At 39.8% G+C, this 60,914-nt stretch overlaps 2 protein-coding genes across 4 annotated transcripts; both read left to right on the top strand.

The window, feature by feature from the left end:
* The first annotated feature begins 2,098 nt into the window (after window positions 1-2,098).
* On the top strand, window positions 2,099-25,128 carry ocrl (OCRL inositol polyphosphate-5-phosphatase). 3 transcript variants are annotated; one of them, XM_038699115.1, is made up of 24 exons: window positions 2,099-2,497; window positions 3,149-3,218; window positions 6,263-6,354; window positions 7,042-7,080; window positions 7,469-7,582; window positions 11,252-11,446; window positions 11,624-11,873; window positions 12,065-12,238; window positions 12,350-12,451; window positions 12,561-12,675; window positions 12,801-12,917; window positions 14,158-14,339; window positions 14,729-14,840; window positions 15,198-15,307; window positions 16,468-16,603; window positions 16,737-16,847; window positions 17,006-17,171; window positions 17,714-17,949; window positions 18,687-18,710; window positions 20,619-20,738; window positions 21,547-21,631; window positions 21,928-22,055; window positions 22,212-22,323; window positions 22,935-25,128. In XM_038699115.1, the coding sequence occupies exons 1-24, from the start codon at window positions 2,470-2,472 to the stop codon at window positions 23,057-23,059; spliced, it is 2,943 nt and encodes a 980-aa protein (XP_038555043.1). In that variant the 5' UTR covers window positions 2,099-2,469; the 3' UTR covers window positions 23,060-25,128. The 3 variants fall into 3 exon arrangements, with proteins under 3 accessions (XP_038555043.1, XP_038555041.1, XP_038555042.1); XM_038699113.1 differs by having other exon boundaries at window positions 2,099-2,545; window positions 3,139-3,218; XM_038699114.1 differs by lacking the exon at window positions 18,687-18,710 and having other exon boundaries at window positions 2,099-2,545; window positions 3,139-3,218.
* A 144-nt stretch (window positions 25,129-25,272) lies between these two features.
* vimr2 (vimentin-related 2) lies at window positions 25,273-42,393 on the top strand. Its single transcript, XM_038699116.1, has 10 exons — window positions 25,273-25,490; window positions 25,896-26,061; window positions 26,246-26,404; window positions 26,600-26,719; window positions 29,985-30,080; window positions 32,314-32,445; window positions 34,323-34,454; window positions 37,697-37,807; window positions 37,959-38,083; window positions 41,409-42,393. Exons 1-10 carry the CDS (start codon window positions 25,411-25,413, stop codon window positions 41,449-41,451), a joined length of 1,164 nt encoding a protein of 387 aa, XP_038555044.1. The 5' UTR covers window positions 25,273-25,410; the 3' UTR covers window positions 41,452-42,393.
* Window positions 42,394-60,914: the final 18,521 nt, after the last annotated feature.

Genomic DNA, 60,914 nt, shown 5'->3' with positions numbered 1-60,914 from the left:
TGTTTTATTGTCCAGGCCTAACTGTTGGTAATCTACAGCAATGCATCATAATATCATTATATAGCGTCGCTGTCCTGTGGAACCACAGATCTCTAAAAAGTCAAAGCCCTGTTTTCAGCTTTGTGACAATGCACTTTAATGCAGGTTATACAATGTATTTTTAATTGTTTAGTTTAAGAAGTAGGCGACTTTTTTCACCATATTTGGAGAGAGTTTTCACCGGACTGGAGGGGTATGAAATATTTAAATCTGAAAAGTAACGCTAGACAAATGTCAGACAAATGTAGTGTAGTAAAAAGTAAAATATACGTCTGAGATGTAGTGCAGTAGAAGGATAAACAAACTAGGTTTATTATAATCATTATTAACATTAACATATCCAAAGACATGCAGGCTAGGTTAATTGGTGTCTCTAAAATTGTCCTTAGGTGTGAATTTGAGTGTGAGTAGTTGTTTGTCTATGTGTGGCCCTGCGATGGACTGGCAACCTGTTCAGGGTGTACCCCGCCTTTCGCCCAATGTCAGCTGGGATTGGCTCCAGACCCCCTCGACCCCGTACGCAGGATAAGCGGTTGAGGATGGATGGATGGATGGATGAACATTAACATCAGATGACTTGTTCTCTAAATAAATGTCAAAAAAATAACTGAGGACAAAGATTTGACCTCAGTTCATTTAACAGATATGCTGCCTACATTTGTTTTGATGTAAAAATGTTGAAACAACTTTAGACTGTGCATTACAAAGAAAGTCATTCTACATAATAAAGATTGTTTTAGTGCAGTGAGCGGCCTTTTTACAGTGATGCCTCTGTTTAATGTTTCACAAATAGTACTTAAATAGTTAAAGAACCAATGCACAGTGAGCAACACGGGATGTAAGTCAGGGTAAATCTGTCAGATGCCGACAGCAGCTCCTAATTTGATCTGACTTTTCTCAAATGTAATTTTTTTCTTAGTCAAATGCTGGATGCTTTTATGTCTTCTGGCCTCTAGAAATTCTACAAATGAAACAAGAAAGGAAGAATCACTGTTTAGTGTGACTGCTCATAACCCATCTCCATCACAGGGTATATACCTGTGAGGAGGGGTCACAAGTGGACATTGCTTCATTTTAAGGGGTCACATGCCAAAAAAGTTAGATATTGTGAAGAAGTAGATTTATCAATTTATAGTGTATAAGTGTAAAGTGTTTAATTTAAGTGTAAAATCAAAGTAACTATAGCAGATAAGTAAATGTAGAAAGTAAAAAGTACATTATTTCCCCCTGAATTGTAGTGGAGTAGAAGTGTACTTAAGTAAAGTGCCGCAAAATTGTGCTTGGCTACTAAAGTTTAATGTAAATAATTATGAATTTAACATATAATATTTCAGATTTTCTTTGATGGTTTGTACTTTAGGGCTGAGAAAGTCTCTGGTCCACACTCTGCGGCAGAAAGTGACGTTATGTGCCTCATACTTGTTGCCAACTGAAGAAGAAGAATGGATAAGAAACAGCTATTTCAATAAGTAAAGCAGAAGCTAAGGCAGAAATCAGGTCGACCATTAATAAAATGTGTCAGGTATGTTGGGATGCAGAGGAGAAAGGAAGGCATTTATGCTGCATTCAACAAAAGGTTGGGACAAAGAGGCTCAGTGGAAGAAAATGAAGGGAAGACACCAATGTAACTAGGCTAAGTATTGGACACTGTGGGTTTAATAAGTACTTACATATTATGGGTAAGCACATATCAGAGAGGTATGAATGTTGTGACAGTACTGAGTCTGTTAAATGTGGTTTTTGAGTGTCAGAAATATGAGAGGGAAAAGAAAAAGACGAAAGAGGACATAAGTAGGTTAGGGTTTCAAGGGAATTCACTAGGGGACTTACTGACAAAGTCATTAAATTACGTTAGTGCACTTTTATTTAGATCCTTAAAGGTCAGAAAGGATACAATGTATTTTTGGTTTTGTTATTGTTTTTTTGTTGCTGTTTTTGCTTTGTTTTTTGTTTTTTTATCTCCGGCCCACACTCCAGTACAGTAGGTGGCGTTAATGCACCATGTAAGTTGGATGCCAGCCGCCGTAAAACAACAATGAAGAAGAAGAAGAAGAATGGACAAATAACTAAGCAGGGAGCGGGTCGGGAGAAGGAGGGAGTGCTGCAAACTCTCTCTCCACTGTAGCGTAACTAGCGACACAACCAACTAACTGCCACTTATGTAGTCAGAGCAGCCTTTTCCCTGAGCAGAAGAGAAGTAGACATTTAAATGTTTTTAACAGAATGCCGCACACTTACCGGGATATACTAACTTATCGGCTCTGTTGAACATTCGTGATCCCATCCAGCAGCTGCAACAACATCTGGCTAACAAGCGGTTAGCATTAGCAACAAACAGCTGTCACCCGGAAGGCCGCCGCCGCCGCACCGGGTTGGGATTTAACTTTCTCTCTCCGTGTATGGACTGAACCAACACCAAGCCTCTAGCCAATGATAAATCGCTATTTATTCTATATCGGTAAGAATGGAGTCCTCTTTGGGGATATGCGACGAGGAGTGCTTGGCAATATCCTTTTTGAATTAAGTTACAACATTTTTCGTGTTTTTACTCCCCAGTTTGCTTTAGCTCGTTGGCTAACGTTAGCTTTATCATTTTCCCAACCGGGTAGCTAAGTAGCTAACGTCAGTTAACACTAGCAAGTCGGCTAACTTGTAACTGTAGTTTGGTAGCTAGCTGGTGAACTCTGTTATTTACCTGGTTCTTTTATCGCTACAGTTTCCTTCTAATTCAGTTCACTGGCGTTGCTATCCATGCTAATATGACCAGTCTCATCTAACTAATTAGACCCACCTGTTTTTTTTAACATTAAAAAACGTTTGGCATGATTTAATTTACATTTGCTCCACCTAACCAACTCAACCACTGAACTGCTTTCTCTATCTTTTCCAGTGCCTTATGACATTTGTCATATTAATTTGCCTTCTCATTTTCTATAAGCATGGCTTCTAACAGAGATCACTATTTCTGAGGACTAACCATGCGCACATTAACATGAAAGTAAGGTCCTGTCTGAGGTTAATTATTAACAGCTCATGCTTGTGATGTCCAAGCTCCTTTCTCATCCTCAGTCAAAATAATTCCTTGATTGTGATGCTCACACTGTGAAAGGTCAGGAGCTGAGGGCTGGCCAGAAGGAGCCCAGACTACTGTCACTAATTGAGCGCAGTGGAGAGTTTATGTAAGTATTAGAGAAACTGATGACTGAAAATGTATGTGTGTTAGTAGGTTAAGCTAGTGAGATGTCACAGGTTAAGTTTGAGTTTTGAAGCAGCTCTAAGATTTCAATTTATAGATATTATGATAAAATGAAAGTTTTTGACAGCTTTTCTGTGTTCGAAGGTAGATACTTGCTGTGGTATAGCTGAAGTGGCTGGCCATGTACTGTGGGCAGGTCTGTAGCTGTGCGTCTTTTTAGGACAAATATGGCTCTTTAACATGCAAAATGAACCCATTGGATGAAAAGATGTGTGCCATGAAGGTGTCACACTAATAGACAAGATGATTTTAGATTGTACAGTTTGGTTATTGTGGCTTGGGGTTGGTTATCTTGTCTTATCTAATGATGAAGAGATTTGATTGCAAATTACATTACATAAACACTAAACTAAGCATCAAACAGGTCAGCAGTACCCAACACCACACCCAGCATACCTGAGGATGTTATAGTCACAAAAAATGTTTCAGGTGTCATGCAGCCAGGCTGAAATAAGAAAGTCTGCAATGGGACACATTTAAACCGGCACTTGGCAGCTTCAGCGTTTGTGTTGTGAAAAGGGATGTTGTAGTTGACGTCAGTGTTAAACCATCAGTGTTGTTTGTGTTTGTAGACTGTTGTGGCGTGCACAAGCATGAGGGACAAACCATTTAGCAGCCAGTTCACCACCTATTATCCAGCATTCCTCCACTTAGTCCTGGACTGTAATGAGACTCACATGGGCACACAAGCTCTGTCCTCAGCTGACTGTATTAAAACCACACATGCTAAACTCCACTCCTGACAGGGAGAAAAGGGTGAAAAGTCATGGAGACCAGGAGCTTTCAGGGTTGTAGTTGGTGCTTTACAGATATTATCACATGTTATAATAATTGTATAATTGTATGGCACCTTGTTATCACAGGGTGAAGAAAATAACAGGAGAAGCACATTACAATGCAACACCCTAACAGTAAATATCATTGCAAATCTGTAGGCTGTATGTTAGTGTGGTTAATTGAACATCTTATTAAGCATCTTCTAGTCATTGTTGGTGCTGATGTAATTGTGACAACCTGTCATCTTTGCCATTGCAAACAAAACCTAACACTAATGATGGATGAAGAATAGCATACCATATCCATCCCATGCCATCTTCTATCTACGTCCACAATGTTACACTTGTTACCTTTCCCTCTGAAGTCCTCGGCCATCTTGAAATCATAAAAAAGGAACCCATGTTGCCTCCCAGAGGTGTCCATGCTGATTCTGATCCCTTTTTCTAATTTCTAACTTTTCATTTGTCTTCTATTTAAGTTGTTCTGTTTGACACAGTTCAGACTTTTGCAGTCTTTCTCTATTAATGGACCAATATCAATTTGAAGCTATAATAGACATGTACAAACAACTAGGTCAAAGTTATTTTTAAAGGTGAAATAAAGTGGCTTACATATGTTTAAAGAGGACAAAGAATAGAAACTATATCCTCAAAAATAAACATCAAGTTGAAGCGTGTCTGACCATCTCAATTAAAATGTTCACCACAACATTCGTGTTTAATTCAGGGCTGCTGTATTGTAAGTAGGGTGACCAGATGGGAATGGGTGAAATTTGGGATGGGGGGGCTACCAGTACATTCAGTGTCAATGAACATTAACACGTGAAAATCAAAGCACAACGCTAAAATTAATTATTTTTGTTCATGAAGTCACCTGTCTGTCATTAGGAAAAACACGACAACTGTGGATATGTAACTGTGGGTAAATCATGATCTTTTACCTAATTTTTTATTTTATTTATATTTCAACAGTGCAGTGTCACAACTGTCCGTGCAATGCGCATGATGTTGGGTTTCTGTAAATAATATCACAGATTACGGTCTAGACCTTCTCTTTTATGAGCGCTTATGAGATAACTGTTGTTGTGATTTGGCGCAATATAAATAAAATAGAATTTAATGATCTCTCGACCATGGCTGCCTGAAGCTACACTTTCCCTGTCCTCGCGACTGTAACTTCCACTAACCACAAGAAAACAAAAAGGGGAAAAGAGCACGAGTGTTACTTTGTGGCTATAACAAAGCTGTTAACACAATGTACAGATACCCTGCAACCCCTGCTGGAGCAAGAGAAATACACAACGATCAGTATTTAATGATTAATTAGGCCATAATCAAAACCCATGTTAAGTCTAATTTTCGAAACAAACCAGACCGGAGTCGGGACAACTGCTCGTAATTCGGGACTGTCCTGAATTTTTCGGGACATCTGGTCACCCTAATTATAAGGTGTTTCTGTTATTTTGGATGTTCCCCGCTGTTGATTTTTATGTAGCTTACGACATCAGAGGGCCTCTTGCTGATTCAGGAAACTGTGGGTTCCTCTGACACATTTAGTCCAGAAGGGCTGAATCATTTTCCTCTCTTCAACAGTAATCAGACTTATTGTGAAGTGGAGAGGAAGTGTGGGCAGGGCCCAGCGTGCCGCTTTGACCCTGGCTCCTAGTCATCGTTAGGAGAGTGAAATATGACCTTGCCTACATTGAACACATCACAGATTTGGAGCTGCTTAGATTGCCTATGGTTTTTAATGACCCAAAGTTTAGCTCCTCTCAAAGTGCTCTAGGTTACTACAACAAAACTTGACCGAAATGGAGCGATTGTTAGTTAATTATTTGCTTTTTGAACTACTAGACTGAAAATTAGACTAAAGGGGACTTTTGCATGTGTGCATGTGCATTTCAGATTTTTGTAAATCTTAAATTCACATTTTCATCACTTAATTATAATTAATCCTAATAATAAAACACTTACCCATACTGCATCTCAAATGTTGAGTTATTCTAATATTTTCAAAGTGAATGATGTGCATGATCTACCTTTTTTATATTTGCTAGAGAATGGCTGTAATGAAGGGAAAAAGAGAAATTGCTGCAGCTTTTCTGTAAATGCATTGTGTTGATTTAATTGATAATCCTGAATGATACTGAAACATCACAGAGATGATTTTAAGTGTGCTGTTCCCACGCAGATTGGGTGTTTTGGCCACCCCTGATGTTGTTGTGTCTCGTCCAGTGGCTCAGCTGTCTATACCCATCAATGGTAATTTTGAAATAGTGCGAGGTAAGTGACTTTTTTGTTCTTTTAATATCTAATTCATAGTATTAACTGTTTTGGGTATGCTAAGTGAAATAAAATGTTAAGGATATTTTAAGTCAACTGCTACTAGGGCTGGGCAATAAAACAATAATAATAATTATAACAATATAATTTTCCTCAATAACAATATAACAAATTTTCAATGAATGGTTGATTTAATTAACGAACAAATTATCACTTCATTTTTCTTTGAAGATATTAATCTTGTAGAGAAAAATGGACTGAAAGAGATTTTACTCTAAAAAGAGCAAAAATTTGACTTAAAACGTTAAAGAAATAATGAATTGACATTTTACAGTGGTAATTATAGCTTTCAAATCATATGACATTTTTCATCGTGATAACATTTTTGGCCAAATCACCCAGATCTTACTGCAAACTATTTTTAATTTATTTATATTCTTCTATAAGAAGTTTTGGATTCCTGTGCAATTATCCCACCCACTATGCATAGTAGTGTTACTGTTTATTCAGGGTCAGGTCACAGTGATGTAAGTCCAGGGAACATTTCCTTTGTACTTGGAAGACAAAATTTAAAAACACGACAACTCAAGGCTGTTGAAACAATTTATATCACCACTGGTTTACTGCCACAACAGACCTTTGAACTGCATGGGCACAGTTTAAGCTCTCTTTTCTCTTTCATTTCAGAGGCTGAAGAGGCTCTTCTTATAAACTTGTCAGTGGATTGTAAGTACTTTTTAAAATCTCTTTTCAGGTACTAATTCATTTTCCTCCTTTTGTTTTCAGAAATTATGCAGGAAATATTTTGTTTTGGTCCTTAAAGCAAGCCGGAAAGAATGATTTATTGTGGAAACAAAAGAGAGCTAAAGCATGGCAGTTATTGCAACACAGCCCTGCTACATTTTTAGAGAATGCCTTCAGCCAAATGTCTACATCCTTTATTTAGCAGCAGACGCTGGTCATGAGTTACCAAGGATCTCTGAAAGAATGCTGAATTGTCTCACTATTAAATCACTTTGCTTTGTTTTCCAGACAGTCTGCATTTCTAATGTTTGCAAAGTCCCAAGGTGTCGAACATGTGTGTAAGTGTGTGTTTTCTGTTCCCCCTCTGAAGCCAGTGTTAGGATACGAATCAAAGGAGAAAAAGCCCCAGAGCTGCTGTTGGAACTTCAGGATGATGAGCGTACTCAGACTTTCATCGCCCAGGTGAAGAGTGCTCAGCAGCAAGGTAAGACTCCGCTGTCTGCCATTAGCCTGAAGCAGATGGATGATTAATTATTTATTAATCATCCAATCACTCATTTAACATTTATTCACTGAAGGTGGATTACACCACTTGCTGATTTCCTGTGAATTTTTGCCACCCAAGACTCAGATCCAGTTTTAAAGGTGCCAACCCACCTTTGTGAATACATCCAGAAAGGACTAAACCTTACGTCATTACACTTTAATTCTTACATTTGTTTTAGCCATGTCACTATTACCGATACTGGTACTTTTGTACCTTTTTTTTGATCCCCAAAATTATAAGCTATCAATGGCAGTATGTGCAAGGATGTGTGTGTACTGACAGCATTGCTGCAAAGTAATGGGATTTTATTTTTTGAGAGCAATTATAGTTAGTTGAGGAAAAGAAATATGAAATATTTGTCAAGGATGTTGCTTTTTTGTATGTGCTACCTATTATCCTTTAGGCATATTTAAAAAAAAAAAATATATCTATATGTATTCATTGTATTCAAGATATTCTGTTGACCTTAAAAGCTATTGCATAGGAGTCAGTTGGAATTATCTGTAGTGTAAAAGATGCCACCACTTGAAATAGGGATCATATATTGGATCTTGGAGAAGAGTGGTGAGTGTTCAGTTTATTTCATTGACTTGTATTACTTGTGCTCTGGTTTGCACCTCTGTGTGTCAGCTGCCAGAAATAAAACATAAAATAGTTTAACTTTCACACAACTGTCTGTGGTTTATCAAACCTATATATGTATATTGGTTTACCATGTATTATATCTCATATTTCTATGCTATATTAGTGCTCTAGCCAAGGCAACTTTTTGGCTGAACAGTGAGATGATTTTGTTAAAAGAAAACTCAGAGGGTCTTCAGTGACCTAATCCTGACAAGTGGCATCAATATTCCGATTTAATATGCAATTAACTTTTAAGGTCTTTACCTTCTATTATAGTATTATTCAAAATGGACAAGCAGTAAATCAGTGTATAGTATGACCAACACAATATTAGATAGATAGAACATACACTGTTCTTTCTTGTGAGTCAGGCCTGTGTTATGATGAATTAGGTAGAATTATTATTATGAGCAATGGTGGATAAAATATATAAAATTGTAATAATATGAGAAAGATAATTTGAGTCAAGTCATGGCATTAAAGAATATCATACAATATCATCAGTTCGGCCTACCTACAGACCACAAGAAAAAACAAGTTCACCAGTGTGTTATTCAGTAAGCGCTCCAGACAAAACCCACAGTTCAACCACCAATTAACTAGTCCTTATGCCAGTTCTAATCTCCTCCATCCAGTCCATCTTTCTGTATCCCAGTAAGAAAACAAAAAATACTCAGTCTGAGGTTCAATTCAAAAGTTGGCCAATGAAAATAAAACATAGTGACGCCTCTCATGTTTAATAGACGAGCTTAGTAATTCTCCGACACCATCGGAGTTCCCCCCCCCCTCCTCCCCCGCAGCCTGCGATGCTGGTAAGTGGCGCACTGGCTATAACCAGGCTGTAACTCGGGACAGACTGGGCCTCTTTCAGATTTGTGAGTTTGGTTTGAAATGCCATTTCACAGATATTTCCTAAGTTGTCTGGTGGCTGTATGTATGACGCAGGCACGTGTCTTTCTGTTGTGCATTTTTCCTGTCCGTCAGCCGCGGAAGGCCCGACGATTTCACCCACCACCACCACGTTACCCGCGGGTGGCGGGTGCTACTTTCATTCCCTGTGTGACACTAAAGTTTCTGTATTGTCAGCTTCTGTCAAGCTTAAGGCCATTGTACAACAACAAGTCACGGTACAGCGTAACGTGCAAAGTTGATGCTTCATCTGCAGACTGCTTTCCTCTTGGGTGTAATGCAGCCTTTGCGATTAGAAAATCTTGTTTTATTACATTAATATCGCAAATGCAATAAATCGTTCAGCCCTAATTTGTACTTTTAGCTGTGCAGACCTACTTAGTAATAGCCTACCTGTTAGCTGTTGTTAGCGGACATTTTGCTCAGACAGGTGCAATTTAGTAGATCTTTGAAAAGTAGCACCACTGCAAATTATTGGATGGTGATGACATGCTTAAAGTTGTTCTGAATCCTTTGGATGGCATTATAGATTTCAATTGCAAAAAGGCACAGTGATCATGCAGCACACATGCAGTGGATGAATCACTTTTAGATTAATCACATGAACAAGTTATCTTGTACCTCCACAAAACACTGAGCTTTGCAGAGATCACAAAATAAGACAAAAAGATGTGAAGACGTTGATGTTGTATGAAGACTGGTGTGTAATTGTAGGACTCCACAAAGGTTCTTGTGACCATATATAATAAGTGGATAAAGACTGGAACGGTTTTGCCTCATTGCATTTTTGATGTGTGTGCAAACTGTGGCTTAAATCCATGTTTTGGTTGTGACCTCACTTCAGCACTGGGGCAACCTGGTCATGCAGTTTTACTGCAACCACTATCATTTGCTTTTACTGACTAGTTCAGTGTTTCCCATTAATTAACGAGACCATGGCGGCCCGCCATAGTCTAATTTGCTCTGCCATAGTCTCAGAATGAACCGAAAATAGTTTTACACATCTCATAATAACGTTTCAGACCTCTAACATTGTGTTTTGGGGGCGCTGCTCCGCGCTGCTGTAAGCTCGCATGCTCTGGCATCCGACTCGAGACAACCACTTTTCTTTTGAGGTAACGTTAACGGCCTGTTTCTGTCACTCGTTTGTGAGACAGCGATTAAGCTAGTTGCGCCTACATTTGGAGTGCACACGTATTAACGCCTTTATGCTAAATCCACTGTAACGGCCCAGTGCGAGCTCACAGGCAGGTTAGCGAATTTATCCTGTCAGTTTTGCTCTTTACAAAGACAAGTTGCATTATGAGAGTCCTACCTGAAGAGAGGCTGTGAAGTCTTCATGTTACGCGATACAAGAACCACACAACATTATTTATCAAACTTTTATTGGTTTTCAAAATAAGGTGTCTATACAGGATGGAAATAAGATTCATTGGATCATATTCACAGAAAGTATAAAACATATTACATGTGTCCATTAAAAGTAAAAAATAAAATAAATTTGTTGACTTTTTTCGCTGTTTAATCACTATTTATAGCTATACAATGGGTTTATGGTTAAATAATTTATTAGAGCACAACATTGTTTATAAGTGTACATTTTGCACCAAATTAATGCATTTAACTTTAAAATTTAGAAAATATTTCTTCCGAGTGGGCATGCCCCCCGACCCCCCAACAAGGTCCGAGGCCCACCCACCATACTCTCAAGATCCTGTGGGAAACACTGCTAGTTAGTAATTGTAACATCAGTAGTACTACAGTGGAACCGTGCCTTCTTGAGTCCTGCTATGAACAAGTCACTGTAATGCCAACATTGATTTTCTGGGTGTTGGCTCAATTTTACGTGTTAATATTTACATACAGTGAGGTTAGTTAAAACAGGATGAGATTTACTTTAAGCCAAATGTTTCACAAGGCACATTAGCTTCTATCTTGAGCAAGCTGTAGCACTTTTATTGTTTATTTTTTTTTATACAGCTTAAGAAAATCCTTGGAAAGCTGCTCCTCCTGCTTGAGTAAGGTTGTGTTGACTCTGAGCCTCCTTTTGACAATGCTGTTTCATTTTCTCAGTTGAATCCAAACTCACGAAACCCAAAGCGATGGAGCCCCTTGCACCAGCAGCCCTGAGAGGTCCAGTCCCCATCCCACCGCAAAGAGCAAACAGGAACGCTAACTCTGTTGGCTCTGGAGTCAACCCCCCCAAATCTAGCAGTGCACTGCCTCCCAACCTCAATAATAGCATGTCAACAATTCAGACTAACACAGGTAATATACCCATACACTGTGTTTACATTTGAAAATACCCAATGGTTAAGAAAATAACATGCATAAATTGTAGCTACTTTGAAAACAAAGCCCATAAACGCATTTGTTGCAGTTATCCAAATTACTTTCTATTGCTGCTAAATTGAATCCTCTGTTTTTGTCTTACTGTTTCTGAAGGTCCAGTTCAATCGCTTGCCTTAGACTTTGGCTTTGAGGAGAACTTCAACCATGCTCTCAAAGTGGAGGAAAAGAAGAACCACCAGAATCGCATAGTGGCCTCTAGGGAGCCTCCTCCTGTTCCCCCTTTGCCTCCTCGCAAAGGCTCCTACATTCCATCCAATCCTCTGCCTCCTCCACCAGTCCCTAAAGACAGAACTGTGTCCTTTCAGACCAAAGACAACTCCTTTGTTACTAACACCAAACCAGAGTAAGTTAACCGTTGATGACAGTTATGTCAGATTTACTGAAAACACAAGAAACTGCTATTTCATGACCAGATATTCTTTATATGTATATATGACTTTAAGACAGTTTTGATTTTATAACTGCAGTTCAGGAGGCTAAGTTTCCCAAGGTAGAATATGTGGTGTTATGTAATACCTACTTTTCCCATTGCAGTAGCTTTAGGTCAGGGTTTGAACGTGTGGACAGACCACCGTCTTGGTGTGACAGCCCCACCACCAACACCATGAGACAGTCCATGTTCTCCAGCCAGGCAGGACAAAGAGAATACCTCATCAAACACCGCCTGGGTAAGAAGGAGAAAGAGTATGTGGATCTCCAGACCTTCAGGTGAGAGGAGCTTCTTTGTTCTGTATGTCATTTGATTATAGACCTACAATATTAATATAAAAAACAACACAGCTCCTGCACATAGTAAATACTGCTCTTTTGTTTCTTTAGGTTTTTCACAGGCACGTGGAATGTGAATGGCCAGTCTCCAGACAGCAGCCTTGAGCCGTGGCTCTGTTGTGACCCAGAAGCTCCTGATATTTATGCTCTGGGGTCAGTAAGAATTTATCACACAGTACTTTTCTGACCAAGAAGTCATACATATCGTCCTCTACTATTGCTTCACTAACATCCAATATGGTGGCTTGGTTTATGACTCTAGTTTTCAAGAACTGGACCTTAGCACTGAAGCTTTCTTGTACATGGACTCGTCCAAGGAGCAGCTGTGGGTGGAAGCTGTGGAGAGGAGCTTGCACCCAAAAGCCAAGTACAAGAGGGTGAGTAGAGAAAGACCTTCTGAATGATGAAATGCAGCAATTTCTGATGAATTAATACTGTCTAGGACAATTGCCATGTTGATGCATTATTAAAGGTACTAACTTGCTTTTTTTCATGACTACAGGTTCGGATCATACGACTAGTTGGGATGATGCTTGTGGTCTATGCCAAAAAGTCACACAAGAATCACATAAAAGAAGTGGCTGCAGAGCATGTGGGGACGGGAATCATGGGGAAAATGGTTTGTTCACACTAAACTTGTTGAAGTGCAGTAATTCTCTGTCGGTCAGTGTGAAGAAGTACTTTTAAAGTTGCTGAATCTTCTACCAAATATTATTTAAATCTGAATCATTGAAGACTGAAAATATTTCTTCATTAGTAACAGTGTTTCCTCTAGGATTTTTTTCAGCAGAGGGGGCAGGACAAACATCATGTTTGCCTTTTGTGTCTTCATTTTACAGCTTATAACAGATAAATGTACAGCTACATTTATCTGTAGACATTTATATAAAATAGACAACATGAGAAACCTCCTCACTTCTGAGGTGCATTTTATTTGCACATTAAAATCCAAAAAGAAACGTCTCCTCATTTGCTTAAAAGGACTAGTTTGCATCACTAATTAGCTTTAATAACCTCAGCTCCTCCAGTCACCACCGTCCTTTCTTTACCAAAACCACTTTTGGTGGCAGACTGAAAACTGAAAAATAATTTAATCAGTCTGTACAGGACAGAGCTGCAGGCCACGTCAGTTTAGTCTAAGTTTGTACCTGATGTTCTCAACATTGGACAAGCAGGCATTTATTAAATACAGCTTCCAGTTACTTTCTATAAATTGAGCTAATGTTAAGTTACATAGCAGCTATGTAGCTGCTGTAGAAGCTTTCCTGCTCAGCTGTGCAGTCTGAAGGGGATGGGAGATGCTGGCTAACTTAGCGCTAACCGGCTTCACTTTTCCAGCAGGTGGGAAACAACAGACTTTTCTTGGTCTTGAGAAGCTAACACACTGTTAAAAGACACCGCACATTTAGTGCCAGAATATTTTCGTCTGCTCGTGTTCACTGTCACTTTCTGCCGCTCGGATGATCAAACACTTGCTACGCACCTCCTGATTCAGCTGCTCTTATAACACCATCTGTCACGTATGTTCTGCATAGAACGAGGAGAGGAAGAGAGCCGAGCATTGAGTGCTGCTGTGTTCGCACAGTGTGCGAGTGAAAACATTTGTAGCGCATAGTTTAATCATCGTGGGAAATTTTAGTAGCGGCGGTCATGATTCCGCCGCTGCTGAATGCATATATATATAATTTTCTTTAGATTACAGTATTTACAGTATACTGCCCTTGGCTTCTGTTTGATCTTTTTAATATTACGTAGACTTTATTCCTGCATGTATTTGACTAAATTAAAATAAGGTGCTGTTTAAATGTCCAACGGCCTGGCCTTTTTAATGTTTACATTCATTTATTTATTTTTTGCAGGGAAACAAAGGAGGCGTGGCAGTGAGGTTTGTTTTCCACAACACTAGCTTCTGCATTGTCAACTCCCATCTAGCAGCACACGTGGAAGACTTTGAGCGCCGCAACCAGGACTATAAAGACATATGCGCCCGCATGACCTTCCACTTACTGGACCACCCCCCTCTCACTATTGTCAAGCACGAGTGAGTTCCTCAGTCATGTTCAGAAGAAGAACATGGCTCTGAATTAATGTGCAAAGTCTGATTTTACACTCATTGGTTATGTTTTTATTGTCAGCTTGAGGTTTTGTTTACCACCAGCTGTACCTGAATTCTTGTGGTTTATTCTATTTTGTAGATTTTCCATATACATAATTTATTTCACATTTCCAGCATTCTGCCATAGTAAACTAGTAAATTAATTTTATACTACAAAGCTCTTATTATGTAAACATAATCTGTGTCATTGTCTTTTAAGTAGTTGTACAAAAATGAGCTACAGATTCTTTTAGTGTTTGTGATGATAATCACTCAAACATTGATGCCATAACTCTGTTGTATTTAAGCTGTCTCCGTCTCCTTTTGTGTTTCAGTGTAGTAATCTGGCTTGGGGATTTAAACTATCGTCTTTGCATGTACGATGCTGGAGACGTCAAACAGCATATTGTTAAGAACGAGCTAAAAAAGCTGCAGGAGGTTGATCAGGTAAGAAACTGTTACCCGCCTAAGTGTTTATTTCTGAATTCCTTTTCAGCTTCAAAAACACAGACAAGTATTAGCACAAGTTTTAGAAATAATTGTGATAGTTAGTAGGTCCAGAAAAATGCCCCATCACTGCTTCTGTTTCTATAATTAGCTACAGGTTCTGTAGCTGCTTAAAAGGTATTACTTGAATAATTTTGCACTTGGGTGAAAAATAGAGGTTAGGCAAAAATACAAGGGCCGTTTCTTTGCAAATACCGTTATTACAGAGGTTGTTTGTAATCTGTCTTTGTGTGATGATAATTAAGATTTCTGTTTTGACTCTTTCACCAAGTAATGTTGCCACTTTTCATTGTGTAGCTTAACATTCAAAGACTGACGAAGAGAGCTTTCACAGACTTCATGGAGGGAGAGATCAATTTTATTCCCACATACAAGTACGACCCCAAAACAGATCGATGGGACTCAAGGTAAAAACAAATGCCTCTCTTGTATCTTTTTTTTAATCATTGAATACACAAACTCCAGCATGTGCTATTATATCACTACTAGGGCTGTACATAATGATTATTTTTCCAATTGATTAATTTAACGATTATTTTGTCTATTAGTCGATTAATCTAAGGACTAATGTTGTGTATTTTAAAGAGAAAAAATGTATGCTCGTACTCAATTCACCTACCAGTTTTTCCAAAATAAATTTCAAAAACATGCCTAATGAATAAATCAACATTTTATTCAATCATCCTGGTGAAGCACATTAGAATAATGACAATATCTATGACATTAATGACATTAATTTAAATGTTTCTGACATGGATTTTTTTCAATATTGATAGTGTATATAATGTAGTATGGTATCAAATGTATTTCTGCATCAGTGTGGGGCAAAGAAAACAACTGAAATGATTCACAGATTGTCTGTAATGTTTGTTTCAGCCATTTTATTGCTCACACGTGGCCGTTAAATAAACACAAAATATGATTGTATGATTGAATCTACGGCCGAGCGTTAGATTACACATGGTGTAACGTTACGTTACCATGACAGCAGCGGGGCAGAAATTACTTTTAACATGAAAGCAATGAAGAATTTTTAATGGACTACGTGTCCTTTTGCTGATAATGTGCCGTGCTTGTGTGGAGACAGAAAATAAACACGATTTGCGGTGCTGACGTCTACACAAAGTGCACCGGGATACTTTCACTTCACGTGTTCATGCTGCTTCACATATTTGTGGACAGCACTTGTGCTGCTGTGAAACTATTTCCAATTCACAGAGCTCACAGAGCAGCACGTTGTTGAGTGTCTGTCTAAAATACTCACAAACTTTAGACTCTCGAAGGTGTGGTCTTATAGCTGGAGCTTGTTAATCCCTGCTAACACCGGATGCAGCCACGCTAGTGTAATGCTAGTCAATGTATTTACGTAATTGACTACGTCGATGAATTGCCCCAGCCCTAACTGCTACTGTTAACTTGTCCCCATGTCAGTTTTTCTTTTTTTGGAATACTGATTACATTTTGCTTTTAAGAATGTTTTTTCGGCTTTATCATTGAACCAGCACAGAGTTGGCAATCCTGCGTGTGTGTCTAATGTCTGACCCTTAACTTCAACTGTTTCCTGCAGTGGGAAGTGCCGTGTCCCAGCTTGGTGTGACAGAATCTTGTGGAGGGGCAACAATGTCAAGCAGCTCAAATACCGAAGCCACATGGAGCTGAAAACTAGTGACCACAAGCCTGTCAGCTCCCTATTCAATATTGAGGTAAGAAGCTATGTTGTTAAATTAAAAACCCTAAACTCACTGGTTTTGGTTCAAACATCCAGGGTTCTCCTATTAATTCTGACAATATATAACAATAATAAAAATAAATAGGACCTTTATGCTTGTGTAACAGGTTAAGGTGGTAAATGAGGAGCGCCACAAAAAGGTGTTTGAGGAGATTGTTCGAGCGATGGACAGAATGGAGAATGATTTCCTTCCATCTGTATCTCTGAACAGGAGAGAGGTAATGATAAAGTCCTCACATACACTCCTCATACTGAGGGTCTGTCTCACTAATAACCTTTAAAGCAGTGGAGCCTGTTCATATTTCTCCTAAAGTTTGTGGGATAAAGTTACTGGGAATCTGAGGTTAATGTTTGCCTGTCTTTCCCTGTCCTGCAGTTTACATTTGAGAATGTGAAATTCCGGCAGCTTCGAAAGGAGCCCTTCCTGATAACAAATGACGGGCAGGTCCCCTGTCACTTTGCCTTCATCCCCAAACTCAATGACTCGCTGTATTGCAAGCCTTGGCTCCGTGCCGAGCCAAGCGATGGATTCTTGGAGCCGGGTAAGACCTTTTTATCCAGTAACACCTTTTTCTTTTTTTGATTGTCTTTAAGCTTGTTATCTCGAATTTTAGAGCTGTGATCATGTGGTGCTTTGATGATTGGTAATGAAATGTAAAACAGAGATTACACATTTAGTTACATCTCTTCAGGACAACTTTGTACTGTTGCATGTCCCAAGTTTGCCACTGTAATAGTGCAATTTCGAATATTGTGAAGGATCAGGCTATTCACCCTTGGCATTTAAACCAGAACTCGTTGCACTCTTACTCTTCACTCTCTTACTAATGTCTTCCTGGCTAGTGTGGTGTCAGGTGTTGCCCCCTTTATCTATATATGATTGAATGTTAAACAAGGCAGCTGCTAGGGAAGAGTTTATAATCACTGCTCAAAAACAATAGATAACTGATAAAGTTAGGCATAGTTTATAATTACTTTATTAGTTTGCAATAAAATCAACAATGCAGAGGCAACACCTGACTATGTTCTCATCAAAGTTTCTCAAAAGGTTTGCCTTGAACCTATTCCTTATCTACCTGAGCAGGCGAGACCCTGGAGATCTATCTGGAGGTGTATGTCAGTAAAGACTCCGTCACGCTGCTGAACTCTGGAGAGGACTCAATAGAAGATATTCTGGTGCTCCATCTGGACCGCGGCAAGGACTACTTCATTACCATCTCTGGCAACTACCTGCCCAGCTGCTTTGGCACCTCGCTGGAGACTCTGTGCCGCATGAAGAAGCCCATCAGAGAGATCCCCATCACCAAACTCATTGACCTGGTGAGGGAAGGCTAGTCCAGTGGTCATGAAAAGGGAAATACAATCAGACCACCAGTTTAAAGTGATAGGATTGGTGAACAAAGACATATTTTCATCAAACTGATATTGATTGGGAAACATAAACTTTCCTTTACACCGAGCAGTTTAGCACAGATTGTAATCCGATAGCTGTTCCTCCCTCTGTAGCTATTCACTACCTGAAACCTGAGCAGGAACACGTGAGGGCTTGTTCACTCCCTCAGGGGAAACTCAGTCACACAGAGAGACTATATTTGGAGAGCATAAAATGTCTCAACCTGCATATTTCTGGCCAAAAGGGGCCAAGAGAACAAGGAAGTGGCAAAAACATGGGAAGGGAGCTCCTAAAAAACAGGGAACACTGACTCAGGTTAGGCCCATATTAATGTTTTATATGAATAGCCTCCTCTGTTCTTAACATGTTCACCTCTGTCTGTTTCCAAAATGCTATTTTTGATCTGATTTGGCTTTGGGTATAGTGCTGCTATCATTCGGTACTTCTTTATTTCTATTTAAACTGCTCCAATTTTCCTACTGACCCTGGCGTATTTGATTGACGATTTATGCAAGAACAATCCATGATCTATCTACTTTTCTGATTCTGTGTCCACTTCTATCTACCTTGTTCATTCTTCTTATGTTTCCCTGCATCGCCTCTTCTTGCCTTGATCATTCCTTTCCAACTCTCCACTCTGGTTGTGGGCTGACTTCTTGCTCAGGGAGAGGACAGCTACATGGAAAAGGTAAAATATTAACACTGGTGCTGTTAAGCTGTTTGGCAAATGAAGGTCAATATCACCTTAGTTACAACAAGTATCTGCTTTATGACACTTAACTGTTCACGTCATGAAGAGAAACTGGATCAAGTATTGTTAAATTTGGCATGGTAGATCAACAAAAGCCCCAGTGCAGGCAATCCCCTGTTAGTGTGTAACTTGGACCTTAAAGATTAAAGATTTACATGCATAAAATGGTTGGACCTATAACTTTGAAATGGTTGTGATGCTATCCAGCAAGCAGAAATCAAAGGAATAGTTTCACATTTTGGAAAATATCCTTATTCACTTTTATTCTGAAAATTAGATGACAAGTTTGATTCCAATTTCATGTCTGTATGTTAAGTATGGAGCTAGAGCTGGGAAATAATTAGCCTACCTTAGTATAAAGACTGCAATTAGAGGGAAACAGCTAGCCTCTCCAAATTAATCCCACCTCTAAGCGGGCGATCAGCCAGAAAACTGCCCTGTGTTAAAACAATGTCAGGAGCTGTGTTAATGGGGGCCTGTTGCTTCTGGTACAGATGAGACATGCAATCTGATCCAGGAAGTTGAGTCCAGTTTGAGTAACATGCCAAACACCAATTATTGAGCTTTAAGAAGTGTTGGTATGTGTGTGTTTTAACTTTGGAGAGAGCCATGCTGGCTGTTCCCCGTGCTTCCAGTCTTAGCTAAACTAAGCTGATCGCCTCTTAGCTCTAGCTCTATACTTACTGCACAGACTCAAGAGTGGTATCAAATCTCTCATATGACTCGCGGAACGCAAGTAACAAAGTGTACTTTTCACATAAATTTGGACTATTTCTTTTAACATGCAGTCCTTTACAGCTGCAATATTGTGCCCCGACACTTACCTACTGTTTGCACCTTAGGTTGATTTAAAAAGTGGCTTCACTAGCTAATCAGAAAATTGAGTCAGTGCCAACTCGCTCTAAATTTCAGGAAGCTGACATGGGGAACAGTAGGTAACCCACCGGCAGTCACGGACCAGACCATGCCAGCTTAGTAATAATCTGTGTGTGTGGATCAATCATCCATTAAATCTCCTGCTGGCCCACTGAGGACAGGGTGCACCAATCCAATGAAACTGTGAAGACACACACAAACACACTAAATCTCATTTCACAGCAGGTCACCCTCACTGCACCGCTCCCTCATACACATGATTAAAGCTAATGAGAGGAATTATTTGGGTCCATTCACCTAACCTTAAACACTCCTACAGTATGAAGCCAAACGGAAAGCTTCCTCTTCCATTTCGTAACCTGTTACTGATCAGTGAAACTGAATAGCTGCATGAATAAACAGATATCCACTTGGAATATAAATTAGCCCTGTTTCTTTAGAATGTAGCAGTTTAAACATTTTGTGTTAAAGCTTGGTCTTGAATCCCATCTAGAGGATTCACCATACTCTAAACACCCTGAAGGTTCCCAGTAGAAGCTTTGGTTGTTAAAACATTTTACAGAAAATCACATTAGTTCTGCATGCTAGCACCGTGCCCCATTAGAGACCAGTTTCCCCTGCATCTATGTGCGGCCTCACTAGATTATTTTTGGACGTCTCTCATGAGTCTCAGGGATCCATTTGCAGAGACAAAAAGAATGTGATACCCAGCCGTTTGCTAAATGGATCTCCTTCACGTGTACAGACCCCAGAGATTATCCTGATCCCACTGCTGCTCCAACTCACATCACTAATCGATCCAATGCGCAGTCATTCTGTTAGGCTCCATGAATCATACAGTATGGAAATAATATCATGAATTCTGAATAAATCGCAAAATATTGATATATTTATTATTCCAGGAAATAATCTAAAGTCTGTGTTTCAGTTTGTCAGTGTAAAACATGGTGAAATGTTATCTCTCATCAGGAAAAGTCAAAGATGAACTTCCTGATGGTGGATGATGCAAGTAGTGAGGACAAACCTTTGAAGATCCCCAAGGAAGTGTGGATTCTTGTCAACCATCTCTTTACCAAGTCCTGTGATCAGGTGAGAAGGCTACAATTCATAAAGTACTCACTACAACAAAGGATGTGTATCATTGAGCAGTGATAAGACTGCTGAACTGTAAAGGTGAGGGATGTAGTTCATTGTTTTTTACCTTGATATACATGATTATATGATATTTTAAGGAATGGCTTATTGGTGCTTGAAAAGGCCATTTATAGACAAGTACATTTTATACATCGGTGATGTACATGATGGCCATACAAGCGCTTTTCACTTTCCAAGAATGGTCTAATAACTATCTCACAGTCACCTAATCTACCCCAAATACCGAGATACGACACTTATCACATGATAAAATGATAACCTAAAATCCCAGATAATATCTATTTTTATATCACAATATCCATTTAATATAGCGTTGCTGTCCTGTGAAACCATGCATCTCCAAAACCGTTCATGAGCCGAGAAACACAGCCTTTTTTTCAGTTTTGTGAAAGTGGATATTTCAGATAATTTAATTGGTGATTTTCAATGCTTTATTTATTATTTTCTATTTGGACAATTTACACTAAACTCCTTTTAAAGGTAAGGTATGCATTTCTGGAGAAATCCAAATACTATGATAGAGAGCGAACAACGACACTCAATGTAATGCAAGTAATGTAATTACCGTTATAGCTAAATTGTGGGTTTGCCAACTGTGGCTACAGTTGCTGCTGCAATGCTAACATGCATTATTTTTTTGGTGTCTTAAAAGTTCAAGATACAATAACTAACTGTAGTGATACTAATTGGATTTGTGGGAACTGTTTTAAATGTTCCATATTTGTCTCTGAATGTCTCCCAGGAGGACTTGTTCCAGACACCAGGCCTTCAAGAGGAGCTGCAGAGCATCATCGACTGTCTGGACACCAGCATCCCGGACTCCATCAGTATCCTTGTTTATGATGCGAGTGTCCCATAAGCCCAGATTTCACCAATAATTATTATAATAATAAATAGCAGCAGCAGCAGCAGTAATAATTGTAATACTAGTAAAAACCTAAGTGAGCTTGCTAGCTTTGAATCTTACAGATAATAAAAAGAAATCATACATGTGTATAGTGTGCAGGCATACACACGGGGTACGAACTCCTGTTTTTCCTGTTAATATGCACATGAATGATTCACCCCAACAGACCCACACTGGAGTCCATATTTGCTTGTTCTTCCCTAACCATTTATGTAGTTGGTTGTAACCACTCTGTAGCCGAGGCTCTGTTGATCTTCCTGGAAGCCTTGCCAGAGCCAGTGGTGTGTTATGAACTCTACCAACGGTGCCTCGACTGTGCTCATGACAGCCGCCTCTGCAAACAGGTGCAGTGACTTTGTAACATACCCTCTGTTCACGACTCTGCAATTTACTATATTTACTCAACTAGGCATTGTTCTCTATTTTCTGTGAAGTCTGTCATATATAATGTGGACAATAATGCGTCCAATTAATCTTTGCCTACTTTTGACGATTGACAGTTGATCTCCCAGCTGCCTCGTGCTCACCGCAACGTGTTTCGTTACTTGATGGCTTTTCTGAAGGAACTTCTCAAGCATGCTCACAACAACAACCTAACAGCCAGTCTCATAGGTATGAAACGGGTATCTCCTGTCTTAATATTTGCCAGTTCATAAAAAAGATGTTTCATATTCATTACCCCAATGTATAGTGTAAGTTTGTTGTATATGTGGCTTGGTATGCATTTGTTTAATTTCTTCCCAAGGATATGAATAATCAGACCAACAACGTCTGTTATTTCTATCCCCATAAAGTGTCACATACAGGCAATAATTTGTCACCAGAATCGTCTCATATCCACAAGTAATGAGATGATGCTATTTTATTAACCAGTCATTAGAGTGGACAACTGACGTGAAGTAGTTTGGGTTATGGTACTGTACCTTGTTTAAAGGTGGGATAATACAATTGTAGAGGAGAGCAGTAATTATTCACTCTTTTCTTTACCTTAGATTTTCAGTCAGGCATTTTACCATCATCTTTATGGTAACCATCCTGCTAAATATCCTGAGCATCACAAGTGTTGGCTAAAGCGATATGAATGTTTTAAGAGTGTATGTTGTCTGATTATCCATACCATGTAAGAATGTTTTTCTTTTATTTAACTTGAGATAGTTGAAATAAGTTATTGTTAGTACATTGGTTTCTGTTCTTCACCTCTTTGTCCTGTCCTTGTGTTTTAGCTACACTCTTCGCTAGCCTCCTTATCCGACCGCCTCCCAAACTAATGGGCAGGCAGACACCACAAGAACGGCAGAAAGCCATCGACTTCATTCTGGGTTTCCTCATGGCAGGAGACGAGGAGTAAACGAGGTTGATCTCACAACGTCAGTCAGGTTTGGAGTCGATTCCCAACCTGGCTTTCTCTTGGCAAAGGACCAGGACCTGTAGGACATGGTGTAACATGATCCCATTGGTATTTTATCATCTGTTGGAGACCAGTGCAGCTGTTTTGCACCCCACCTTTCACAGACTCTCATGGTAAAGGAAGACGTCCATTAGAACTATGATGATTTTACCAAGTGTCATATCTTCAGTTCAGTCACCGTATGACCGGTCGCTGGATTTTGAAGCGCTTGGAGAGCTTTGAACCAATACCTATGCACTTTTCTGATTACCTAAAGGCCCTGCGCCTTCAGTCTAGAGTTGTCCTCGTCCTCCGCTGACCCTTCTTATTGTAGGTGCTCATGCCAAAATAACCCATGAACAGTGAGTGGTATGAATGTGAAAACACTAAATAGCTATAGATGCTAAGCGAAAGACTGAATTACACTAAAGAAAAGGAAATTCCTGAAGTTTTAGGAAGTAGAATAAATACTAGTATATTGTTCAAAGCATTGAATAGTTTGAAATGGGACAATTGTGGAAATCTATATACTAAGAATGTTTAAGCTTAAGATAAATCACGACAATCATTCAATTATCAATTCAATGAATAATCTGCGAGAATTATTTTTGTCCATATTCACTGTATTTGTTATTTATAATTTTCTTTCTTCTACGTTTGCACCATCTGAACAGTTTTTGGTTCCTACTACAGTATGGTTTACTTTCAGCTCTGCATTGGTTGTAAAATATTGGAAATATTCATCACATCATCATTTTTATTGTCCTGTTAAAGAAAACTCCTTGTCGTGAATGTTTTGCTGTGTTTCTGTGTAACTCCAGCTGTGAGCCTTACATCTTCTTCCTCCAGAGTTACAAAACAAGTCTGTTAACACACTAACTTCCTGGTTCACCAGAATCGAGTGAGGAGTCACCCCCCTCTGTGGTTCTCGATGTCTTAAATTGTGTAAATAGTGATTGTTTCCCTGTTTCATGGGTATTTGACTGTCGGTATGGTGGTGCAAATCTGTGATGGTGTCTACAGTTTGTCATGTTTGTCACAAAGGTGGTACTGTTCATATCTGTGTTTTATTTACATGCCTTTCTCTTCACCTCATCTTACAGCTCATTATTCATTGTTAATGAATGCCAAGACACAGCCGTTGTGTTCCTCATGGTAAAGGCCTCTTTTATTTAAGTGATGCAGCATTTTCTGGGTGCAAGGTTAGCAAGATTTAATGGCCCATTACTCTACAGGATACAGCATGTATTTGTGCACCATTCTCCTTTGTGCCACAGAGGAAATGTGTTTCTGTAGTCACTGTTGCAAAACATGTCATAGTGATAAAAATAAGGAACTACTGTGCTATCTGTAACGAACACTATTTCCTCTTTAACAGTTCTACTCAAGAGATGTCAGCAATAGCTTTCACTTTTGACAAAAATATTTACATTTATGGCATTGATTTCTCTTGCTCAGTATCTCCTGTGATGCTGGAAATGGTCCAGGAGTTTTCTTCTCAGACGTTCCAGGAACTTCAAAAGTGAGCAGATGATGTAATGTGACCACACTGACAATCATGGCATTTATAGAAATGCCTGTCAGGCTGAAGTTCTCTCTCTCGCTGCATTCTCGCGTAGTTTCTTCTGCCTTCTATACACAAGATTCTTCTGTTGGTCACAATCAAGCCAAGCTTTGCCAAAAGGTGGCTTGGCCCTGAAGTAATGGTTGCTGGTGATTCAGATTTGGGAGAGCCGTTTTATAATAGCCATGTATTTATTCATTTTATTACTTTAGAGATAATGTCATTTCAAACACAAAATCAATAATAATCAATAACCTGTGATTTTAAGTCTTGTCTTATGCCACTGTACCAACTGATGTATGTGTATGGATTCATTGTGCTCTGTCTTCAGTTTTGTCGCAATCTGTTCATAAAGTTAAGGTACATTTAAAGGTACACAAGAAAACACTTGCACCTGTTTTCAACTTTTCAGATTTTTTGGTGCTTTTAATTTATTTAACAGAAATAAAATCAGTGTATAAAGCTGTTTTGTTTTCCCATTCAACACCTTCTTTTTGAAAAATGTGTGATCAGCCTCTTATTTAGATAAACAAAATTTGTACACTGGAGTTTAGTGCTCACTCTTCAGGTACATGTGAAATTGTTACTGGCTGATGTTCACGCTATATTTACTCCACTCAGTGGCCAGTGAGAGATCCTTCACCTCAGCGCTACATTCTCATTCCCTGTGAATATAAAACCTCCACCTTGGACCTGCTACCACCATTTGCCTGTTGTGTTGTGGCCCACTTTGAACCCATCCAAAGTCATGGCCATGCTTAGAGTTTCTTCTTACCGCAAGCTGTTTGAGGATGATAATTGGAGTCGAAATGGAGGGTTGAGTATGCAGTGTGCAGGGCAATACCGGGCCTCCGTCAGGTCAGTGTGGGTCTCTGGGACGGAGGGCGGCTTCAGAATTTGGGCGGTGATTTTAAGCCATTAAGGTGACGGACTTAAATGTTATTAAAAATATGTCAAATTTAAAATGTTTTTGACATGAAACAAAGTTCATGAATGTGGGTGTAGTGAATCTTAGGGTGTAGGGAATTTACTGTGATTAGAAAGGGCTAAAATGCACTGAAACATTTAAAAATGAGCTTGTTCTGCAATCTTTTGTGTTTCTGCTTCTCCAAATATAGCAAATAAATGTATTACTGTATACTGTATGCATACTTGGTTAAAGTCATTAACTATCCCTGAAGGTGGTTCAAATGATCTCCCCTAGGATCCTTCAAAATTCAGTCCAGTTTTTAGTACTTCCTTTCCTTCTCTCAGGGGTGCGGCTGTTGAGAAGTGTGACTGTGACAAGTTAGATTTTGTGGCTGCCAAGGCGCTGAACAAGGAAGGTCTGAACCGGTTTGTCCAGGACCGCACCATCATTGCTACCCTTAATGACCGCCTGGTCAGGCTTATTGAACTGGTGAGGACAAACACTATTACTTCTCCCAATGATGCCTCAGCACTTTACGTTTACTTATCCTCTGCTGTGGCATTATTGTGTTCTTGGTAAATGAAGCAGTGACTATATATATATATATATATATATAGCACCTACCTGTTCTGACTTTATCACTAGTTAATCTGTCTCTGTTCTCCTTTACAAGGCCCATTGTTTTGAGGAGGAGAATGAGTCTCTTGAATGTCAGATTGTTAAACTAGAAGAGAAGCTGAACAGTCGACAAGTCACCTCCAGCATCACCTCCACTGTGGCTGAGCCTGAATACAGTCTGGATGCAGTGGTGGAAAGACTGCGCAGGGAGAGGGTAGGGTGCTGCTGCTGGGTGTGTCTGCTGCATGTTTCTCTGTGTGTGACATTCCTAAATTAGATTTTCTCATAGACGGTCCATTGGACTTGTCAAGCCATACCATCAGTTTAACCTCGGTTTGCATAGTGACAGACAGGCCTGATCTCTAACCTTGTCAAGGCCCATCAGTGTCTTCACTGCGTCTCCCCGCAGGATGCGATTCTGTGTGACACCGAGGAGCTGCAGAAAGAGCTTGAACTTCTGATGAAAGAGTACGAGAAGGCTGCACAGCAGAGGGTCCTCTCACAGCAGGAACGACAAGATGTAGCTGAGGTAATAGTTGTAAATACAACAGCAACCATACCTGCTGCTTTGTGGAAGCCAGGTCTGTGGCTGGGAATTAGAAACACTGAGGTCAAGAGTCCCACTACCAAAAATGTAAAAATTGTATCATACAGCTTGATTATACAATATTAATAAGTAAACTTAAATAATTTAAGCAAACCATGTATACTGCAGTTACATGTGGTTAGACTTGCCAACTTTATTATTACCACTTATATTAAAGTGATATCCATAAAGGGGTTCTAAATGACATAATTTGACAATTTAAGAAATAAACCATTACACTGCATAAAATAAAAATAACTTTTGAGCCCATTTTTAGGTGAAGTATCCAGTCAGTTGGAGTATATACCAGTATTCTCAGACCAGATACTGACTAACATTTATGACTGTAGATTTGATGGCTTATTGTAAAGTGAGAAGCAAATACTGGTAATTTTTCCACAATACAATAAACATTAACCCTGTAGGTGTAAATCATAGGTGGCACTTTATGGGCCTGGTTGGCTTTGAATTATATATCCCACTGGGTAAATTCCCACATCTTTCAGACTCCACATTCTATTCTATTACAAATTTGATGAATATGATGATTTGAAGATTACCCGGACGAGGTCATCGCTTAGATAAATGATGACAACTGTAAAACTATTAATACTAATAGTAGAAAATCAAGTAATTCATGTTAAATGGAGGCATTTTTGATTACTTATAAAACTTTTATATTTTCTTGTGCTGTACCATACATCGTATCTTTGTTGTGATAATATACCTTTGGCACTAGATGGCAGTGTTGTCTAGCATCTCTCTGCTCCTCCTCCCCTCTGCCTCCTGGTCAATCAGCTGAAACTCGCCACAGCTGCTGCTCCTCTGTATCCCTGCCCAGAGTGAGTTGATCACCAGCAGTCACGCAGTCTCGGCTGGTGGCCTGCTGCAACCTGAGCCACAAAGTTTTCCATACCCCCCCCCCTCAGACACGCAGAGCCCCATCTCTCCCCCCGCCCACCCAAGCCCCGCCAGATGCGAGGGAGGCTTTAATTTCTCCCTTACAGATGTAATGCAGGCTGTGATACGGTGCCGTAATATTCCTGCTGGCTCAGTTCTCTGGTTCTGAATTGGAAGCAGCTGCAGGGTGACAAGATTTTGTGGGAAATCGGCAGGGAGGTAGAAAAAGGAAGAGCAGAGATGCGGAGGAGAGGAGCTAATACTACACAGCTCAACCCACAACTAGCCACAGTTCTCGCAACATAATGGTACACTGACAGTGATGAAACAAAGCACGTTTGGTTTATTTTAAAGTATACTGCTGGCTTTTGTGTTGCGTCTCTCCTGCCTATTCTTGTGCATTTTAAAAGGACTGCTGGTATCTCTTTGATTCATTAATGTCTTGCATCACCAGACCTAGATGTGGCAAAGAGTTCAACAATATTCACCAGCATTAAAATACAAATACAAGGAAGTGGATGTTTCATATGTAGTAGGTGCTGGGAACAGTAAGACAGAAAAGAATATGTTCTTCACGCTCTCTTAGGCAGAAAAGGTTACGTTAAAAGTTTTTATATAGTCAGGCATGTTGATTAAAACGCCTACCAGTTTATTATTAATCAGGGTGGAAATGATAAAAAGATTTGGCATGTTGAGGAAACTTGGATGCCCATGTTTATCAATCAGCTTTTCACTCTGAGCGATGTGGTCCTACACAAATTCGCCATCTTCTGCGAACGTTGGAACAGGTTTGGTTGGTTATTTTACATTTCTGTCTGGGCTTTGTTGGAAAAGGGTGATTTCACGAACATACAAACACCAATCAGGATTTAGCAACATTTGAATCAGAATGTGATGAAAGTTGGTGGATTGTTACTCAGTTTTTTTGACTGTCAACTCCTTTAAAGATAATGTTTTTAAAAATGGATCAAATGACTCTGCTGTTAAGGTGTTTGTTTGCTCATAGCAACAAACTAACAGAGAATTATCACCCAAATCTGCAGTTTCCCCTAAGCTCTATGACCAAAAACAAAACTAAAAGAAGATCAAATACTAAGAAAATCAAATACTAAACATACCTGACATTTGTCAGGTGAACTGAGACATCCTGAGACTCCAAATGAACGATAATGTTGCTCCATAATTGCTTGATCTGTAAAAAAGCAACTGTTTACTAACCGTTTTGCCATATCAAAAAATAGTTATTGCAGGTTTAAAGCTGCTTTGTTCAATACTTTTAATATAAAAGTTACTCAAACAACCCAATGCAATGTGAACGATGTCACTCAGTAACAAACCCAGAGAGAATTATCAAGGATATAATATAAGGAGTGTTTTAGTGGCTTTAAGGTCATTACAGCCTGCAGCTTTAATGTTTTGTTCAGTCTCACCGCTCTCTCTGTGTCATTCTGATAAACCCACTGTACACTATGTACACAGCAACAAACAGACAGACATGGTTAGCGACTAGCTGGTGAACATTGTGGAGCATTTAGATGCTAAAGACACAGATATTTCTCTTGGGAGTTAGTGGAAACAGAGATAAAAAAGAGAAAATCATATTGGATAGAAACACAACTCCAAATTAATGCTAATGTTGCTCTCCTGCATGCTAAACATAGCCAACTGTTCCAATGTGTTTGCAAAAGAAACTTTAAAACAGTAAAATATATCTGTTGTTGTATTTACAGATTGTCCTGATACCCCTTAGTGGCTAGAAAAAGTTGCTCAGAATGTGACTTACAACATGTTTCTTTCCTGATGTTTGGACAATATTTGAACACAGGCAGCCGTAAAAGCATCAGGACCAGACTCATTATGCTTACTGCTGTCCATCAAGGATCCTGCCACCCTCTCAGCAAGGCTCCCCAACTTCACCACCAAACCCTTTCTGCATGTCTCCAAATGTACAGTAATTGCATCCAGCATCAGTTAATCTGGTTCTTTAAAAAGAGTAGATGAGGTGAGAACCCCTGCGGGTGAATGAATTGGTGGATAGGGCTTTTGTGTCTAGTTAGCCTCCTTCTACTCCTCCTCCCCCTTTCTCTGCATTGCGGTGTACTTGCTGTTCAGTGAAACAGGTGGATGTGCTGGTGCTGATGGTTCTTAAAATGCATGTTCAGAGTGGAAACAAAGACCTTTTCTGCTTTTCAACCTGTGGTGTGATTTAGTTCCCAGACTGCAGTGTTCCTCTCGGAGACTTCCAGAAACTAAGTAAAACTTCTGTACTTTCAGCCTTGTTCGCTGTTAACTTGATTTTTTTTTGCAGGAAGTGGATGCCGTGACAGCAGAGTGCTTGGCGCTGAGGGAGCAAGTGGCTATCTATGAGGAGCAGCTGGCCAACATGGAGGCTCAGCACAAGGAGGTGAGGGGAGGGGAGGGGGAGAAAATATATCTGCAGTGTGATGAAACAGGAAAAGTTTATAACCATGAAAATGACTTGAAATGTAACACTTAGGTCAGACAGTAGTGTTTGGAGAAATGCCCAGACCTGTGGTGACAAACACAGCTGTGATGACCCCAGTCACCTTGCCGAAGAGCCAAAAAGTGAAACATATGGGGAGATAACTAAAACATAAAATATGGAATCCAGTTAAATGAGCAACATGTGAAAATTAGGCCTTTGTTCAGTTGTGCTCATTTGAGTCCTCATTCCAGTCTTTTAAAGGAATAGTTTTGGGAAATACACTTATATTTGCTTCCATTCTGTTTCATGAGAAGCTCAACACTACTCTCATGCCTGAATATTAAACATAATGCTCCAGCCAGCAGCTTAGCTGATGTTAAGACGCAAACCACACATGGTACTTGAACTTGAGCAAAAACTTTGCACAAATCCCAGGGCCTTATGAATTTATTTCATAAAATTACAGAGATGAGAGAAAAAGGCTTATAGAATGGAGGAAGATTACATAAGGACCTGGGAAATGGAGGACCATAGATGTGGTCGGTGTGTCTGTTGCTAGCAAGCTTACAGCTAACCTGTGTACAATTTGTATACTGGCTATATTGACAAAACCGCCCAGTGGTTAAATCTGCAAGGTGAAAACTTTCTCTCTGAACATCTTCATATTTAAAAGAAAATTAACATTTGTATGAAAGTGAATAAGCATATTTTCTCAACATGTCAAACTATTGCTTTAAAATAGTCACGTTTCCAATGCACATCATTACTTATATCTCATCCATACACACCCTGTTCTATCCACCTCCTATAATATTCTCCACCTCGCCAGGAGATGACAGACGTGCCCCAGAATCAGATCTCAAGGCTGTAGGCAGAGAAAGGGAGAGAATGAGGCAGCTGAAGCAGGACCAACTCCATCACACTGTGTTTTTCTCTGCAAAGCTGGGCTACCCAGCGTTTAACACACTCCCTCTGGGACACGCTCGATAACCCACAGTCCGGGAAATGCGGCTGAATACCAAATGAAAACAGGAGTTCCCTTTGTTTTATTAACTGTTGTTGTTATCAGCACTCCCATATTCCCCTGATGAATCGGTAGCCATGTCGTTATTTAGGTGGAGGGAAAAAGGAGAAAAATGTTCTGAAGCTCTGTAACAGCTCATTTTCGCTTTAACGGATGTGTTTTTTTTTTGTTTTTTTTCTAAACGGGCTACATATTGGAAGCTGAAGACATACATGTTGAGGTCTTTGATGCATGTTTGAATACATCAAAATGTACTGTGTGTGTTTGTAAGTACATTTACTTAAGCACTGCAGTTTAGTAGATATTTGAGGTACTTGTGTGTTTCATTTTATGCCATTTATACTTCTGCTGCAGTTCAAAGGCAAATAATGCGCTTTTTACTTCACTGCATTTATTTGACAGCTTTAGTTACGGTTTAAGTTACACACTAAGATTTTACATAGAAAACAATAGAAACTAATAATATATGATGCATTGTTATAGATAAAACTACAACAATTAAAACAGTAAAATGTTACTTACACATTAATGCATTATGGTAATGATTTATTAAGGGAATATATAATAGTATAACACTCACGGGGGCCATTTGTCTGCATAACAAGAACTTTTACTTTTAAAATTTTAAACGCACACAATGTAATTTTCTGCCACTATTGGTCTCTCACATCAAAACAATAACAAAAAATGTAGTTTGCTGATGTCGTGAAAGAGCATGGTATCATTGGAGTTGTTGTCTTCACCACCATTGCAGTCAGCTTCTCCCGGTTACAATTCCTTCAGTAGTTCATCATTCAGGAGGTTTTTTACCTGGAGGCGAATTACCTGCAGAGTGCTCCTCCTTTTTACATTTTAATGTAGACACACTTTACGCTTTACCAAAATAAAAGTAGCAATGCTGTACCACACTGTAAAAATACTCTAAAGTAGTACAAAGTAAAAGTACTTATTCTGAATAATGGCCCCTTTTAGTGTTAAATTATGATCTATTATTGATTTGTTATAAGCAGCATTTTAATGATGTAGCTGGTTGAGGTGGAGCTAATTTTAACTACTTTAATTAAATAGTGTTTTGTACTTTGAACAATTACAATGCATCGCATTTCACAGTCGGGCATCTAATATACTTCATCTCTGTGTGTTTGCATGTGTGGTGTGTATGGGCAGGCAGTGGAGACTCTGCTGGAGCCAGCTGAACGGACTACAGGAGCAGTGGCAGCTATTAAATTTGGCAGCCCTGATATGACTCCAGCCTTGGACATAAAGGAGTACTACTGCCAGCTGGCTGAGAGCCTCCAGGTACAACACACTGTAGCATAAAATACATAAACATGTCATGAAGTGTAAGCCTTTCTGTGCCAAATGCTTTACAGTAGCACGCCTGAGTACATCCCTGGAATCACAATCCTATTTCTGGATTCTCATTGAGCTACACATTTACTCAACTACTGTACTTAAATTTTAAAGTTTGTGTACTGTACTTGAGTATATCCATTTTATGTTACTTAACACTTCCAATCCACTGCATTTCAGAGAGAAATTATCTCAACCTACAGATACTAGTTACTTAGGATTTTAAATAATGATAAGCTTATAATAAAATACATTGTTACAAGATTGAACTAGTGTTGCTCAACCTTTTAGATGTACGTTTTACTCAAAGCATGTCACATTTAAGATGTCTATAGTCAGGTTTCCATCAAAATGTAGAGGATTTTTTCCAGAATTTCCTGAACATCAGCAAAAGAAAATGTAAAGGAATGTGCATTTCAGTCATGTTAGTCATGTCAGTTATGTGAAATACGAGGAGTTGAGCGCATTGAGATAAACAATTGTAGCTCCTAATTCTACAGTCATGTGCTATTAAACCATTGCAGAGGAAGAGAAAACAAAAAGATTATGCAATTAATGTTAACACCATGTGATGTGGAGCTGAAGCTTCAGTGGATGTTTATACTTTAAGTGCATTTGTTCCTATTTCTTCTGTAAATTTACTTAAGTTGGATTTTGAATGAAAGACTTTCACTTGAAGTATTTTTAAATTGATGTATTGCTACTTTTATTGAAGTAAAAGGATCAGAGTACTTTTTCCCCTGGCGCTACACACTTTGAGGAAACCAGCTGCCATCCTCATCCTCCTACTGACCACTTGACCCCTCCTGTTTTCACCTTCTCTCTCCCTCTGAAACGTCCCAGTCAGGTCCAGATGTAAATCTCAACTTTCACAAATCACACAGCGATACTCCCACTTGTTTTCTTTGCCTCTTAACACAACACCATGGAAGAACTTGAGAATCAGAGGTGCAGTTCTGGACCGGGACAGAATGCCTTTGTCTACCTGTGTGTGTGTGTGTGTGTGTGTGTGTGTGTGTGTGTGTGTGTGTGTGTGGTGCAAGCGAAGAGGTGCTGCATTGGGGTCAGACTATAGCTCCGGTGGGTCTGACCCCCTCTGGGGCAAGGATGTCTGCCCGGTTCAGAGGTCAGGGCTGTAATCAGACTGCTGGCCGCCTTCCCAGGCTCCTCAGCAGCACTGGAGTGGACGCCCGTGTGTGTGTGTGTGTGTGCGTGCGCGTGCGTCTTTCCTTCATTTGGAGTCAAGGCTGAAGGGTATCCGGCGAATTTATATATTTGTGTGTCTGTCTAGATGCGTAGTGGTACTTGCTTGTTCCCCCAAATCCCATTTATTTACTCTCTCTCCCCTTCCCACTTGGTCTCTTCTCTCGCCAGCTGGACACCGTCCTGTCTGTGTCTGGCCTCTATTTCGAGACGCAATTGTCTCAATGCTGAAATGATTGCTATTGGGTTTGAACAGTAATGTTGATTGCTGGCTGGCTCCCACACACCTGTGCACCCTCGTGTTGCTCGTTTCGGGTACATTTGTTCCATCTAATCACGACTGTGCTGTACACAAGGAGAGGTTTAACCATCAGCCTGTATGAGAGGCTCTGATTGCTCTTTGCTCCCCTGTCAAAGTGCACTTAACTGCCCAAATGAAAGCACTATCCTCCATGGACTTGTGTAGCCTGGGAACCAGACAAGCTCATGTTTAATTGGTCTAGCCATGTCAGGCTAAGTCTTGTGCATTTGCAGACTCAAACTGAAAGGTCAGAGGTTTTTTTTTTTTATATCGACAAACTTTCACAAGTGCACTTATTCGTCATCTTCTGTCTTTGCAGTACGAGTGTGGTGCAGCCTCTTCTGCTGTGGTTCACAGTCATGATGGAAGACAACTGGAAGTGGGAGGAGCTGTAGGGTCAACAGTGAAAGACTTGCCAAAGATAAAGGACATCAGTGAGATGAAGATGCTGGTGAGCAGGCCTCTTTTTTTTTTCTTAAGCATGTTGATTGTTTGATCCTATTCCTGTTGGGAGGCAGGTTCAAAAGTCATACAAGTCGTATGTATAAGTAAGTGTAAAAGAAACAGCCGTGCAAATGTCTCCAAATGATCCTTGCGCACATTTGCATAAGTGCAGCCTTGAAAACATGTTTCAGCCCTTTCAGTTAAGGGAGAGTTTGATGAGAAGACTGATATCACTCCCATGTCTGGACACTAAATATAAAACTACAACCAGTTAGCTTAGCACAAAGACTGGAAACAGGGAGAGAAACGGCTATCCTGGTTTATCCAAATCAGCAGCCTAGTAGCACATTAACTCACTAAATAATATGTTATATGTCATTTGTTTAATCTGTACATACAGTAACTGAAGTGTAAAAATGACAAGTTGTGGTTTTATGAGGGTTCATATGCCTAATTATTTCATGGCCGGTTCAGTCACTTTTTGAAGTTTACTTGTCACAGTACCAAGCTAGCTGTTACCCATTATTTGCAGTCTTTATGCTAAGCTTAAGTTAGCCGGTTGCTGGCGGTTGCTTCAAATTTACTCTACAGACACAAGAGTGGTATTGATCTTCTCATGTAGCTCTTGGCAGGAAAGAAAATAAGCGTAAATTCCAAAATGTCCAACTATTGCTTTAAGAAATAGTCCCTTTGAAAATTTTTCACTGCATGTTATAAGGATTATCCAGAGTTATGGGGACATTGTTTCTTCAAAGACCTGTTGTGGCTGAAATATTTCCCAAAAACAGAATTCTTCTGTCTCTACATCTTTGGAAATTGTCCAAAACTGTTTGCTTACCATTACTGGTAAGTAAGAAAATATGTATTTTGGGGTGAACCGACCCGTTAAGTCTCAAAGTGTGTCACATGTTCCCATAATAATTTCCCACCGAAGAGAAGTCTTACAACCCACAATTGGCTCTGCATCGGCCATCAGCTCCTAAATCAGACATAATGGTGAAAATGAATGGTTTCCCACAGCAGGCAAAGGGAGTGGAGAGCAGCTGAGTGACAGCAGAGCAACAGTGTTGGAGATCCTGCTGACCATAGTGTTTACTCTGTGGACACTTTCAGCGGGGAGATGTGAAGGGCTTGGCTTCAGCTCAGACAGGATTTATTGCCCTCCCGTGTCCTCAGTTATTAAGTACAGTCTTTTAGAGCGCCTGCAGTGTCATAAATGTCTTAAAACTACACACACACACACACACACACACACACACACACACACTGGAGACTTCCTCTCCAAATAAACTTTCACCGGATGTTTCTCATCTTAGCTAGCAGGAAAGTTAGCGTGAAACTGAATGAAATGGACAGACAAGTGAGGCATCAATAAAGAAGTGAACTGGGAAACTCATGTAATATCATCAGGTGGGTCCAGAAAACAGAACCTGCTCCTCTAAGTTCACATTAGTCCCTTTTACATCCATCAGTGGTCAGTCCGCAGCTGACACCAACAAACATGGTGGTTTAGTTCTCATTACTGTGGCTGTGGCTCTACCTCCAGCTCTTTAAATAAACAGGGAGCCTCTGTAACCGCAGCCGAACTCTCCCAGCATCATCTACTTTTCTTGAATATGCAGCACACAATCCCCAGCTCTGCTCAATTCAGCCTGACGGATGGACAGCACGGCCTGATCTGCTCTGTTTCCTCTCTCCCCTGTGATGGATGCCTCGGGTCTGGTTTCTCACTGAGACACAACATGGCCAAACAAACAGATTGCAGTGAAATCAGCCCTGACTCAGAAATGTATATAATAGAGTAGGCACTGATGAGGGTTGTACGCCATTACTCACATACACAGGTGGCCAGACTTCACTTATCATGGTAGGGCGAACGGAGGAGGGTGTGTGTAAGTGACCCGACCAGGTTGGGGAGTCATCGTTAGCCTGTGAGTTGTAACCAGGGTCTTCCTCTGCTCATATGATCTCGCTGAAAGACTAGTGCGACCGACTGGATCCCCATCTGGCTGTGACAGCTAATTGTTGAACTTCTCTGATTGCTGTAATTATTCACGGCAGGACACCACAGCCTTAGACACAGGGAGAGGGATGCTCCTGCATAAGTTTGTGGTAGAAGTAAAGGCAGCATGTTTCATCTGTGTAGGTCGAGTTGATTGGCATCCTTAAGTTTTAGTTAGAGTTAAATTTCTCTTCATTTTTAACACAAATTTAATTATTCACTTCGTCTTTTGGCTCATTGTTTTGGTATTACGGTGCAAGGATTCTGCCCTCATCATCCTGTTTCCAGCAATGCTAGGGAGGTAGCAAAGCTAGCATCTCTGTGAGGCTGTACAGTGGCACAGTGGAGCTTTGAGCAAAATGTATCAAATGACATATCTAGCATTCTGATAATACGTGGGTATAATGTTTACTTCTTGGTTTAGCGCGTTAGTGTGCTTTGACCTAATGTTGGGGATACATTAAAAAACAGAGGATCACAAAAGTTATTTCAGTTTATCCTGAGGTAAATTTGAATGTCAATCCATCTAAGAGTTGTTGAGATATTTCATCTTAAAACCACAAATGTCAACCCCGTGGTGCTAAAAAAAAAATGTCAGGGAATTATCAAAGTCATTAGGATTCACCATCTGGGAATAGTCCATTCAACAGTTGTTGAGATATTTCAGTCTGAACCAAAGTGGTGGCTGACATTGCAAAGCTGCTAGCTTGGCTGAAAAGCTCTATCAACCCACTACCAGCCCAACAGCAGGCTGACATAGTCAGCGACTAGCTGGTGAAGAACGTCAAACATCTGGCTGCTAAAAACCCAGATTTATTTGTCAGTAGTTGGCGAGACCAAAACAGAGGTGAAAGAGTAAATATGAGATTTGTGGTTATCGGGTGCACAGACACACGACTCAAATAAATGCTAATTTTGCTCCTTGTCAGCTGAATATGTACAATAAGCAACTTTTTACTAACACGTTAGCTAACATCAGGAGTTGAATGTTGGATGTCAGATGTTGGGGTTACAATTAACTGTTAATTCAGAAATCTGGTTTAAAGAAAAGGTAGTCGTTAAACACCTAGGTTAATGTCCCTGAATGCCTGCCAACTCCAGGGCTGCTGCTCTTGAACTGACAATGACAGTGAAGGGAACGTCGAGTTATAGTGTGGCATCACCACATTATTACTAACCATAAATTTTAGTTTGTGAGTATATTTTGAATAAAGAACCATTACTGTGTGTTCTCTGTATTTCTGTAGATTTCAGAGCTACAAAAGGAGCTTGCTGAGCTCGAGAAGTGTAACGAGGAGCTGGAGGACGAGGCTGAGAGGAAGAAGGCTGCCTACATGGACGAGATTGCTGAGCTGGAGGTCTGAGAGTGGACTGATTAATGTAATCATAGGCTGTAAAGGACCAGTGGTTTGGATTAATTCTGTCATTTAATCTCAGTCTAATCCCACCACCCTGTCTGTGCGCTTGTGTGTGTGTGTGTGTGTGTGTGTGTGTGTGTGTGATATTTAGTGTACTATAGATGAAATGCGGCACCAGGAGGTCAACTTCCAAGTGCAGATGAAGGATCAGTGTGAAGACTACAAGGAGCTGCTCAGTGAGAAGATGGCCAGAGACATGGAAATTGCTGCCTACAGGTCAGACAGTCTGGTGTCATAAATCTGAGTTGAATAGTGGGTTTTATTGTGGGTTTGTGTAAAACTCCTCTGTATAATCAAATGTTGTGGGCTTCACAAGACAAAACAAATGAACTGTTAAGCTTGCAAACAAGAAATAGACTTCCAAATATTTTCCTTTATTTCCCCCATTAGCTGCAACTAATGCGCTTGCTAGTAATCCTGGAGTTCATGATCACACGCAAAACTGTTAAAATGTAAAAGAAAAAAAATTACTTTACTATTAGACTTAATTAGTACATAACCCGGGACTAATTGCCAATTATAATAATAATAATTACTCATTTAGCTGATGCTTTTATCTAAAGCAACTTACAGTTCCCTACAGTGGGAATCCAACCCGGGTCTCCCACACCAAAGGCATGTATCTTATTCACTGCGACATCCCCACCCAAATCTAAATCTAAGCAGGCTGCATTTAATGTAGATAGAAAGCCGTGTATACATGCACCTACTGTATGTATATAAAATAACTTACTACATCATCCATTCAATATTTATTCCAGCACTCGTTGTACACTTACTTTTGAACTTGTTTACTATTTATAGAAATAGTTGACTATTTGAGAGTATGTATACAGGTAGACATGTTAAATTGTTGTCCAGTGTTGATGGATCTAGATAGATAGATAGATAGATAGATATATACAGCACTCACAGTGGTCATCGTACCTTCACACCTCTCATTCCCCTCTTAAATAAAGCTGCAGGTTGTTATTCTTAAATGAGCTGCCTGCGTTTTTAAAACACACTTTGTCATGTACAGCACTGTACAGTTATACCAGAGAGTGGTCCTGTTACCACTGTTAGCAAGAGTGTCAGTCAGTAGGATGATTTGAACCAGCACTCTGGGGCCAGGATGGACAGCTATGTCTTCTGGAGAACATGGAGGTTTTCATTCCAACAAAAACACTGCTCTAGGTGGTTTCACTGATTAGTTGCCTTCTCCTGATAAAAGCGTCCAAGTCATAAAGTCAAATGCTTTAGTTTGGGATTGCAATTAAAATGTACAGCCTCTGAGCCTTCCCTGACATGTATTGTAGATTCCCATCTCTGCGGTAGGGGGTCAAATGAAAACAGACGTCCCCCGTGGTGCTTAACAAAGTGCCACACATTATTTAAACCTGTCGAGGAGAATGAGCTGTTAGGGGCAAAGCACGTAATGATCCAGGGATGATTTCATTAGATTTGAAATTAACTTGATGCTCTGTTTATGTTTGACATACGTACTGTATAAGTGAATCGTGAAAACGTACAAACGAAGTGCCCACTGTCACAGTCTTTCCTCAACATCAACAAAAAGCTTCTGAAAAAGCATCCCTGTGAATAATACAAGGAGTATTTCCACAGAAGATTCTGTGTGTAAGTCTAATATTTTCAAAGCGTCTCATATATGTCACCTGCATTGTCCATAACAAGATTTTCCTGCAAACAAAGGGCTGACATCATGGGCTGTATGGGGTCACAGGAAACGGTTCCTGAATATGATACAGCTTCCTGTATGTGACCTTGAAGTCGTTTTCCCTCCTTCCACTGAATTTTTTTTTACCATCTGCCATCCTGGTACGTGGAGTGACGCACTTCAGCCATGTCATCCTGTTGCCCCAGACTTCCTTCTGGTCCCTCCATCTTCGAAACTGACTGCATCTGACCCCCAGCGGGCCCTGCTGTGGCCCTGAGCTCAGACCCTCACAGTACCTCATTAGAATGGGCAAAGAGGACCTCACACTGTCAGCGCTGTGTGCTTGGGGCACTGCCATCTCTTCTCCATGCCAGCCTGTTAATGTCAGCCCACCCCTTACTTACACACATTTCCAAATTCGCCAGTTTTATTTCCTTCTCGTTACCCAACAGACTGTCCCAAAGACATAAAAGACACAGGAAAGGCACACAGTCGATGCCAACTTTTCACCTTCCCCCCTTTTTTAAATTTATTGGATGTTTTGTCATCTGTGATTAAAACCAGGAATAAGAAATGAAAATGGTCCTTTTTAGGTGCACATTTTGCCCTGACTGACTGTGCTGCTATAATCAATGTTTTTACATTAACAATGAATCAAATGACACTCCTCAGCTACACAGCATCTTTCAGCTCATTGTTTTGGTTTTCTGGCCCACAGTTTTGGTTCACTCTCACCAGTCTCATCACCAGCATTGCTAGATGCATCAGGCAGCTGTTTTCAGTTAAATAGCTTTAAGTAACCCACTGTGCTGCCCAGCAGCAAACGGCAGACACAACAGTTGGAGACTGTCTGCTGGGCAAAGATATTTCCCTCAGGAATTGGTAGAGACTAAAAACTCACTCATCAGGTGGACACACACACAACTCAAAATGATGTAAAGATGCTCCATGTCTGCAGGATGTGTAAATGTTAGTCACTTTTGTGTTTACAGCTTGTTTCTACTGCCCCCATGTGGCCAAATAAATCTCTTAATGCCGGTTTAAATATACATATAAAACAGCAATTTACTAATATATTGTGATGGAAATGTTTATGATAATGTGAACTAACATTTTGAAAACTGCTGGAGTGAAATATGAATCGCATTGACCAAACAATCTCATCCCAAGGTCAGTTAAGCAGCTGTTCTGAAGCTTTCGATCAAATCACATGTTCTTCATCAGCAGATTGCCAATTATTATGTTTAGTGTTTTTCTTCTAAACACTTTAAGGAGTTCTCGTCAGTGTTGGTTTAAGAGATGAGTTTCAAAGTTTGTTCTTCTTCCACTTTACAATTTCACCTCTAGGCACATGTCCATGTTTATGATCAAAAGCTCCAGAACAGCTTCTAAATGGACTAGAACTGAAATAATAAGCTGATTGACAAAAAATAATTGATGATAAACAAATTATTCATTATATTTCAAGCAAGATGCCAAATATTCCCTGTTCCAGTTTCTCAATTTTAAGTTGTATGTGCTGCTTTTCTTTGTTTTATGTGAAAGTAAACCAGAAATCTTTGGGGTTTTTTGACAGTACTGAAGACACCACTTCTTGGGGGTATTTTTCACAATTTTCCCCAAGTTATATAGACCAAACTTAACCAAACATGATTTATTAAATGATCAATTGAGACCATAACATGCAGATTAATTGAAAATGAAACAGTTGGTTGCGGTCATTAAAATGGACCTTAGGGTGTGATAGTTTTGTCAAATGCTGTTTCCAAAGCCGAAAATGATCTTTGAACTTTCTAGTAGACTACAAGTGATTAGGAGCACTACCTCTGAGTACTTCACCATGGTTACCTGTACCTTGTGTGTTTACCTGTTCCTCTGCTTAAGGTGTCTGGTTAAGGAAGAAGAGGAGAGGCTGTGCAACCTGTGATCTGTGAGACTGGCTGGCTGGATTGTGGCTGTATGCTCCCCCACCAGTTGATTTGAAAATACACAAAAGAGAAACGTCAAAAACCACACCCAAATAAGCACTAGGATGAAGCTTTAGGAACCAACACAGCAATGTAAGCAGATGTAAACTTATCATGGCCGATTAATGGCATCTGGAGGCCTAAGCCGGGCCATTGATAACAGGTCACTGGCAAATGACCCCGGGACTCTAAGAAAGATGGAGCTGTCTAAATTTGGTGGGAGGATGTCAGGTTGTGCGATGAGTGTGTATCCGTTCAGTGTCTGGCAGGGATATTTCCTTAAGTGGGTTTTATCTGTACCAGCTCACTGATATGTTTCATAAATGTTTTGTCCCCTCTTTGTTAAACAAGTCCCACACAAACACACAGATAGAGAGAGACACACACACACACACACACACACACACACACACACACACACACACACACACACACACACACACACACACACACACAACTGCACGGCTCTGTGGAGTCATCCCACCTCGTCCATCACTCAAACTGAGTCTGATTACCAGCTCTTAACCCTTGACCTCTTCACTGTCAGTAAATGTATTGACAGCTCTCCCTTTGGTAACTAAAAGCATCCCACCTTTCGTTTGCTTTTACAGACATGCAATTATGATGTTGTTGGGTTTTTGTTATTTTTACAAATAACTGACAGTAGTGTGCAATGCACTGTTTGCTTTTCAAATGGTTCATGAAGTTGTTTTTCTGCAGCTCTTACAAAGCGAGCACCTGGATCTTTCTACAAGAAAATCCTGTTCCATTCATTATTTCTCCTTTGAAAAGCAATGGTCTAATATTCTGTCGTTTCAAAAATATTCCTCTGTAATCCTTTCCTTATTTTCTACATGACTTTCAAGCTGTCTGTAATAAATCATCTTTGGTTCCTGCTTCTGCACAAGTGTCAGAATGTGCTTTAGATTTAAATTAGATAAAAGTAGTTGCTTGAGAGATCACCTCATACTGTGTGATTTCGTTTGTTTCATGAGAACTGCTTGTGAATTCTTAAGACTTTCCCTGCGCTGTAAAACTATGCAGGGAGTGATTTATGTTCAGCGAACCTTCTTTCATTCATCTTCATGCTTAACGTGAGATTTGAACATTCCCAGCTATTAACAATCTCAAAGGCTTGTTAGCTCTGCCATAAAGATGAAAAATGCTACTAATAACGGATCAGATAAGATTAGCCACACTCTGTGAACTTGCGGTGATGAGGAGTTAGCCTCTGTAATAATTGAGTTCAGCGTCTGGAGAAAAGGGTTGGGGCTGGGTGGCTTGTTTAATTGTCCTGACATGAAACATGGCCAGCTCAGGAGGAAGCTGCTGTGTCTGTTTTCTCAGAAATGCAGAACTTAATCAAGACCTTAGATGTGAGGAGCTAGAAGACTCTATATCTCTCAAATTAGAAGGCAATGAACCACCCAATGTTCCCGATCTCTTGGGACTGTCTTGGCCTTGTGGTAAAACTATCTAAGAAAATTGTTTTACTTTGTTTTCAGACTTTTATCTTCTCTGCTGTGCATCTTGGGGAAATGTGGTTGACTGTATGGAAATCAAGGAAATGCAGGAAATAGACTTGACCGGAATACTCAAATTTAGACTTTCAGGAAATTCATCATCTATCCTGCTTTTGTAGATGTGCTTCTGTACAGGATAAGTAATCTTTGCAAACCTGTAGTCAGACAGCTGTTCCAGAGATACAAGATTAGCCTACGAATTCAACAACCAATCCTTGTGAACAAGCAATCAAATAGAAAAGAAAACCTAGTAATACCAGAGAAGAGGCATGTGAAGAAAAAAATATAAGGCCTGTTTAGGTGTATTACTATGGGTTATGTAATGTCAACAAACCCCAAACAAAACAAAATATGAGCATCCTTATCAATAAATTTCATACACAAAAAGGGGTTGATTCTCACACTACAGAATTAACGTAAAACAGCACAAATATACAATAAAAAAACTAAAATAGACACAAGAAGGGTCTTTGAGGCTGTTCGTGGGCACAGCTCTTGTGCTAAAAGTTAGCATGCTATAAGTGACAATGCTAAAATGCTGATGTTCATCTTAGTTTGTGTATTAGCATACTAACATTAGCTAATTAGCACTAAACACGAAATACAGCTGAGGATGATGGGAATGTCGTTAGTTTTGCAGGTGTCTGGTCATAAACCCAAGTATCAGAAAAGTGCAACATGAATGTCTAAACCATGCTATCATTGTGCAGACATTACACTCAAACATGTAAATGTGAACCTCATGGTGGCACTAGAGGAAATGTTGGGTGATCATCGAAGTCATCAGGATTCATCCTCTGGGGATGGAAAGACTTTACATTGCTTTCCCTAGAATACAAAAATATCAATATCAATCAATATTGCACTGGAAACCACAGAATATCTAAAGAAAACATGAATTCTCTTAATGACAATAAATAGTTCAATAATCTTCAACAATATTTGAGAAACTTCTGGAACACTGTAAAATGCTCTCTGGAAAAAACAAAGCAAACAACAGGACTCTTTAAAAAAAAAAAACCTACATAATAGTTTACACACAAAATAAATAATGATCATCCTACGAAGTAAAACAAACCAATCGAGAAAGAGATAAAGATGTTTCTACAAAAGCAAAAAAATTGGTAATTCCAGCTTCTTTTATTACACAATTACTAACAATTAATTATTTCAAAGAGTGTGGTAACCTCTGTGCTCCTCTGTTTTCCTTTGCCCCCATCACACGTCCTTGACAACTGAGGAAAAACGCGCATTAAGACTTCAAAGCTGGTCGGTGACATCGAGTGGCCCGGGGGCAGGACTGTGGCACCTCTACCCCTTGAAGCCGGACAATTTGATTTCAAGGCAGAGTGTTTCAAAGCTGAGTCATGGATCAGTGGTCAGTCAGTCGCTTGGCCTTTTCATCCCTTTTTTTCCCCTCTCTGGTTGGGGAGGGGGTTTGAGAAAGCAGCAAAACCTGACCAACATCAACAAACAAAGAAGTCACTGCTGGGAATAAATGAGTGGTCCCTCCGGGTAACGTTTGCTGTAAGATTGAATGTTTGCTCGTGCTGAAAGACACCATTTCACACAACATATGCTGTGGACATAACATCCCATTAACTTCACATGGTGCAGGAATTTCTTTACATTAAGAGCAGCGGGGCCAGGAGGATAAATTATGACATCTGAGCTCGTTTTGTCAGTCTGCATATCTTGAGTCTGTGGTAGAGGAATCTGATAAAGGCCTGAGGTAATGGTGATCAAGGTCAGCTTGTATGACTCAGCTCAGCTGTCACCTACACATAGGTATCCCCAAAATACTCCTTTCCCCTTCAGGTTCAGCCAGACAAATAAACACTGTCCTCACTGAGGACAAAAGTAATTTTTTAAAGTCTCTTCATGGCAGCTTGGACGTATGGAACCAAGCTGGTGTTTAGAAAGCAAATAAATAAGAGTGGACGGGGTTGACTCAAGGAAGAAAATAAGAACAGTAAAAATATACAAAGGAGAAAGAGCTATTGAGAAAGTATTTCCTTAACAAGAGGGGAACAAATAATAAATTATGGGGCCCCTCTCCCTTGAGGCAGGACTGGCACGCCTGAGGGTAGCAGGAAGTGGGCATCCCTCTCTTTTTATAGGGGTCGTGGACAGGCTTCCACTGTGGGAGCATCACATAAGACAGAGCGAGAGAAAACTCCCTTGAGGAATGTTTGCACACAAACTGTCACACACGCACAGCTCTTCACACTGAGTTTATTCTACATGATATGCTGAATGAAAATGGTGGTAGTCTGACTGTATAACCCCCAGGTCCCCCATCATGTCATCGCTGTAGTTCCTGCCCTCCTCATATCTGTAGTCCCACTTGGCCTGTATAACTGAGAGACTGCTGACAGCCTTGACCCCACATTTACCCCACACTCCCCCTCACGCCTGTCCCAAAGCAGGTGGCCAACACCCCACCAACACGAGACTCTTCATCTTGATCTGCCATTTATGTGAGATTTTGATACCTTTATTTCTTGGCAAACACGTCAGTGCCTTGTCTTGTGATGAGGAGATAAAGTAAAGCAGCTTTTTTTTATTTCCTCAAACTCCACACAGAGGGTTAGTCACAGCCAAAGTTGATAAAAGTTTCCCTTTTGTCCCAAAGTGTTCAATTAATCAACTTCACAAGGCGTGCTGGATGGAAGCGGATAAAACTCTGGGCTACAGGGAACATGAGAGAACAGCCAGGATTTGTATTCTGCTGCAGTGGCTTTCATACCCATTAAAGGATGTTAGCATCTTTTTAAGCATAGTGACTTTATTGTCGGCTTAGGGCTTACACAGATCCAACCATTTGCCTTATTGGATTCTTGGCAGATGGCCTGCGTGGATCTTGGCCACCCTTGAATTTAGTTCTTCACCTTGTCAATAAATGGGCTGCTCTCTGCACTTACACTACACACAGGAACCTATGTCTTGGTTGTAGTGGTTTCTTATCAGTATCAAAAAAATCATATCACATAGTTTCTGCAATAGGTCCTCCCACCTACTGTAGCACTTAAACTGATTATTTTTCTGGAATTTTTGTTTTGGTAGATACTATGACATACAGAGTGCATGTATATGCACCATAAGAATGAATTTGATTGAATTACATTATAAGATAGTTAACTGTTTACAAAGTATAAAAGAGTTATAAGAGAGTTAAGAACACGAGTGCATTTGCAGATCTCCAGAAGGGCCTCATTTTCACATAATGCACTACAATCTACAATGTTTAACATACTATATTAATCGCATCATATTGCTAACCATTTTCTCTACTTTAAGCTACAACACTATTTATCTACTTGATGTGATTTTTCAAGGTGGATGGCAGCAGCCTGTGGTGTTTAGTGCAGGCGCTTGCTGTCTGAAAGCATCTTTTATAGTGATCTTCGTGAACTTGTTGTCAAACAATTGTCTATTTACACATCCAACAGTTACTGAGCAATATTATCATTAATTCGGAGTCCAATATTCTCTTTTAGCTCTGTTTTTGGTCTCCACCAACTCCAAAATCCAATATCTGGCTCTTTAAATGCTTTGCTATGTTCATCAGCTAGCCACCAACTCTGTCTGTCTGCCATTTAGTGCTCAGCAGATAGTCTACAGGGGGGGTTGTCAGAGCTTTTTTTGCTAAAAACATCTGCCTGCTACCGCCAGCCATGAAACCAAAACAATGAACCAAGAAAAACATTCCACAGAGCTGATGGGAACTGCAGAATTGGGAGACAATCCACTCATTTGATCCATTGTTTATATAAAAATATTCATTAGTGTAGCTTTAAATCAATAAGTTCTGCATCTGAAAATGCTTCGTTTTGCTTGTGTAATTTGAGAGTCAATGAAAGCATTTATTCTTGTCACCATCCAGTGACTTATCTGAGCCCATAGCCAATTCCTCTTCCTGTGCCTCTGAGGACTTGGAGTCAGAGCACCAGTAGTCCAAACTATCATAATTTGGGCTAGAAGTAAGAAATCACATGTGTCACAGTTTATGTCGGCAGTTGTAGCCTAGAGCATTGGCTGGTTTAGAATTTGGAACAAGCTACGAAATCGTTTTCTTTGCGCGCCAGTCATTCGTCTTTTTCCCAGACATCCAGACATCTCAGGCCTGCTTCCTCTCAAACTGACATGACCGGCAGGTAAGCAACATTTTCCGTTCTTGGATCACATGTAGGTTTTTAAAATTATAAATTAACATACATTAAAATGAGTTCTGCTTATAGGTTGACATGATGAATCAGATTCTGATTCTGATTTGATTCTGATGTTCACATCTTTAACTAAAATCTGTGCCGCATTTGACAGAAACCTTTCAGTGTCATGTAAACAACATATGGACCAAACTGAGATTATGTTCCAATGTTAAGCAGGCTATCCACCAATTAAATCTTGGAAATTTCTACTACCTGATTTACAATGGATAGGACAACTCAAATACTCCTAATCTTTGTTGTACTCCAACTCTGAAGCTCTTTGTTCAGCTTGTCTCCTGAAACCGTTCTTCATAAGTGACCATTAAATGGTTGGTTGAGTGTTCAACCACCAGTGAGCCTCAGTAGAGCTGCTACAGGGCTATATTGCCCTTGTGCCGTTTCACCACAGAGGCTCACCAGAGGACCTGTCAGACCCATGATGTTTTATAGCTCAGTTTGCAGACAAAACACCTAACAACCAAATCCCTTCAACAACATCTGCTGCCAATTTAGCCGAGGCATTCCTGCAGTCTGTCCTGTTTAATATTCACAGGGGTTAGGATCTGCCGGGACAGGGGTGGATGGGGACGGTGGGGAAGGGGGAGCCAGCTTTTACAATCCTTTGGTCCGTGGTCCAGACACGGTGAAAAATGAGGGGTTAACGAAGAGTGAGCTGGAGCAGGGGTGGGTTAACTGGGCTAATTTGCAGGGATAATAATGGTGTTCGTGCAAGGCCTTTGGGGAAAAGCGGTGTGGAACACAGACCTGACGGTGCAACCACACAGGAAGTTGACAACATGGCTAAAAGGTCTCAAACAAGCAGTGAGGAGATGGCGGCATGGCCACAGCCAGCAGCCATCCTGAAGATGAAGACAAATATTTGGGTCCCGACAAGGCAACATCTACACCTCAAAGATCTCAGAGCGTTGAAACCCCTGATTTTATTGGCCAACTGTAAGCACAACATGTCAAAGGTGCATATTTTCTTCTACTTTTGGCAGTAGCCTTGAGCGTGATATTAACATTGTAGAGTATATTATATATGTTTTTAATTATTCTCATGTGAGTTATATGTTGTACCATGAAACGAACATGGTACAACAACATGTGCAACATGGTGCGTTGCAACTTTTGTAGGAAATTACTTATGAATGTTAGGACTAAAATGTTTTTTATTAGCTGTAATTAAAATATCCTGCCTGCATAACAGCACATATGTGCTGCCTGACTGAGTTTAGAGAGAGTAATAACCCAGTTAATTGATAATTAGACCCATGGCCTCCTTAAATATGGCCACACAACGTCCTTGTGAATTTTTATGGATGTATTCCAGGCACTGCTAACTTTACAGAAACAAATTCAAACCAGTTTCCTTCTCTTAGCCCAAGTTTATCTGTTTATGCTTATGTCTATGAGAAAATATATTTTGGTGCATATTATGTTAGGATATACAATGCCTTGAAAAAGAAGGAAACCTTAACATGCAAGCAATAATACACAAAACCTAAAATACTAAAGTTCAACTGTATTTGTTTCAGTAGGTTGTCGTTCTCGTGTGTGGGAATATTTACTTTTCATCTTGTGCAGAAGCTATCAGTAACTCTCTCGTTCTTTTGGGGTGAAATGGCAATTTATATAAAAATAAATTCTGCAGTACATGTCCTCGTTCCCAAATGTCCGTGCCCACCCTGTTGAGAGGATGGTATTTCAGTGGTTGACACAAGCGGGTCTTTCTAATTACTCTCTGAAATGATGATGTGGGTTGTGCGACACCTCTGCTGCTCCCTCACTAAAGGACACCCCTTGCCATGGCAACTGCATAAACATCTGTCTCCCCATTCAAGGGAAAGTCTTGAGGGAGTGTACAGGGCTGCAATTTATTATATATAAGAAAGGACCCAGCCTGTGTGTATTGCTGCTTAGTGGACCGAGAGAGCTACATGTGATAATGAGGACATTAGATTTCATATTTATACAAAGTGCAGTATGTCCTGTCCATGTGGACAGGTGGTAGGAACTATACATAATGTGCTGTTTAAGTTTAAGAGGGAAATATGCTTATTCGCTTTCTTGCCGAGAGTTAGATGTGAAGGTCGGCCTTACTCTCTGGTCTGTACAGTAAATAAATAAATAAAGCCAGCAGCTGTAAGGCTTAACTTTGCATAAAGAAAACATTTTCATTTGCTAAAGACATACGGGATGTTACCAGTTAATTAGTGGTGTTGTTTAGACTTGGTCATGGTCAGCTAAGCTAACTGGCTGCTGACTTTAGCTTCATATTTACTGGACATCAGAGTGGTATCAATCAGCTCACCTAACTCTGTGCAAGACAGCAAGTAAGTGTGTTTCTTTAATATACCAAAAATAGTGATTTTATCTTGGTAGTAACCCCTTGATGGCACCCCTGGTATTATTAACATCTATAATTGATGACTTATAAATACTTTTGTGATTCAGTTTGTATTTATATTTAAAACAAATAAAACATTATATACAGGCTAATTGGAATGTAAAAGACAAAAAACAATCGAGCCCACAAAACAATACATTTACACATCAGGAGGATAGCATACATAAGACCAGATAGTAAACAAGACATAGTGAGCTTCACTATCAAACACAAAATTAAACAATAAGGACCTTGATCTGCTTATTTAACATCTTAACATCATCCTGATTGGCACTCTGCATCTTGGCCACGGAGCTCTATAAACTTAAAATGTCCATAAAAGACAAATACCATTGTGGTTTAAAACGTGAGTGTGGTGTGGTTATTCTATCGCGTTGCCAGTTATTTCTTTGCAGCAGTTAGAAAGTGAGAAATACTTGACCCTAAAGCCTCAGAGATTTTTCTCAATCTGGTAACCAAAAAGTTGTTTAATTCATAACTGCTCAATAAAGTTACTCATTTATTCATAAAGCCATTAGTTACAACTACAACCCTTTACAAAGGGTGACTTCATCGTCTATATGTTGTCATGTTTTCATCCAGTGACCTGGAATTCAGACAGTAAAGATATTTCTCATCAACTTCATGTAACATTCAGGATTCTGTCTTTCCCTCATCTTTTAGTTATGTCATAACACATTACAGGGATGTGTTGATGCATGCCATCCACACTCTTTAACATGTTTTACATTCCCACCTCATGCCTTGCATTACATCGAAGAGCAATTGTCTTGATGCTGACAGAGTCCCTAAACATTCATCGTATTAGGAATGCTTTGCTCATGCTGAAAATGAAATGACCTCAGGGTGATGGAAATGCATGCTGTGGCCTCATTTTAAAAATAGTTTAAAAAATAATTCATGACAATATGATTTATGGCCAAACACCATGAGTGCAATTGAGGGGCTTTAAAATGTAGAGTATTTCTTGTCCTAAAAACATTTCTGGTACACAAGTTCACTGTTGGTTGCACAGTAGTACTGATGAACATACCTTTGTTCAAATGAAATGTGCTGTAAATTCTTGTCAAGAGCAATGACCTTCCAAACACAATTAACAGAGTTAGTTTTTGCTGGTCAGAGTTGGGGTAAAAGTCATTGAAAACCATTAATAAATGCTTTTTTTATGCTAACGAGTCCCATAATCATAGACACAATGGTCTCATAAATGCATCAAATATTTTTCTAACCCCAAACATAAAGTAATTTTGAATGTCTGTTGGTATAAAAAACATTAGAATAAGTTGTACGTGACCATTAAAAGGCTGAAAAACAAACATTGGTTGGTTAAAACCACAGCCAGGAGCAGAGATCTTTATCACTAAGCCTCAGTTGCGGTATGCTTGTGCTTTCACATATTGTCTGGACTGTAAATGAAGCATATCTAATGTGAAAATAGCCTGTTAGATATCCAGATTGAGCACAGAGCAGCACAGTTTTTCTGGAGATGCTGACTGTGTCAAAGAGCCAGAGGTTTGTTCGGGTGTCCCTTTTGTTGCCTTTGGAGTTGTGTTGTTGGCACACGGTGAAAGGTCTGAGTAGAGCTGCCAGTGGCTGAGGTCATTATAGTGTGAGTTTCTGGACCACAAAGTTACTTTCACTGAATCAGACACAGCAGACAAACAACGCGAACAGGCATCTGCTGTGGTGTGGACTAGAGTTGTTTTTCAAGCTGCAGCTTGAAAAGTGTATCTAAATATATTTTGACAGAGCTATTAGCAGAAGCTAAGAAAGATTGTCCTTTGAACAGAACCTTGGTCTTCTGTTCAAAACCCTGTCCCAGCAGCAGGGGCATCACACAAAAATCTGGGCCCTGTACATAAGCATTCTTTATGGGGCCCTCCCCACATCCACGTCTATTTGCTCTAGTATCTCCTCACGTGAGGTTCCCTGTATACTCAATTACCATTATATACTATTAAATTGGCAACAGCAAATACATTTTAAGTGAAAAGTAATGCCACCTGAATTATGGATGGCAATGTCAGTCTATCGTTGTTATGGTATATCCATCTCTCTGGTCCAAACTGAAAACAAGAATTGGTGTGCCATATTTAGTCCGGACATTCATGTCCCCCTGATAAATTGTAATTACTTTGATTATTGTCTGACTTTCCATGATCAGGTCCAAATTTCCACTGCTCCATTGTTTTGATGTCAAACATCTGCAAAACAAATGACAATCCCATTAGCCTTAGTGTAGTGCTAATTAGAAAATGCTAACAAGCAGTATTCAAAATAAACTGTTTTTAAACTTTTACGGGACATGACTGTGCCGTACTATATAATTACTGTTATTATATTTAAATTCATACAGAGAATATTTAGCCTGGGACAAAAAAATCTAAAATAATTCACTATTTTAATGTTTATTAAATCTCTCTCTTTTGAGAAACAATAAAGATGCCAGTGCACTGAGGACAGGCAATGGTTTGTGTTACTTTGTTAAACAGACCAGCTCCGCCTAAAGTGAGACTTTCGTGAGGTGTGAGGAGTGAGGCTTCCCCCGTATTTCAAACCAAACTCATGCGTTTAAAGGTCCAGTGTGTAATATTTAGAAGGATTTATTGGTAGAAATGCAAAATGATATCCATAACCATGTTTTCAGTTGTGTAAAAAGACCTTAAAAAATGTTTTTATATAAAAAAAAACATATTTGGCAAAAGAAAATAGTATTTTTTTCTTTGTTGTTTTGAAATGTCAAACCTTTACTGTGCCAGCCTTGCTTGAAATGAACTGCTCTGTCACAGAACAATAATTCCCTGAATAAGAAGACATGAATTTGACAATAGACTTTGTAAGCTGACATGTTTCTAAGGGATTACTTCCTGGAGGCATTTCTTCAGGTGACTGACAGAGAGAGAAGTGTAGTATAATGAACACACTGAAATGGAGACAGTCAACTCATTCACAGTCGAATAAAATTAAAATCAGACTATGGCGAAAGTTTTTTTGTGATGAATTACTGTGCTTGAGATATTTTGTCAGTGTCATATCACTATGGGTTTTCATGCTGCTCAGAATTGAATGATGTGCAGATGTGTTCTTTTTAAGGTATGCCGACAACAGAAGGAATAATGTAAGAGAGCCCAAACATCAGTATTGTGTGTTCAGGAAATTCTGCCTCACTAGATAGTACTCAGTGGAATGTGACTGGAAATTCGGGAAGGAAACAGATGATGTCTAGCAGAGGTCATGAGCTGGTTTTGAACCCCTGATGACAGGAACACATGGTCACACAGACCAATGATTTATCTTTAAGTTAAGAATGTGCCACTGAATTTCTCTCTCTATCTCCGCTAAGCCATTTGTTTGGCGCACACATACTTGGGGATTTTTAAAGTGCCTGGTCTGGTTTTATAGCGAGTCCCCCTGGAAGGAGATTACTTTTTAATTTTTTTTCAGGCTTTTGTTAGTCTAACAGAGGTCATGTTTACATGAGTGGAGTAGCTGCTGAAGGGACGGCCCCGTGTGGGCCAAGTCTACTGAGCTACAAGGCGAGTCTGGACCTTGAATGGTCAAAATGATGAACATTTGTTTTCATCACACCCCCTGAGCTCATTGAATGTAACTCGTCTAGGTTTAAACTCAAACAATATGGAACACCATCTTTGAACGGGCCTCATTTTGATATATAGCATAATATCAGGGGGTATTATAAGTGAGGATAGTCCTGAAATATATTTGGGTACTCATACCTGGTTTGTGTGTTAGCTAATGTGTGTAGACGCCCCCACACGTCTGACCTATTGAGATCTGAGTCATGTCAAATCATTCCTAATCCCAGTGTCGTCCTTATCAGTCCATGTGTACACTGGATACCACTGTGCCTTCCCCTGCTGTGTTCCTCTGACATGTGATTGGTTGGCTGTGGGTTGATGATCCATGTGGTCTGTACTAATGTTTACCTGTTGCAGGCAGATGTTCTCCAGGAAAAGTAGGGACACATCCTGGCTGAATGCCAAAGTGAAGTCATAGGGAGCTGATTTGGAACCAGTCTGATTATTATTCTTACATTAACTATGTTAATACTGCATCACCATCCATCCATCGTCAACCGCTTATCCTGCGTACAGGGTCGCGGGTGGCTGGAGCCAATCCCAGCTGACATTGGGCAAAAGGCGGGGTACACCCTGGACAGGTCACCAGTCCATCGCAGGGCCACACTTAGACAGACAACCAGTCACACTCACATCCACACCTAAGGACAATTTTGGAGACACCTATTAACCTAGCCTGCATGTTTTTGGAGGGTGGGAGGTAGCCAGTTGCACCTGGAGAGAACCCACGTGGACAACATGCAAACTCCACACAAAAAGGCCAGGGTAACCAGGGTTTGAACCCACAACCTTCTTTCTGTGAGATGATAGTGCTAACCACTGCACCACTACACCACCCTTAATACTGCATCACAAATGCTCTTTTTACGACTTCATGTCAAACTATTTTCATTTGGTATGCTTATCCTCATGTTTGTTTGGTATGGTTTATGGTACTAAAATGTTCCCTATTTCCCTAAATGCAAGGATGGATGGCAGCCTGCATAATAAATGCTGGCCACAGTGGCCAATAGTGGAGGCCATTGCAGTCAACTTAACTGAATCAATGGACGTATTTGTGAACCATTTATGCTGCAAATCAGCCTGGATATAAACGTACAATTGTGAAAGTATGATTATTCTGAAGTACAATTTTTTGGTTTTCGGCACCTGGCCATTTGGTTAGTCAACAAATAGAATCATATAGTAATGTATTGAAGTATACTAATCTTCTTTGGATCCAGTCGCTGCCCGCCATTCTATTATTTTAAATGTGTTAAATCTTTACAACCAGTAATCGCAACCGTCTATGTCGTACACATGTAAAATGGTAAAATAGGTCAAATAATGTTGAGTGCTGTGATAAAGAATTATTTTATAATGCAGTTCATCAGTTTTCAGTAGTCACTTCCAGCTCTCTCTACAGTTTAAAGTCTTCATTACCCTCCTCTTTCCTTCAACCATCCCATCCCTACTGTAACGGTTTACCTTCCAATTCTTTGACTTTTCGTGTAGCCTACATTGTGTCATAAATAATTAAGACATAAACTGTTTTATTTGTGGATGTTCAGGAACAGAATTATTACCCATTTATATAATGTTGTTTCATATTTTTCAAGTATTTGGTTACATGAAACCAAAGAGTTGCTTTACAGCTTATCACAAATTATATGGTTGTAAAAAAAATATATAAAAATATATGTGGCGTAGGCCAGGAATGATGTGGCCAAACACACAATAAATTTTAGGAGGTTTTTATTCACTGACTGAACTCAAACGAAAACAGCATTAATCATGTAAAGTTGATGGTTTAAGGCAGTTGGATGTTATAGTAAAACATCGGAGTTACTCACTTAATCACTTGTCATCTACTGATTGCGTCTGATCTCAACTATTTGATTTAACTGTACACAATAATACCCCTTAACCATACCACAATATGTAAACAGCTGCCATAAACTAGTTTACACCATAGACTGTATATAAAAAGGTTTACACTCACTCTTGTAGACTTCAGTTACTTCTAAACAGGAACTCTAAATTCTCGACAACGAAATCTATCAGTCTAGTCTAGACAACACCAAAATCTAGACAATAAGTCAAGACTAGACAACAGTAGTGGCCTTTTCTAAAGAGAGAAAATAATAAAAAACAAACAAATATAAATAAATACATTCACTTAGCCACACAATGCACTGAGTTCATAAACTCAAGGTGAAATATTTGAATTTACCAGAAAACACAAACATCAGTATACACTAACATAATGTGATTTTGTTTTTTAATACACTTTGTTGTCACTCACGCTGTCACCGCTGGTCAGAGTCTTTTACCCTCCTGGTGAAGATACAGGCACGCACACACTCACTGGGCTATCAATCGTCAGGAATCAGCTGGGACACCCAGGTCTTCAGGCATCTACCTAGTTAGTTCACTCTTTCGTCTGCCGATCTCAAGGATTATTAATGTACTTGACCATGATTTATGGAGATAGCCTCCTTTTGATAAACCAAATTACATCCCTTGCTGTTTCTCTACCCCGCGGGTCAGACACTTCCGTTTATCCCCATCTCCCGTCAGAAACTCTACCCTCTCGCCCGATCCGTCCCATGTACTACTCTTAAAGTAACAGTGCCATTAAATAGAGAGGAACATTATCGCTGCAGTTATCCCACCACCAATTACATAATTTAACATTGAACTCTGTTCCCCTGGTTCAGCTGGATACATACATTATAATAAATTAATTGACTATATATATATTTCTGATTTTCTTCTCTGCAATTTTTTCATATAAAATTTTCATTTCACTGTTTTCAACCTGAATCTAGTAAGTTTACCTCTGAGGGACAATGTAGACATCTCTAAATTCAAAGACAAAGATGAACGCCATCTTGTTAACCTGCTTGTTCTTGGAGCTAATGTTAGCATAGTTCAAGGACATAGAGTGTATGGTCAAAAAGAATTAACCAAGGAATACCAGAGGACTTAACTACAGAGTAAGTGCCTTAGTTACCATTTGTAGTCTTATTATCAATGTCTGTCACTTAAAGTAGTTATAGTTAAACATTAGCTATTAAAACACTAACTACTACTAAGTTAGCTTGATGCTAATGTATAGTTACTCCTTTTTTTAAGTAGCTAACGTTACATCTTCCAAAACATTTGCCATTGTTTTGTTGCTGTCAATTATAGCTTTACAATATATTGTTTGCCAGTAATGTAAGTAAAAAGGGTTTATATACCGTACAACACAGCTCATTACAGTTTATGGACAGAAACAAGGTGTTTATGTAATTTCTGGCCACCATTTTTGTGTGGATCAGGAAATAGATTCACAACTTTGGAAACAGGTTTAACATCTTTATTATCATTTGGTGGATAGATAATTGTTTTCACTCCAGATGTTTGGAAGAGTCTTTGAGTATTTGGGAATATATACCATCGCCAAGTGTTGATAAATTGCATCTAGGTTTATCAGTGTTTTTCAAGAGAATGGGTGCATAGCTGTGTGACTGACACAACATCCACAGTATCTCTTCCTGGGGATGTCCATTGACAGTAGACTCAAATTGTAAACTTAAGGGGACTGCCCACCTTCTTTTGTGGGTAAAAAGTTGCATAAGTCTAAGGTACCGTAGAAAAATGATATGACATAATTATATGACATTACCTTCATTTAGCAAGCCTAACTTAAAAGAAGTGCATTCAACCACCATCAAGATTTGTAATTGCATTTAATATAAAAGCTATGTATGCTCTTTTAGGCATTAACCTTCTGGCCCCTGATGATTTTATCCACCCTCCGGCCCTCCTGACTCATCTCCGCTGTGGCACCCTTGCTCAGTGTACTTTGTATATTGCTGATGTCGGTGCTTACTAGTCTTACACTCAATGTTAGCCAGGGATGTCACCTATAGTGACACACACACATAAAGTACCTGAGCACACACATGCAGTTCACACAAGTATATGTGCACACAGAGATTTACGCAGAAACACTGTAGCAGAAGAGAGGAAAGTCTTCAGGGTTTGTGTTTGATAAACAATTCAGCAGAGATAATTAGTTGATAAGACATCACTTTGATTTACTGTGGGGACTCGACTGCATCTATTGCCTGCAAGCAGAGCCTCACTCACAAGCTTTGTATTACCATATTTTGAATTTTTAATCAATTAACGTCCTGAAGGAGAAATGGAAAAGTGGAGATTTGCTCCAGTGGGAATGTAGGGGCAAGGACAATTCTCTGATATTTGCATATGGCTCATGTATGGACTCTCGTGCACAGTTCTAATGTGTTCTCCTATATGGCTTTTGCAACTGTCGAAAAACTGCTGTCTGCCGCTTCTGAAGTAATTAGTAGCTCTGACCACTCAGACAGCTGGCCAATTAAATGTGCTCGTGGCTGCTGCTGCTGCTGTGTGATGTGTGTTGGGCTTCACACAGAGGTGTAGATGGGAGGACAAACTCATCTCTCCGTAGTGGAGGGAGAGATGCCAGGAAAGCTTGGCTGTGTTTGAGAGTGCTGTGTCTGTGTGCTTCTCCACTGGCTGTGTGAGCAGATAAGAAAGGAAGGCAGAGGGAGAGCTGCTGATTCTGGGTTTATTCCACAACCCCCCCCCCCCCCCCTCGCCTTCTCCTGGTCTGTCTTTCTCTGTGCAGCTGCAGGTCTGGGAGCTGACCTGCATTAAGACATCAGAAACTGCCTGACGGGCTAATAGGAACGGTTTTCTAGAACATCTTCAAAAGCTTGTTAAACTGTAGAGTTTTGGCAGTGATTTAAGGAAATCTGCTATTATGGTTTAAGTAGAGTTCATCTAATCTATGTTGGCAGATTAGAAATGCCTGGACGTCACCCAAATGCTTACTCGATAACTGATGTCTCTATGTCCACACTAATGTATTTATTAGACATACAAACGTAGCCTTTACACAGTGTCACTAAATGAATGAAACTCATGAGCCAACATTTCTTTAGCCCTATAACTTTTCATAGATTATGTTACTTTTCAAAGCACTCAATACTGTCATTATTGGAAAGTACAGAATGGTGTGAAGATACAAAAAAAGTTTGTTCTTTTGACTTTTGCACTTTTTGTTGAAACACGCCTAAAGGATTCTGTTTTATTGTAACCATTTTGCCTTTATTGTTTTCTGTAAACCCTCTGATGCTGATGGGAAAATAGCTTTGGTTTATGGTGGTCTAGCCAGTGGGCATCTGACAGTGATTTGCTGATCCTGTGCAATTGCATGATGGCTCTCATCCTCTAAGGCCACAGGGCCATAAGAGCCAGCCAATCACTGCCCTTCAGTGCTCTTCTGTTGGCAATTATAGGTCAGTGTGTGTCGCGACATCATTGTCTTCCCTTTGAATGGCTGAGGACCAGCTCCCACTGCAATCAGTTATGTTTTTTTCTTTCGCTACTTCAAGTGGAACAGAAATCCAGGAACAACATGACCACTGTTTTCTGAATCATTGTTGTTTGAGTTGTTTTGCCAAATTCTGGACAACTGAGAGTGAAGGCCATAATGAAACTTTGCTCCTTTTTCTGCTTTTAAAGATCATCTGTTCAGTCAGAATCTGCTAGTATGAAGCTTGAACACTGGGTCAAATAGATTGATTGAGAACTTGTGTACTACCCAACAATGCGTGTTTGTCCGTTACATCATTAATAATTCAACATCTGTTAAACAAATAAATGATACAAAACGTCCATCTTGGTGAAATTATTCTGCTGAAGTTAACACCTGAACAATTACAGGTTATTAATACAAGTGATGTTAACAGCACAAGTTCCCAGTAAATGTACACTGTGCCCTCATCTGATATAGATATATAAAGTAACTGTACACCACAATATGAAGTGAACATGTCAGTGTCATAAATGTAAAGAGAGAGAGTAGTCTGTCACAGGTGGTGCACTTCCAGTTTAAATATTAAGTGTTCCTCTGTCTCTTTAGTCTCTCACATACTTTCACCATTACTACAGTTAAATGAGAAATGACGGTGGGACTGCTGCAAAGACTTAATTCACTGCCTGTTGTGTCTTCACAATTGCATTGTCATTTGGTCTCTAAATAATTATTTAAAGATTGATTTGTTAACTTATTTAAATATACTAAATAATAGCTTTCTATATATTGCAGAAGGCTTAGACAAAAACATTCGACAGACTTGACTCCTTTGAGCCTCTTGACAGATCGGGGAAATACGTTGAGGGTAGCAAAGTGACTCATGTTGTTGTCTGTCTTTGTGTATGTGTGCTTGTCTACTCGAGTGTGCATGTGGCAAAGGGGTTTGGACCGTTAACGCCTTTGTGGTCGCATGACAGCCAACGGAGCAAAGTGACGCCTTCCCGATAGCCCTCAGAGACACGGCCTCTTAACTGCCCTAACAAGATAATAACACTGCACGGTTCCCCTGATCAGCAGCAAATTGTTTCTTTAAATGCTTTGGGTGAGGGGAGAAGAGGAGTGGGCTTTACTGATGTGACCTTGAATGGATCTCATCATCATTCTCTATAAAGTCGAGAGTGTGTTCTCAGATAATCTGTGCCATGCATACAGCTGATAAACATGTCGTCTTGGGTGACACCCATATGATCTGCTCACTTGCTTCCTGGCTCTGAGCATGCTATGTATACATGTGAATGTAGTGTGGTTGGAGATAGGGCTAGTGAAGAAAACCTCAAGGACAACTGGAGGCTTTAGATTTTAGTTTGAAGCTGTTTACATCCTATGTTGTTAAAAATATTACTTGTGGGAAGGCATGAGGATGTTTTAATATTACTAGCATCCGAACAATGGAAAGCATTCCTGTAGAGTCATTGCTCAATAAAAAAGATTTAGCTCTTTATAACATGACAGCCCAACACAGTGTACAGCTTTACAACATCACATACATTTCCAGAGGGTTTCTTGTTTACCACCTCATATATGAGGTGTAAAGCTTTTACTTAGGTAGTGTCGACATACCTGTACATGGATAACAGCTTCATGCTTGTGCTACTACGATTAAGAAAGAATGGTAAGTCTGTCTAACAGGAAAGGAAGTGTCCTCTTGGACCCAAAAGAGGACACTTGAGAAATGGGCTTAAGGAAGTTAACAGTGTAAGTCCATTCATCATCAATGTGTAACGTTCTAATGATGGGAAAGTTATGACCCTGATTATATTAGCTTACGGGCTGGTGCACTCACTTTGTTCCTGGCCTGTGAGCTAAAGCTAATGGGCTAAGCTGCAGAGTGTATAGAATAATCCTCAAGAGACTCAAGTTCAGAGAAAGGTGCAAATTCACTATTGTCATTCTTTCCTATTGATGTTTTAAAAGAGCAGGGGACTTGCATTTAACACCAAACACATGTACAGTAGAGGGGAAACTCTTGGCAACTCATGCAGCCACTAGTTCTTTTTTCAACATGTCAAGCCCCATCCCAGCTACCAGCTGCCCCCCTGTCCTGTTTTTGTGCTGGCTATGTTTTTATGACCACTCCAGTGATCCGTTGCTGCTGCAGAGCTGCTGGTGTTAACACAGCTGAGGCATTACACAGATTGTTGTTCCTGCCTCTTACCTGGTTCCGGGCTCTGTTTGCAGTCAGGAGTTGTTTTGTGTTCATTTCAGAAGCAGATGTAAAGTTATGCATGCACTTTCTCCTTCACACACATGGTTTGAGCAAGAGCGCAGCATTGAGACCCTCTCAG

Source organism: Micropterus salmoides, unplaced genomic scaffold (assembly GCF_014851395.1).
Source record: "Micropterus salmoides isolate LMB-PRFRI ecotype aquatic unplaced genomic scaffold, ASM1485139v1 Ms_hic_scaffold_5, whole genome shotgun sequence".
Classification (NCBI taxonomy): Eukaryota; Metazoa; Chordata; class Actinopteri; order Centrarchiformes; family Centrarchidae; genus Micropterus; species Micropterus salmoides.
The sequence above is the reverse complement of the archived record's forward strand: the minus strand, read 5'-3'. Positions and strand labels throughout refer to the sequence as shown.

What these genes read in the sequence shown, in the direction of transcription:
- ocrl (XM_038699113.1), top strand. Translation starts at nt 2,504, where the DNA reads ATGGAGTCCTCTTTGGGGATATGCGACGAGGAGTGCTTGGCA. An exon ending in AACAATTCAGACTAACACAG is followed by an intron (nt 11,447 to 11,623) that starts GTAATATACCCA and finishes CTGTTTCTGAAG; the next exon opens with GTCCAGTTCAATCGCTTGCC. An exon ending in CCTAACAGCCAGTCTCATAG is followed by an intron (nt 22,324 to 22,934) that starts GTATGAAACGGG and finishes CTTGTGTTTTAG; the next exon opens with CTACACTCTTCGCTAGCCTC.
- vimr2 (XM_038699116.1), top strand. Translation starts at nt 25,411, where the DNA reads ATGGCCATGCTTAGAGTTTCTTCTTACCGCAAGCTGTTTGAGGATGAT. An exon ending in AAAGACTGCGCAGGGAGAGG is followed by an intron (nt 26,405 to 26,599) that starts GTAGGGTGCTGC and finishes GTCTCCCCGCAG; the next exon opens with GATGCGATTCTGTGTGACAC. An exon ending in AACGACAAGATGTAGCTGAG is followed by an intron (nt 26,720 to 29,984) that starts GTAATAGTTGTA and finishes TTTTTTTTGCAG; the next exon opens with GAAGTGGATGCCGTGACAGC.